This window comes from Arctopsyche grandis, chromosome 10, assembly GCF_051622035.1.
Source record: "Arctopsyche grandis isolate Sample6627 chromosome 10, ASM5162203v2, whole genome shotgun sequence".
Classification (NCBI taxonomy): Eukaryota; Metazoa; Arthropoda; class Insecta; order Trichoptera; family Hydropsychidae; genus Arctopsyche; species Arctopsyche grandis.
The window spans coordinates 31,596,174-31,668,262 of NC_135364.1; positions in this window are offsets into that span (position 1 = coordinate 31,596,174).

Below are 72,089 nucleotides of genomic sequence, written 5' to 3' on the forward strand. Positions count from 1 at the left end.
TGTTCCGTACGCTCCGCTGAACCACCACGTGCAAATTTTACATTTCAATAAACTACATCAAACCATTATCGAAGTCTTTTCCATGATGGTCACTTCGAACCGGACACCAGTAACCTAGGCCACAACACCAAACGGACAAACCAATAGGAAAAAACGTGGTCGAGAAAAAATGGATGTCAATTAAGAAATCGGTATCGTTCCTTTGTTACTATCCATACCTTTCCAATACTAATAACATGTTTGCTTCTATTTCAGCAATATATTGATTGATGTACAGAGGTACATGACCGCGTGATTGACGCAGAAAATATATAAATAAAAACATAACCTACAAAGACGCATGGGACACAGAGGTAATCCAAAATTATCGGAACGATCACATAAACATCGTAAAGGATATTCAAGTAAGTGAATGTATTCAATCTCAGGCAATCTGTTCAAAAGGCAATCATGTGGGTAGGTCAGTTTTAAAATATGTTTTAAAGTATAACAATTAATTAACGCGATTGTATAAAATAATATCGCGCTACGAAGGAATGTTTCATCGGTCGCATCGAATTTCGTATTAAAAGTGTAAAATCAGATGTAGTGTAAAATTAGCAAAGCACGTGGAGAATTATACTTGTAGCCCCAAAGTGGATTAAATCAAGTACATACCGGTATATTCATATCGGTAGATCTTTGTTTCTTAATGTGTGTAGAAACACCCTCCCCCCCCCCCCCTTCCACGATAAATGTGGAATTATACTTGTAGCCCCAAAGTGGCTTAAACCAAGTACATACCGGTATATGCATATCGGTAGATCTTTGTTTCTTAATGTGTGTAGAAACACCCTCCCCCCCCCCCCCTTCCACGATAAATGTGGAATTACACTTGTAGCCCCAAAGTGGATTAAATCAAGTGCATACCGGCATATTCATACATCGGTAGATCTCTTTGTTTCATAATGTGTGATGAAACAGTGGTGATTTAAAATAAATCACAAGACTTGTAGCCCCAAAGTGGTTTAAATCAAGCACCCACCAATTTAGGGTTGTAATTTCTTCCAAAATATGTTGGATAGATTCTGGTGATAATAGTTAAAGTAGAATATTAAGATTCACGGTTAATCATTGAATATTATTACCTTATCTCTACGAATAGTTCAATTGACAGCTATAGTAGAGAACAACTGTATTTATGAGACGAAATAGTGCAACTTTCTGAAACAAATGTCAAGTGCTGAAAACGAGGAAATAGAAGCTTCGACTTCCAAGTCGCATAAAGGTCGAAATCCAACTAGGGACGTAGAACCTATTAGAGACAGGTCAAGCTCTAGAATACATCAGACTCGAAGTCAGACTCAATCGATAGAAATATTAGCGAAGGAAAATAAAGTAGAAGTTATAATGACGTCAATAGAATTAAGGTATTCAGGCGCGGTACAAAGACTAAAAGGAAAAATAGATAAATCCTCCGAATTAGATGAAGGACAGTATCAAACCATTAAAGAAGCATACGATTATGTCCGAAAACTCCATTACGAATATTTAGATAACCTTACAGACATACCGAAAGCGGCCAAAATAGACGAAGAGTACGATGCAATTACAATAACAGTTAAAAATCTTAAAGCAGCATTAGATTGCCAATCCTTTCAAGATAGTAAACTAAAGGTAGAGCAAGCAACAATTAAATTTGCTAGAGATAAGTTACCGACGTTAACCATTCCCACATTTCAGGGAGATCCATCTGAATGGCAATCGTTTCAACAAGCTTTTAAGAATATAATAGGAAACAAAACGGAATATTCGAATGTCACGAAATTACTATATTTGCATCAATCATTACTCGGTCCCGCTTTAGCAGCTGTATCAGGGTTAGATATTAGCTCAGACAATTATGAAATAACGTGGAGTATTTTAGACAAGCAATACAATTTACCAAGACTTAATCTTAAAACTAGGATCAACTCACTTTGTGACTTAAAATTAATCACAAAGGAATCACATATCGAATTGAGAGATCTATTAAATAAGGTAACGGTGTGTATTAAAAACATTGAATCATTGGGTTACGCGAGAGAAATTTTAGATCCATGGGTAACATGTTTAGTTCTAAGGAAATTACCATTTAGTTTATTAAAGGACTGGGAAACATCTCTGGTTGACAGAGAAATGCCACCGTACGAGAAGTTAGAAACGTTTCTGCAGAATAGATGTAACGTATTACAATCTACTGCATCTGTAATTACGGTGAAAGAATTCCCTCATAACCGTCAACGAATCAGGAGAACTCATGTCGCGAATAAAAACCCATCAAGTAAGGTAAACGCATGTGCATTTTGTCGAAATAATCATTTCATAGGCAAATGTGATAAATTCAAAGCAAAATCCAGTATGGAAAGAAATGAATTCGTTAAATCTAATAACATGTGTTTTAAATGTTTAAATTCATCGCATAAGATAACAAATTGCAAGTCTAACTATAATTGCTTAAGGTGCAAACAAAACCATCACACTTTGTTGCATCAGGACGATACATTTAGTTCCAATAATACGGGAAGGAAGTCAATTAATGCTCATTCTACTCATTTCTCTCAAAGGGAGATAATTTTACCGACGGTACAAGTAGACATTATAACGTCCAATGGAACGGTCGTTAAGGGTCGCACATTATTAGATTCCGGCTCACAAGTCAACTATGTTACCACATCTTTCGCTAAGAAGAATAACTTCAAATTAGAGAAAATCTCTCAAAAAATTGTAGGTATCGCTAATCAAGAAAGTAGCATTCGTCACATCACCAAGGTGACCATAAGGTCTTCAACCACTAATTACTCAACCAAAGTGTTGTGTTTGGTATTACCAGAAATTACTGGCGAAATTCCAACTGTGAAACTGGATCAACAGTTAATTTCAATACCAGCGGGAATCAAGTTATCAGATCCCCTTTGGAATAAACCGACGCCAATCGATTTATTGCTCGGCGCCGAGATTTGCGTTCATGCTATGAAAGCAGGAACCATCCAGTTAGGAAAAGGTATGCCTATCTTAAAGGATACCGAATTCGGATGGACAATAGTTGGTCCATATCCCGAAGTAAATAATGCTCCAGGGAAGAGCCACATAGGCTTAAGTCAATTAGACAGTCACATTCAAAACTTTTGGATGATCGACCAGGTTCCTATGGTAAAACATCAATCTCTTGAGGAGAAAAGATGTGAGGAACATTTCCAAGCACACACATCACGAGATAAAAACGGTAGATTTTGTGTAGCTTTACCATATAAAAATTCCCCGGTAGTATTAGGAAGTTCATTGCACATTGCGGAGAAAAGACACAAAACTTTGGAAAGACGTTTTTTAGCCAATAATAATTTAAAAATGGAATACAATAAAGTTTTAGAAGAGTACATAAATTTAGGACATATGTCAGAGTGTGAACCTCCGGAGGCACATGAGGTTCATTGTTATTTACCTCATCACGTCGTGGTTAAGGAGTCTAGCCTTACCACTAAATATCGTGTAGTTTTTGATGCGTCCGCGAAGACAACGTCCAATATCTCACTAAATAATATTTTGATGGTGGGACCTAGTGTCCAATCAGATTGGTTAAATTTATTTTTATTAAAACTTATTGAACTCATTCCTCAGACAATCTTCAAAAAATGGAAAGATTGTCAATTATCCAATACAGTCATGAAACTTTATAAAATTCCTAGATTGATAATACTAAATAATGCCATTAATATACAGGCACACGGATTTTGTGACGCATCCGAGAAAGCTTATGGTGCTTGTATTTATGTAAAATGTACTGATCAATTGGGAAATTCCAAATGTCATCTTGTGTGTTCTCGTTCGAGAGTCGCTCCGCTCAGTTTTGTAACTATTCCGCGTTTAGAGCTGTGCTCCGCTATGTTATTATCAAAGTTAATGAAGTCAACAATAGACCAATTAACAATTCATATTAATGAAAAATATTATTGGACGGATTCAACCGTCGCATTGCATTGGATTAGAGGAGAGTCATGTAAATGGACCACCTTCGTTGCCAATCGAGTGGCCGAAATCCAATCAATATCTCAACCCATTGAGTGGTACCATGTCTCCTCTACAGACAATCCAGCAGATTTAATTTCTCGAGGGACTCAACCATCAGAATTAAATCATAATTCGTTATGGTGGGACGGCCCTAGTTGGTTGAAATTAGACGAATCACGATGGCCTCGAAGACCTCCTGAGATCACAATAGATCTTCCAGAGAGAAGGGTAGTCACTAACGCTACCCTTGTGAGGGAAAATAATTGGATAGATAAACATTCTCATCTTCCAAGACTCCTTCGAGTTTTATCATATGTTCGTCGGCCACTAAGGAATAAACAATTAAACGTTAAAGAAAATAACGAACCGTCCGCTTTAGAATTAAAAGATGCTTTAAATAATTTGATAAGGTTATCGCAAATGGAATCATTTCCATTGGAATATCGTTTGCTGAGCAAGGGACATCCAATTCCCAGTAGCAGTAAATTAGCTAAATTGTCCCCTCTATTCCACGAGAATTTAATTTGTGTTGGAAGTAGACTTCCTCTGGGAACAACTCTATCAACGTCACCCATTATCTTGTCAAATAAGCATAAACTTACACACATGATTGTCCGAGATGCGCACTTGAAATATATTCACTTGGGTACTCAAGCCTTACTGTCGTTATTGCGGCAGACCTATTGGCCATTGGCCGGACATAATACTGTCAAAGGAGTGGTGCGTTCATGTGTCATTTGTTTCAGAAATAAACCACTGTCACACAATAGATTAATGGGATTACTCCCGCTTGAACGTACCACTGCGAATTTTCCTTTCAGTCATGTGGGGATAGATTTCGCAGGACCTTTTCCTGTGAAGAGTGGTTGCAATAAGAATTCTAAGATAATTAAGGGTTACGTTTGTGTCTTTGTGTGTTTTTCCAGTAAGGCAGTTCACTTGGAACTTGTCGGAGACTTAACGAGTTCAAATTTCTTAAATTGTTTAAGAAGATTCGTAGCCAGACGTGGCAGGCCCAATACGATATATTCCGACAATGCTACTAATTTTGTCGGTGCAAGTCGTGAACTCGTTAATTTAGTAAAATTAATTTACGAACGTCCTCATGAGGAGAAGCTACTACGGTATGTAGCCTCCGAAGGGATTCGTTGGAAGTTTAACCCGCCAAGGGCGCCTCACATGGGAGGGCTGTGGGAAGCAGCGGTTAAATCCATGAAGATTCATTTAAACAAGGTGTTAAAGGCCACCACCTTAAATTTCGAATCATTTTGTACGGTATTGACTCAAATAGAAGCTTGCATGAATTCCCGTCCTCTTAGTCCCTTGTCTTCGGATCCACTAGACCTTTTACCCCTCACACCTGGACATTTCTTAATTGGCAGATCCTTACTCGCTCTTCCAATGGAGGTTAAATATAACACTAATGTCCATGCCAATCTGCTTCAGATACAATTGACCACAGCAGCATTTTGGAAACGTTGGTCGGCGGAATATTTACATTCTTTGCAGTTACGACACAAATGGAAGAAGGACTCGAGCAACAATCTGAGTGTGGGTCAAATGGTCCTGTTAAAGGAGGAACACATGCTGCCAACCCGATGGGTCTTGGGTCGAGTCACTAAATTGTATCCCGGACCAGATGGCAGAGTTCGAGTCGTCGACGTCTTTACTGCCAGCGGAGAGTTTCGTCGGTCCAGTCATCTAGTGGCGCCATTGCCGATTCTACCACAAGGACCACTTGACAGGAAGGAAGATCAGCAAGAGGGAGGAGAAACAGCAGCTTCAATTCCGTCAACTTCGGTAGCTTAGTTTAACCCGAAGACACTACCCCCAACTCATATTACTTATTAGATGTAATCATGAGTTTAAATCAGTCAATGTTAATAGTAGTACTCCGTAATTCACTTTAATTGTGTTGTGTGTATAATTTAAGCTATTTTCATTTTAACATTCGGCAGTATATATCTCCGAATTTAATCTAATCATTTTGTCTTTATAATATAAGACTTGTCTCATGTCATCACTCGGAAGGATTATATCCGAGTTTAAAATAAACTGTTCAAATTTGACAGTTAAAATTAGATTCATGATTTGTTAATGTTAGTCTCCAAGCCACACTTAATGGAGCATCTTAAATTATTTCATGTCTACTTAATTATAACCTGCCGGGAGTCATCCGCAGGTCTTATGTTTCTTGTTATGAAAACATAAGTTAACTCTTACTGTTTATAGTATTTATGTGAATCATAGAATAAGTAAATATTATAATACTGAACATTTCGATGTTTAACGTAGAGACATCTATAATCATAGTTCGCCTTCATTTCCTGCTTGTAGGAATGAATGAATGACTTTCCAATTTACTTTTAATTTAGCAATGTTTGTGCTACTTGTTGATGAAATCAAGTTAACTTAGGAGCATTACACTCACTAATCAAGTTTAGTTGATCGGTAATAGCTGATCTGTCTTGACAACTGTAACAGTGTCAACATTGTATTGTCTAAGTTAACATCAAGATGAGGAATGCTTAAGTTTTAAACCATATACAGTCCACTCTCTCTTCTTTAAAGTAAACTTATCTTGTAATGCTTATTCACAGCTTCAAAGGAGATTTCAAAAATTTTAATGTAAATAGAAACAACATTCGCCAGAGGTATACCTATAAGTTGAAATATTACTGAACCAATAAATTGATTTTATCCTCACACTGGATGAGGCAAAGGTTTCATTATTCACCCTCTATTTAATTATTTTAAGAACTATGATTCATTGTAAACGACTCGTCAGTAATGCTGTAACTCTGTAGAATAACTGTATTGTTCAACAGTTTTCCTATGTGGGACTATGTTCCGACTTTTGTAATGACGTGTGGCAAACAGTCTTATTAACTGATTGTCGATTGGCATTATTGACGAGTTGGCATTAGTGTCGGCCCAAGCGGAAATACGCGACGGTCGACAGAGTTCGAGCAGACGGCGTACGGACATCTTGTGTTCCGTACGCTCCGCTGAACCACCACGTGCAAATTTTACATTTCAATAAACTACATCAAACCATTATCGAAGTCTTTTCCAAAGTTCTTATCCTACCAAACCTCACCCATCTGAACCTAACCATCACCGAAATCAAAGACTTGGACATTGATAAAATATCCCAAATACGTGCTTCCTTAAAATACCTAACCCAACCTAACCTAACCATCACCGAAGTCAGAGAATTCGACATTGCCAAAATATCCACAAAAAGTTCTTATCCTACCAAACCACACTCATCTGAACCTAACCATCACCGAAATCAAAGAATTGGACATTGCCAAAATATCCACAAAACGTGCTTACCTCACAATACCTAACCCAACCTAACCTAACCATCACCGAAGTCAGAAAATTCGACATTGCCAAAATATCCACAAAAAGTGCTTATCCTACCAAACATCACCCATCTGAACCTAACCATCACCGAAATCAAAGAATTGGACATTGATTAAATATCCACAAAACGTGCTTACCTCACAATACCTAACCCAACCTAACCTAACCATCACGTAAGTCAGAGAATTCGACATTGCCAAAATATCCACAAAAAATTCTAATCCTACCAAACCACACTCATCTGAACCTAACCATTACCGAAATCAAAGAATTGGACATTGCAAAAATATCCACAAATCGTGCTTACTTCACAATACCTAACCCAACCTAACCTAACCATTACCGAAGTCAGAGAATTCGACATTCCCAAAATATCCACAAAAAGTTCTTATCCTACCAAACCTCACCCATCTGAACCTAACCATCACCGAAATCAAAGAATTTGACATTGCGAAAATATCCACAAAACGTGCCTTCCTCACAATACCTAACCCAACCTAACCTAACCATCACCGAAGTTAGAAAATTCGACATTGCCAAAATATCCACGAAAAAATCTTATCCTACCAAACCTCACCCATCTGAACCTAAGCATCACCGAAATCAAAGAATTGGACATTGCGAAAATATCCACAAAACGTGCTTACCTCACAATACCTAACCCAACCTCACCTAACCATCACCGAAGTCAGAGAATTCGACATTGCCAAGATATCCACAAAAAGTGCTTATCCTACAAACCTCACCCATCTGAACCTAACCATCACCGAAATCAAAAAATTGGACATTGATAAAATATCCACAATACGTGCTTACCTCTTAATACCTAACCCAACCTAACCTAACCATCACCGAAGTCAGAGAATTCGACATTGCCAAAATATCCACAAAAAGTTCTTATCCTACCAAACCACACTCATCTGAACCTAACCATCACCGAAATCAAAGAATTGGACATTGCGAAAATATCCACAAAACGTGCTTCCTTACAAAACCTAAACCAACCTAACCTAACTATCACAGAAGTCAGAGAATTCGACATTGCCAAAATATCCACAAAAAGTTCTTATCCTACCAAACCACACTCATCTGAACCTAACCATTACCGAAATCAAAGAATTGGACATTGCGAAAATATCCACAAAACGTGCTTACTTCACAATACCTAACCCAACCTAAACTTACCATTACCGAAGTCAGAGAATTCGACATTCCCAAAATATCCACGAAAAGTTCTTATCCTACCAAACCTAACCCATCTGAACCTAACCATCACCGAACACAAAGAATTGGACGTTGCAAAAATATCCACAGAACGTGCTTACCTCACAATACCTAACCTAACCTAACCTAACCATCACCGAAGTCAGAGAATTCGACATTGCCAAAATATCCACAAAAAGTGCTTATCCTACAAACCTCACCCATCTGAACCTAACCATCACCGAAATCAAAGAATTGGACATTGATAAAATATCCACAAAACGTGCTTACCTCACAATACCTAACCCAACCTAACCTAACCATCACCGAAGTCAGAGAATTCGACATTGCCAAAATATCCACAAAAAGTTCTTATCCTACCAAACCACACTCATCTGAACCTAACCATCACCGAAATCAAAGAATTGGACATTGCCAAAATATCCACAAAACGTGCTTACCTCACAATACCTAACCCAACCTAACCTAACCATCACCGAAGTCAGAAAATTCGACATTGCCAAAATATCCACAAAAAGTGCTTATCCTACCAAACCTCATCCATCTGAACCTAACCATCACCGAAATCAAAGAATTGGACATTGATAAAATATCCACAAAACGTGCTTCCCTCACAATACCTAACCCAACCTAACCTAACCATCACGTAAGTCAGAGAATTCGACATTGCCAAAATATCCACAAAAAATTCTTATCCTACCAAACCACACTCATCTGAACCTAACCATTACCGAAATCAAAGAATTGGACATTGTTAAAATATCCACAAAACGTGCTTACTTCACAATACCTAACCCAACCTAACCTAACCATTACCGAAGTCAGAGAATTCGACATTCCCAAAATATCCACAAAAAGTTCTTATCCTACCAAACCTCACCCATCTGAACCTAACCATCACCGAAATCAAAGAATTTGACATTGCAAAAATATCCACAAAACGTGCCTTCCTCACAATACCTAACCCAACCTAACCTAACCATCACCGAAGTCAGAGAATTCGACATTGCCAAAATATCCACAAAAAGTTCTTATCCTACCAAACCACACTCATCTGAACCTAACCATTACCGAAATCAAAGAATTGGACATTGCGAAAATATCCACAAAACGTGCTTACTTCACAATACCTAACCCAACCTAAACTAACCATTACCGAAGTCAGAGAATTCGACATTCCCAAAATATCCACAAAAAGTTCTTATCCTACCAAACCTCACCCATCTGAACCTAACCATCACCGAAATCAAAGAATTGGACATTGATAAAATATCCACAAATCGTGCTTCCTTACAATACCTAAACCAACCTAACCTTACCATCACCGAAGTCAAAGAATTCGACATTGCCAAAATATCCACAAAAAGTTCTTATCCTACCAAACCACACTCATCTGAACCTAACCATTACCGAAATCAAAGAATTGGACATTGCGATAATATCCACAAAACGTGCTTACCTCACAATACCTAACCCAACCTAACCTAACCATCACCGATGTCAGAGAATTCGACATTCCCAAAATATCCACAAAAAGTTCTTATCCTACCAAACCTCACCCATCTGAACCTAACCATCACCGAAATCAAAGAATTTGACATTGCGAAAATATCCACAAAACGTGCCTTCCTCACAATACCTAACCCAACCTAACCTAACCATCACCGAAGTCAGAGAATTCGACATTGCCAAAATATCCACAAAAAGTTTTTATCCTACCAAACCACACTCATCTGAACCTAACAATCACCGAAATCAAAGAATTTGATATTGCCAAAATATCCACAAAACGTGCTTACCTCACAATACCTAACCCAACCTAACCTAACCATCACCAAAGTCAGAAAATTCGACATTGCACAAAATATCCACAAAAAGTGCTTATCCTACCAAACCTCACCCATCTGAACCTAACCATCACCGAAATCAAAGAATTGGACATTAATAAAATATCCACAAAACGTGCTTACCTCACAATACCTAACCCAACCTAACCTAACCATCACCAAACTCAGAAAATTCGACATTGCCAAAATATCCACAAAAAGTGCTTATCCTACCAAACCCCACCCATCTGAACCTAACCATCACCGAAATCAAAGAATTGGACATTGATAAAATATCCCAAATACGTGCTTCCTTAAAATACCTAACCCAACCTAACCTAACCATCACGTAAGTCAGAGAATTTGACATTGCCAAAATATCCACAAAAAATTCTTATCCTACCAAACCACACTCATCTGAAACTAACCGTTACCGAAATCAAAGAATTGGACATTGCAAAAATATCCACAAAACGTGCTTACTTCACAATACCTAACCCAACCTAACCTAACCATTACCGAAGTCAGAGAATTCGACATTCCCAAAATATCCACAAAAAGTTCTTATCCTACCAAACCTCACCCATCTGAACCTAACCATCACCGAAATCAAAGAATTTGACATTGCGAAAATATCCACAAAACGTGCTTTCCTCACAATACCTAACCCAACCTAACCTCACCATCACCGAAGTTAGAAAATTCGACATTGCCAAAATATCCACGAAAAGTTCTTATCCTACCAAACCTCACCCATCTGAACCTAACCATCACCGAAATCAAAGAAATGGACATTGCGAAAATATCCACAAAACGTGTTTACCTCACAATACCTAACCCAACCTAACCTAACCATCACGTAAGTCAGAGAATTCGACATTGCCAAAATATCCACAAAAAATTCTTATCCTACCAAATCACACTCATCTGAACCTAACCATCACCGAAATCAAAGAATTGGACATTGCAAAAATATCCACAAAACGTGCTTACCTCACAATACCTAACCTATCCTAACCTAACCATCACCGAAGTCAGAGAATTCGACATTGCCAAAATATCCACAAAAAGTGCTTGCCCTACCAAACCTCACCCATCTGAACCTAACCATCACCGAAATCAAAGAATTTGACATTGCAAAAATATCCACAAAACGTGCCTTCCTCACAATACCTAACCCAACCTAACCTAACCATCACCGAAGTCAGAGAATTCGACATTGCCAAAATATCCACAAAAAGTTCTTATCCTACCAAACCACACTCATCTGAACCTAACCATCACCGAAATCAAAGAATTGGACATTGCGAAAATATCCACAAAACGTGCTTCCTTACAATACCTAAACCAACCTAACCTAACCATCACCGAAGTCAGAGAATTCGACATTGCCAAAATATCCACAAAAAGTTCTTATCCTACCAAACCACACTCATCTGAACCTAACCATTACCGAAATCAAAGAATTGGACATTGCGAAAATATTCACAAAACGTGCTTACTTCACAATACCTAACCCAACCTAAACTAACCATTACCGAAGTCAGAGAATTCGACATTCCCAAAATATCCACAAAAAGTTCTTATCCTACCAAACCTCACCCATCTGAACCTAACCATCACCGAAATCAAAGAATTGGACATTGATAAAATATCCACAAAACGTGCTTCCTTACAATACCTAAACCAACCTAACCTAACCATCACCGAAGTCAAAGAATTCGACATTGCCAAAATAACCACAAAAAGTTCTTATCCTACCAAACCTCACCCATCTGAACCTAACCATCACCGAACACAAAGAATTGGACGTTGCGAAAATATCCACAGAACGTGCTTACCTCACAATACCTAACCCAACCTAACCTAACCATCACCGAAGTCAGAGAATTCGACATTGCCAAAATATCCACAAAAAGTGCTTATCCTACAAACCTCACCCATCTGAACCTAACCATCACCGAAATCAAAGAATTGGACATTGCCAAAATATTCACAAAACGTGCTTACCTCACAATACCTAACCCAACCTAACCTAACCATCACCGAAGTCAGAAAATTCGACATTGCCAAAATATCCACAAAAAGTGCTTATCCTACCAAACCTCACCCATCTGAACCTAACCATCACCGAAATCAAAGAATTGGACATTGATAAAATATCCACAAAACGTGCTTCCCTCACAATACCTAACCCAACCTAACCTAACCATCACCGAAGTCAAAGAATTCGACATTGCCAAAATAACCACAAAAAGTTCTTATCCTACCAAACCTCACCCATCTGAACCTAACCATCACCGAACACAAAGAATTGGACGTTGCGAAAATATCCACAGAACGTGCTTACCTCACAATACCTAACCCAACCTAACCTAACCATCACCGAAGTTAGAGAATTCGACATTGCCAAAATATCCACAAAAAGTGCTTATCCTACAAACCTCACCCATCTGAACCTAACCATCACCGAAATCAAAGAATTGGACATTGATAAAATATCCACAAAACGTGCTTACCTCACAATACCTAACCCAACCTAACCTAACCATCACCGAAGTCAGAGAATTCGACATTGCCAAAATATCCACAAAAAGTTCTTATCCTACCAAACCACACTCATCTGAACCTAACCATCACCGAAATCAAAGAATTGGACATTGCCAAAATATCCACAAAACGTGCTTACCTCACAATACCTAACCCAACCTAACCTAACCATCACCGAAGTCAGAAAATTCGACATTGCCAAAATATCCACAAAAAGTGCTTATCCTACCAAACCTCACCCATCTGAACCTAACCATCACCGAAATCAAAGAATTGGACATTGCGAAAATATCCACAAAACGTGCTTACTTCACAATACCTAACCCAACCTAAACTAACCATAACCGAAGTCAGAGAATTCGACATTCCCAAAATATCCACAAAAAGTTCTTATCCTACCAAACCTCACCCATCTGAACCTAACCATCACCGAAATCAAAGAATTGGACATTGATAAAATATCCACAAAACGTGTTTACCTCACAATACCTAACCCAACCTAACCTAACCATTACCGAAGTCAGAGAATTCGACATTGCCAAAATATCCACAAAAAGTTCTTATCCTACCAAACCACACTCATCTGAACCTAACCATCACCGAAATCAAAGAATTGGACATTGCGAAAATATCCACAAAACGTGCTTCCTTACAATACCTAAACCAACCTAACCTAACCATCACCGAAGTCAAAGAATTCGACATTGCCAAAATATCCACAAAAAGTTCTTATCCTACCAAACCACACTCATCTGAACCTAACCATCACCGAAATCAAAGAATTGGACATTGCGAAAATATCCACAAAACGTGCTTCCTTACAATACCTAAACCAACCTAACCTAACCATCACCGAAGTCAAAGAATTCGACATTGCCAAAATATCCACAAAAAGTTCTTATCCTACCAAACCTCACCCATCTGAACCTAACCATCACCGAAATCAAAGAATTGGACAATAATAAAATATCCACAAAACGTGCTTACCTCACAATACCTAACCCAACCTAACCTAACCATCACCGAACTCAGAAAATTCGACATTGCCAAAATATCCACAAAAAGTGCTTATCCTACCAAACCCCACCCATCTGAACCTAACCATCACCGAAATCAAAGAATTGGACATTGATAAAATATCCCAAATACGTGCTTCCTTAAAATACCTAACCCAACCTAACCTAACCATCACGTAAGTCAGAAAATTTGACATTGCCAAAATATCCACAAAAAATTCTTATCCTACCAAACCACACTCATCTGAAACTAACCATTACCGAAATCAAAGAATTGGACATTGCAAAAATATCCACAAAACGTGCTTACTTCACAATACCTAACCCAACCTAACCTAACCATTACCGAAGTCAGAGAATTCGACATTCCCAAAATATCCACAAAAAGTTCTTATCCTACCAAACCTCACCCATCTGAACCTAACCATCACCGAAATCAAAGAATTTGACATTGCGAAAATATCCACAAAACGTGCTTTCCTCACAATACCTAACCCAACCTAACCTCACCATCACCGAAGTTAGAAAATTCGACATTGCCAAAATATCCACGAAAAGTTCTTATCCTAACAAACCTCACCCATCTGAACCTAACCATCACCGAAATCAAAGAAATGGACATTGCGAAAATATCCACAAAACGTGTTTACCTCACAATACCTAACCCAACCTAACCTAACCATCACGTAAGTCAGAGAATTCGACATTGCCAAAATATCCACAAAAAATTCTTATCCTACCAAATCACACTCATCTGAACCTAACCATCACCGAAATCAAAGAATTGGACATTGCAAAAATATCGACAAAACGTGCTTACCTCACAATACCTAACCTTTCCTAACCTAACCATCACCGAAGTCAGAGAATTCGACATTGCCAAAATATCCACAAAAAGTGCTTGCCCTACCAAACCTCACCCATCTGAACCTAACCATCACCGAAATCAAAGAATTGGACATTAATAAAGCATCCACAAAACGTGCTTACCTAACAATACCTAACCCAACCTAACCTAACCATCACCGAAGTCAGAGAATTCGACATTGCCAAAATATCAACAAAAAGTTCTTATCCTACCAAACCTCACCCATCTGAACCTCACCATCACCGAAATCAAAGAATTGGACATTGCGAAAATATCCACAAAACGTGCTTACCTCTCAATACCTAACCCAACCTAACCTAACCATCACCGAAGTCAGAGAATTCGACATTGCCAAAATATCCACGAAAATTTCTTATCCTACCAAACCTCACCCATCTGAACCTAACCATCACCGAAATCAAAGAAATGGACATTGCGAAAATATCCACAAAACGTGTTTACCTCACAATACCTAACCCAACCTAACCTAACCATCACGTAAGTCAGAGAATTCGACATTGCCAAAATATCCACAAAAAGTTCTTATCCTACCAAACCACACTCATCTGAACCTAACCATTACCGAAATCAAAGAATTGGACATTGCGATAATATCCACAAAACGTGCTTACCTCACAATACCTAACCCAACCTAACCTAACCATCACCGAAGTCAGAGAATTCGACATTCCCAAAATATCCACAAAAAGTTCTTATCCTACCAAACCTCACCCATCTGAACCTAACCATCACCGAAATCAAAGAATTTGACATTGCGAAAATATCCACAAAACGTGCCTTCCTCACAATACCTAACCCAACCTAACCTAACCATCACCGAAGTCAGAGAATTCGACATTGCCAAAATATCCACAAAAAGTTTTTATCCTACCAAACCTCACCCATCTGAACCTAACCATCACCGAAATCAAAGAATTGGACATTGATAAAATATCCACAAAACGTGCTTACCTCTCAATACCTAACCCAACCTAACCTAACCATCACCGAAGTCAGAGAAATCGACATTGCCAAAATATCCACAAAAAGTTCTTATCCTACCAAACCACACTCATCTGAACCTAACCATCACCGAAATCAAAGAATTGGACATTGCGAAAATATCCACAAAACGTGCTTCCTTACAATACCTAAACCAACCTAACCTAACCATCACCGAAGTCAGAGAATTCGACATTGCCAAAATATCCACAAAAAGTTCTTATCCTACCAAACCACACTCATCTGAACCTAACCATTACCGAAATCAAAGAATTGGACATTGCGAAAATATCCACAAAACGTGCTTACTTCACAATACCTAACCCAACCTAAACTAACCATTACCGAAGTCAGAGAATTCGACATTCCCAAAATATCCACAAAAAGTTCTTATCCTACCAAACCTCACCCATCTGAACCTAACCATCACCGAAATCAAAGAATTGGACATTGATAAAATATCCACAAAACGTGCTTACCTCACAATACCTAACCCAACCTAACCTAACCATTAACGAAGTCAGAGAATTCGACATTGCCAAAATATCCACAAAAAGTTCTTATCCTACCAAACCACACTCATCTGAACCTAACCATCACCGAAATCAAAGAATTGGACATTGCGAAAATATCCACAAAACGTGCTTACTTCACAATACCTAACCCAACCTAAACTAACCATTACCGAAGTCAGAGAATTCGACATTCCCAAAATATCCACAAAAAGTTCTTATCCTACCAAACCTCACCCATCTGAACCTAACCATCACCGAAATCAAAGAATTGGACATTGATAAAATATCCACAAAACGTGCTTACCTCACAATACCTAACCCAACCTAACCTAACCATTACCGAAGTCAGAGAATTCGACATTGCCAAAATATCCACAAAAAGTTCTTTTCCTACCAAACCACACTCATCTGAACCTAACCATCACCGAAATCAAAGAATTGGACATTGCGAAAATATTCACAAAACGTGCTTCCTTACAATACCTAAACCAACCTAACCTAACCATCACCGAAGTCAAAGAATTCGACATTGCCAAAATATCCACAAAAAGTTCTTATCCTACCAAACCACACTCATCTGAACCTAACCATTACCGAAATCAAAGAATTGGACATTGCGATAATATCCACAAAACGTGCTTACCTCACAATACCTAACCCAACCTAACCTAACCATCACCGAAGTCAGAGAATTCGACATTCCCAAAATATCCACAAAAAGTTCTTATCCTACCAAACCTCACCCATCTGAACCTAACCATCACCGAAATCAAAGAATTTGACATTGCGAAAATATCCACAAAACGTGCCTTCCTCACAATACCTAACCCAACCTAACCTAACCATCACCGAAGTCAGAGAATTCGACATTGCCAAAATATCCACAAAAAGTTTTTATCCTACCAAACCTCACCCATCTGAACCTAACCATCACCGAAATCAAAGAATTGGACATTGATAAAATATCCACAAAACGTGCTTACCTCTCAATACCTAACCCAACCTAACCTAACCATTACCGAAGTCAGAGAATTCGACATTGCCAAAATATCCACAAAAAGTTCTTATCCAACCAAACCACACTCATCTGAACCTAACCATCACCGAAATCAAAGAATTGGACATTGCGAAAATATATACAAAACGTGCTTCCTTACAATACCTAAACCAACCTAACCTAACCATCACCGAAGTCAAAGAATTCGACATTGCCAAAATAACCACAAAAAGTTCTTATCCTACCAAACCTCACCCATCTGAACCTAACCATCACCGAACACAAAGAATTGGACGTTGTGAAAATATCCACAGAACGTGCTTACCTCACAATACCTAACCCAACCTAACCTAACCATCACCGAAGTCAGAGAATTCGACATTGCCAAAATATCCACAAAAAGTGCTTATCCTACAAACCTCACCCATCTGAACCTAACCATCACCGAAATCAAAGAATTGGACATTGATAAAATATCCACAAAACGTGCTTACCTCACAATACCTAACCCAACCTAACCTAACCATCACCGAAGTCAGAGAATTCGACATTGCCAAAATATCCACAAAAAGTTCTTATCCTACCAAACCACACTCATCTGAACCTAACCATCACCGAAATCAAAGAATTGGACATTGCCAAAATATCCACAAAACGTGCTTACCTCACAATACCTAACCCAACCTAACCTAACCATCACCGAAGTCAGAGAATTCGACATTGCCAAAATATCCACAAAAAGTTCTTATCCTACCAAACCACACTCATCTGAACCTAACCATCACCGAAATCAAAGAATTGGACATTGCCAAAATATCCACAAAACGTGCTTACCTCACAATACCTAACCCAACCTAACCTAACCATCACCGAAGTCAGAAAATTCGACATTGCCAAAATATCCACAAAAAGTGCTTATCCTACCAAACCTCACCCATCTGAACCTAACCATCACCGAAATCAAAGAATTGGACATTGATTAAATATCCACAAAACGTGCTTCCCTCACAATACCTAACCCAACCTAACCTAACCATCACGTAAGTCAGAGAATTCGACATTGCCAAAATATCCACAAAAAGTTTTTATCCTACCAAACCACACTCATCTGAACCTAACCATTACCGAAATCAAAGAATTGGACATTGCGAAAATATCCACAAAACGTGCTTACTTTACAATACCTAACCCAACCTAAGCTAACCATTACCGAAGTCAGAGAATTCGACATTCCCAAAATATCCACAAAAAGTTCTTATCCTACCAAACCTCACCCATCTGAACCTAACCATCACCGAAATCAAAGAATTGGACATTGATAAAATATCCACAAAACGTGCTTACCTCACAATACCTAACCCAACCTAACCTAACCATTAACGAAGTCAGAGAATTCGACATAGCCAAAATATCCACAAAAAGTTCTTATCCTACCAAACCACACTCATCTGAACCTAACCATCACCGAAATCAAAGAATTGGACATTGCGAAAATATCCACAAAACGTGCTTACTTCACAATACCTAACCCAACCTAAACTAACCATAACCGAAGTCAGAGAATTCGACATTCCCAAAATATCCACAAAAAGTTCTTATCCTACCAAACCTCACCCATCTGAACCTAACCATCACCGAAATCAAAGAATTGGACATTGATAAAATATCCACAAAACGTGTTTACCTCACAATACCTAACCCAACCTAACCTAACCATTACCGAAGTCAGAGAATTCGACATTGCCAAAATATCCACAAAAAGTTCTTATCCTACCAAACCACACTCATCTGAACCTAACCATCACCGAAATCAAAGAATTGGACATTGCGAAAATATCCACAAAACGTGCTTCCTTACAATACCTAAACCAACCTAACCTAACCATCACCGAAGTCGAAGAATTCGACATTGCCAAAATATCCACAAAAAGTTCTTATCCTACCAAACAACACTCATCTGAACCTAACCATCACCGAAATCAAAGAATTGGACATTGCGAAAATATCCACAAAACGTGCTTCCTTAGAATACCTAAACCAACCTAACCTAACCATCACCGAAGTCAAAGAATTCGACATTGCCAAAATATCCACAAAAAGTTCTTATCCTACCAAACCACACTCATCTGAACCTAACAATCACCGAAATCAAAGAATTGGATATTGCCAAAATATCCACAAAACGTGCTTACCTCACAATACCTAACCCAACCTAACCTAACCATCACCAAAGTCAGAAAATTCGACATTGCACAAAATATCCACAAAAAGTGCTTATCCTACCAAACCTCACCCATCTGAACCTAACCATCACCGAAATCAAAGAATTGGACAATAATAAAATATCCACAAAACGTGCTTACCTCACAATACCTAACCCAACCTAACCTAACCATCACCGAACTCAGAAAATTCGACATTGCCAAAATATCCACAAAAAGTGCTTATCCTACCAAACCCCACCCATCTGAACCTAACCATCACCGAAATCAAAGAATTGGACATTGATAAAATATCCCAAATACGTGCTTCCTTAAAATACCTAACCCAACCTAACCTCACCATCACCGAAGTTAGAAAATTCGACATTGCCAAAATATCCACGAAAAGTTCTTATCCTAACAAACCTCACCCATCTGAACCTAACCATCACCGAAATCAAAGAAATGGACATTGCGAAAATATCCACAAAACGTGTTTACCTCACAATACCTAACCCAACCTAACCTAACCATCACGTAAGTCAGAGAATTCGACATTGCCAAAATATCCACAAAAAATTCTTATCCTACCAAATCACACTCATCTGAACCTAACCATCACCGAAATCAAAGAATTGGACATTGCAAAAATATCCACAAAACGTGCTTACCTCACAATACCTAACCTTTCCTAACCTAACCATCACCGAAGTCAGAGAATTCGACATTGCCAAAATATCAACAAAAAGTTCTTATCCTACCAAACCTCACCCATCTGAACCTCACCATCACCGAAATCAAAGAATTGGACATTGCGAAAATATCCACAAAACGTGCTTACCTCTCAATACCTAACCCAACCTAACCTAACCATCACCGAAGTCAGAGAATTCGACATTGCCAAAATATCCACGAAAATTTCTTATCCTACCAAACCTCACCCATCTGAACCTAACCATCACCGAAATCAAAGAAATGGACATTGCGAAAATATCCACAAAACGTGTTTACCTCACAATACCTAACCCAACCTAACCTAACCATCACGTAAGTCAGAGAATTCGACATTGCCAAAATATCCACAAAAAGTGCTTGCCCTACCAAACCTCACCCATCTGAACCTAACCATCACCGAAATCAAAGAATTGGACATTGATAAAATGTCCACAAAACGTGCTTACCTCACAATACCTAACCCAACCTAACCTAACCATCACCGAAGTCAGAGAATTTGACATTGCCAAAATATCCACAAAAAGTTCTTATCCTACCAAACCTCACCCATCTGAACCTCACCATCACCGAAATCAAAGAATTGGACATTGCGAAAATATCCACAAAACGTGCTTACCTCACAATACCTAACCCAACCTAACCTAACCATCACCGAAGTCAGAGAATTCGACATTGCCAAAATATCCACAAAAAGTTCTTATCCTACCAAACCTCACCCTTCTGAACCTAACCATCACCGAAATCAAAGAATTGGACATTGCGAAAATATCCACAAAACGTGCTTACCTCACAATACCTAACCCAACCTCACCTAACCATCACCGAAGTCAGAGAATTCGACATTGCCAAAATATCCACGAAAATTTCTTATCCTACCAAACCTCACCCATCTGAACCTAACCATCACCGAAATCAAAGATTTGGACGTTGCGAAAATATCCACAAAACGTGCTTATCCACAATACCTAACCCAACCTAACCTAACCGTCACCGAAGTCAGAGAATTCGACATTGCCAAAATATCCACAAAAAGTTCTTATCCTACAAAACCTCACCCATCTGAACCTAACCATCACCGAAATCAAAGAATTGGACATTGCGAAAATATCCACAAAACGTGTTTACCTCACAATACCTAACCCAACCTAACCTAACCATCACCAAAGTCAGAGAATTCGACATTGCCAAAATATACACAAAAAGTGCTTATCCTACAAACCTCACCCATCTGAACCTAACCATCACCGAAATCAAAGAATTGGACATTGATAAAATATCCACAAAACGTGCTTGGCTCACAATATCTAACCCAACCTAACCTAACCATCACCGAAGTCAGAGAATTCGACATAGCCAAAATTTCCACAAAAAGTTCTAATCCTACCAAACCTCACCCATCTGAACCTAACCATCACCGAAATCAAAGAATTGGACATTGCGAAAATATCCACAAAACGTGTTTACCTCACAATACCTAACCCAACCTAACCTAACCATCACGTAAGTCAGAGAATTCGACATTGCCAAAATATCCACAAAAAATTCTTATCCTACCAAACCACACTCATCTGAACCTAACCATTACCGAAATCAAAGAATTGGACATTGCAGAAATATCCCCAAAACGTGCTTACTTCACGATACCTAACCCAACCTAACCTAACCATCACCTAACCATCAACCTAACCTAACCTAACCTAACCTAACCTAACCAAACCTAACCAAACCTAACCTAACCTAACCTAACCATCACCGAAGTCAGAGAATTCGACATTGCCAAAATATCCACAAAAAGTTCTTATCCTACCAAACCTCACCCATCTGAACCTAACCATCACCGAAATCAAAGAATTGGACATTGCGAAAATATCCACAAAACGTGCTTACCTCACAATACCTAACCCAACCTCACCTAACCATCACCGAAGTCAGAGAATTCGACATTGCCAAAATATCCACGAAAAGTTCTTATCCTACCTAACCTCACCCATCTGAACCTAACCATCACCGAAATCAAAGAATTGGACGTTGCGAAAATATCCACAGAACGTGCTTACCTCACAATACCTAACCCAACCTAACCTAACCATCACCGAAGTCAGAGAATTCGACATTGCCAAAATATCCACAAAAAGTGCTTATCCTACAAACCTCACCCATCTGAACCTAACCATCACCGAAATCAAAGAATTGGACATTGATAAAATATCCCAAATACGTGCTTCCTTAAAATACCTAACCCAACCTAACCTAACCATCACGTAAGTCAGAGAATTCGACATTGCCAAAATATCCACGAAAAGTTCTTATCCTAACAAACCTCACCCATCTGAACCTAACCATCACCGAAATCAAAGAAATGGACATTGCGAAAATATCCACAAAACGTGTTTACCTCACAATACCTAACCCAAACTAACCTAACCATCACGTAAGTCAGAGAATTCGACATTGCCAAAATATCCACAAAAAATTCTTATCCTACCAAATCACACTCATCTGAACCTAACCATCACCGAAATCAAAGAATTGGACATTGCAAAAATATCCACAAAACGTGCTTACCTCACAATACCTAACCTTTCCTAACCTAACCATCACCGAAGTCAGAGAATTCGACATTGCCAAAATATCCACAAAAAGTGCTTGCCCTACCAAACCTCACCCATCTGAACCTAACCATCACCGAAATCAAAGAATTGGACATTAATAAAGCATCCACAAAACGTGCTTACCTAACAATACCTAACCCAACCTAACCTAACCATCACCGAAGTCAGAGAATTCGACATTGCCAAAATATCCACAAAAAGTTCTTATCCTACCAAACCTCACCCATCTGAACCTCACCATCACCGAAATCAAAGAATTGGACATTGCGAAAATATCCACAAAACGTGTTTACCTCACAATACCTAACCCAACCTAACCTAACCATCACCGAAGTCAGAGAATTTGACATTGCCAAAATATCCACAAAAAGTTCTTATCCTACCAAACCTCACCCATCTGAACCTAACCATCACCGAAATCAAAGAATTGGACGTTGCGAAAATATCCACAGAACGTGCTTATCCACAATACCTAACCCAACCTAACCTAACCGTCACCGAAGTCAGAGAATTCGACATTGCCAAAATATCCACAAAAAGTTCTTATCCTACAAAACCTCACCCATCTGAACCTAACCATCACCGAAATCAAAGAATTGGACATTGCGAAAATATCCACAAAACGTGTTTACCTCACAATACCTAACCCAACCTAACCTAACCATCACCAAAGTCAGAGAATTCGACATTGCCAAAATATACACAAAAAGTGCTTATCCTACAAACCTCACCCATCTGAACCTAACCATCACCGAAATCAAAGAATTGGACATTGATAAAATATCCACAAAACGTGCTTGGCTCACAATATCTAACCCAACCTAACCTAACCATCACCGAAGTCAGAGAATTCGACATAGCCAAAATTTCCACAAAAAGTTCTAATCCTACCAAACCTCACCCATCTGAACCTAACCATCACCGAAATCAAAGAATTGGACATTGCGAAAATATCCACAAAACGTGTTTACCTCACAATACCTAACCCAACCTAACCTAACCATCACGTAAGTCAGAGAATTCGACATTGCCAAAATATCCACAAAAAATTCTTATCCTACCAAACCACACTCATCTGAACCTAACCATCACCGAAATCAAAGAATTGGACGTTGCGAAAATATCCACAGAACGTGCTTACCTCACAATACCTAACCCAACCTAACCTAACCATCACCGAAGTCAGAGAATTCGACATTGCCAAAATATCCACAAAAAGTGCTTATCCTACAAACCTCACCCATCTGAACCTAACCATCACCGAAATCAAAGAATTGGACATTGATAAAATATCCCAAATACGTGCTTCCTTAAAATACCTAACCCAACCTAACCTAACCATCACCGAAGTCAGAGAATTCGACATTGCCAAAATATCCACAAAAAGTTCTTATCCTACCAAACCACACTTATCTGAACCTAACCATCACCGAAATCAAAGAATTGGACATTTCCAAAATATCCACAAAACGTGCTTACCTCACAATACCTAACCCAACATAACCTAACCATCACCGAAGTCAGAAAATTCGACATTGCCAAAATATCCACAAAAAGTGCTTATCCTACCAAACCTCTCCCAACTGAACCTAACCATCACCGAAATCAAAGAATTGGACAATAATAAAATATCCACAAAACGTGCTTACCTCACAATACCTAACCCAACCTAACCTTACCATCACCGAACTCAGAAAAGTCGACATTGCCAAAATATCCACAAAAAGTGCTTATCCTACCAAGCCTCACCCATCTGAACCTAACCATCACCGAAATCAAAGAATTGGACATTGCGAAAATATCCACAAAACGTGGTTACTTCACAATACCTAACCCAACCTAACCTAACCATCACCGAAGTCAGAAAATTCGACATTGCCAAAATATCCACAAAGTGTGCTTATCCTACCAAACCTCACCCATCTGAACCTAACCATCACCGAAATCAAAGAATTGGACATTGATAAAATATCCACAAAACGTGCTTCCCTCACAATACCTAACTCAACCTAACCTAACCATCACGTAAGTCAGAGAATTCGACATTGCCAAAATATCCACAAAAAATTCTTATCCTACCAAACCACACTCATCTGAACCTAACCATTACCGAAATCAAAGAATTGGACATTGCAAAAATATCCACAAAACGTGCTTACTTCACAATACCTAACCCAACCTAACCTTACCATTACCGAAGTCAGAGAATTCGACATTCCCAAAATATCCACAAAAAGATCTTATCCTACCAAACCTCACCCATCTGAACCTAACCATCAACGAAATCAAAGAATTGGACATTGCGAAAATATCCACAAAACGTGTTTACCTCACAATACCTAACCCAACCTAACCTAACCATCACGTAAGTCAGAGAATTCGACATTGCCAAAATATCCACAAAAAATTCTTATCCTACCAAACCACACTCATCTGAACCTAACCATTACCGAAATCAAAGAATTGGACATTGCAGAAATATCCCCAAAACGTGCTTACTTCACGATACCTAACCCAACCTAACCTAACCATCACCTAACCATCAACCTAACCTCACCTAACCTAACCTAACCTAACCTAACCTAACCAAACCTAACCTAACCTAACCTAACCATCACCGAAGTCAGAGAATTCGACATTGCCAAAATATCCACGAAAAGTTCTTATCCTACCTAACCTCACCTATCTGAACCTAACCATCACCGAAATCAAAGAATTGGACGTTGCGAAAATATCCACAGAACGTGCTTACCTCACAATACCTAACCCAACCTAACCTAACCATCACCGAAGTCAGAGAATTCGACATTGCCAAAATATCCACAAAAAGTGCTTATCCTACAAACCTCACCCATCTGAACCTAACCATCACCGAAATCAAAGAATTGGACATTGATAAAATATCCACAAAACGTGCTTTCCTCACAATACCTAACCCAACCTAACCTAACCATCACGTAAGTCAGAGAATTCGACATTGTCAAAATATCCACAAAAAATTCTTATCCTACCAAACCACACTCATCTGAACCTAGCCATTACCGAAATCAAAGAATTGTACATTGCAAAAATATCCACAAAACGTGCTTACTTCACAATACCTAACCCAACCTAACCTAACCATTACCGAAGTCAGAGAATTCGACATTCCCAAAATATCCACAAAAAGTTCTTATCCTACCAAACCTCACCCATCTGAACCTAACCATCACCGAAATCAAAGAATTTGACATTGCGAAAATATCCACAAAACGCGCCTTCCTCACAATACCTAACCCAACCTAACCTTACCATCACCGAAGTTAGAGAATTCGACATTGCCAAAATATCCACGAAAAGATCTTATCCTACCAAACCTCACCCATCTGAACCTAACCATCAACGAAATCAAAGAATTGGACATTGCGAAAATATCCACAAAACGTGTTTACCTCACAATACCTAACCCAACCTAACCTAACCATCACGTAAGTCAGAGAATTCGACATTGCCAAAATATCCACAAAAAATTCTTATCCTACCAAACCACACTCATCTGAACCTAACCATTACCGAAATCAAAGAATTGGACATTGCAGAAATATCCCCAAAACGTGCTTACTTCACGATACCTAACCCAACCTAACCTAACCATCACCTAACCATCAACCTAACCTCACCTAACCTAACCTAACCTAACCTAACCTAACCAAACCTAACCTAACCTAACCTAACCATCACCGAAGTCAGAGAATTCGACATTGCCAAAATATCCACGAAAAGTTCTTATCCTACCTAACCTCACCTATCTGAACCTAACCATCACCGAAATCAAAGAATTGGACGTTGCGAAAATATCCACAGAACGTGCTTACCTCACAATACCTAACCCAACCTAACCTAACCATCACCGAAGTCAGAGAATTCGACATTGCCAAAATATCCACAAAAAGTGCTTATCCTACAAACCTCACCCATCTGAACCTAACCATCACCGAAATCAAAGAATTGGACATTGATAAAATATCCACAAAACGTGCTTTCCTCACAATACCTAACCCAACCTAACCTAACCATCACGTAAGTCAGAGAATTCGACATTGTCAAAATATCCACAAAAAATTCTTATTCTACCAAACCACACTCATCTGAACCTAGCCATTACCGAAATCAAAGAATTGTACATTGCAAAAATATCCACAAAACGTGCTTACTTCACAATACCTAACCCAACCTACCCTAACCATCACCGAAATCAGAGAATTCGACATTCCGAAAATATCCACAAAAAGTTCTTATCCTACAAACCTCACCCATCTGAACCTTTTTTTTTTTTTTTTTTTTTTTTTTTTTTTTTTTTTTTTCCTATGCGTGGGAGGAGAAAATCTTCAATAAGACTCCCTCTAGTCCGCACTAGAGGGAAGTGTCAGATTTTTACTGACTAAAAAACTCCCCCGACTCACCTCACCCCTTTGGGGACCCCACTCGTTGGTGGATTGCTTCCGCAGGGGCTGATTTCGTCCTTGTTGGCTTCTCCTTTTTGTGCGGATCCCTCCTTTCCAGTTCATCTAGTTGACCCGCTTGGTTTTTGTTTCCTGAAAACATTCATTTGCAGTATTAATCATAGGCTGGTAATAGTATATCTATATCTATGGGTTGACATCTATTCATTTCCTTCTATAAGTCTTTCCGCTTTCCTTAGCCGTTCGGCCTCCTCCTTCTGCTTCATGACGCTCCTTGCGAACTCTGCGAATGCTTCCCAAGAGGCTACGTCTTTAGTGATGTTCTGTGCTATGTCTTCAGTGTTGACCGGGGTGCTTTCTTCGAGTGTCGCTCTTTCAGATTCCCATGCAGGGCATACGAGGAGTGTATGTTCTGCGTCATCTCTGATTGATGCACAGTGGTGACATCCTGCTGTCGTTTCCTTTCCGATGCGGTTGAGGAATGCTCCGAAACACCCATGGCTGGTTAGTAGCTGGGTTGTGTGGTAGTCCGGTTTTGCGCTTTTCCTCCTTGTCCAGGCTGCGATTGATGGGATCAGTCGATGTGTCCATCTACCTTTGTCTGCGCCGTCCCAGCGGACCTGCCATTCCGTCATGAGCTCCGCCCGTGCCGTCGCTCTTACTTTTTTCGTTCCCTCCTTTCTTCCCTCGTATACCTTCTTTCTTTCATGTGCCAGTAGGTCGATGGGTGGTACTCCAGCAATAACCAGTACTGCGCACTCGGATACTGTTGAATATGCCGATACGATTCTCAGTACGCCCCTGCGTTGTACTCTTGCGAGGTATTTCCTGGTTCTCTCCACTGCCATGCTGGGCGCCCATATTGGTGCACCGTATAGGATCACCGAGTGCACTACGCTGTTGAGTAGTTTTCTTCGGCATGGTTTGGGCCCTCCGATGTTGGGCATTAGTCGTCCGATGTTGTTGACAGCTCTTGCCGCTTTCTCCGCGGCATGCTCAGCTTGTTTCTTAAAGGTTAATTTGTCATCTAGAATTATTCCAAGATAAGTCAAATACCTTTTAAGTCTCACGTCGTATCCCGAAATGGTGATTTTCGGGGGTTCGATTTTTCTTTTTCTGGTGAACAAAACCGCCTCGGTTTTTTGTGGTGCAAGCTGTAGTCCGGCTTCCGTCATCCAGTCGTTCACCAGGTCGAGAGTGTCGTTTGTGGCGGTCTCGAGGTCCGTTATTTTCCTAGCCACAACAATGATAGCTACGTCGTCTGCAAAACCCACCAGCCTCGCTCCTCCTGGAAGTCTTAATTTAAGAAGTGAGTCGTACATTATGTTCCATAATGTTGGTCCCATGACAGAGCCCTGTGGAACACCAGAGGAGATCTTGCGTTCTGCCAGTCTTGTGATCAGAACCCTCTCCGACAGGTAACTTCCTATTATTCTTACAAGGTAGTCTGGTATTCCACCGAGCTCCGATAGAGCCGACATTATTTTATCCCATCTGGCAGAATTGAAAGCATTTTTAACGTCCAGTGTCACCATTATGCAGTGACTGCTCGTTTTTAATGTTCCACTATGAGCGTCTTTTATTGTCTTTATGACCTCGGCTATTGCGTCTACCGTGGACCGACCGGGTCTGAACCCGTATTGCTGCGAACATAACCCGCCTTCCGTCTCCGTCGTCTTCGCTACTCTCTGTAATATGAGGCGCTCGAGGAGTTTGCCCAATCCGTCCAACATGCACAGTGGCCGGTATGACGACGGCTCCTCCGGTGGTTTGTTGCCCTTGGGTATGAGCACGAGTTTCTGCCTTTTCCATATTTTTGGGAATTCTCCGCTCTTGAGGCAGCTGTTGAATGTCCGCAGCAATGTTTTCGGGCAGACTTTAGCCGATATGCGGAGAATTTCATTCGGTATCCATCTGAACCTAACGATCACCGAAATCAAAGAATTTAACATTGCGAAAATATCCACAAAACGTGCCTCCCTCACAATACCTAACCCAACCTAACCTAACCATCACCGAAGTCAGAGAATTCGACATTGCCAAAATATCCACAAAAAGTTCTTATCCTACCAAACCACACTCATCTGAACCTAACCATCACCGAAATCAAAGAATTGGACATTGCAAAAATATCCACAAAACGTGCTTCCTTACAATACCTAAACCAACCTAACCTAACCATCACCGAAGTCAGAGAATTCGACATTGCCAAAATATCCACAAAAAGATCTTATCCTACCAAACCACACTCATCTGAACCTAACCATCACCGAAATCAAAGAATTGGACATTGATTAAATATCCACAAAACGTGCTTACCTCACAATACCTAACCCAACCTAACCTAACCATCACGTAAGTCAGAGAATTCGACATTGCCAAAATATCCACAAAAAATTCTTATCCTACCAAACCACACTCATCTGAACCTAACCATTACCGAAATCAAAGAATTGGACATTGCAAAAATATCCACAAATCGTGCTTACTTCACAATACCTAACCCAACCTAACCTAACCATTACCGAAGTCAGAGAATTCGACATTCCCAAAATATCCACAAAAAGTGCTTATCCTACCAAACCTCACCCATCTGAACCTAACCATCACCGAAATCAATGAATTGGACATTGATAAAATATCCACAAAACGTGCTTCCCTCACAATACCTAACCCAACCTAACCTAACCATCACGTAAGTCAGAGAATTCGACATTGCCAAAATATCCACAAAAAGTTCTTATCCTACCAAACCACACTCATCTGAACCTAACCATTACCGAAATCAAAGAATTGGACATTGCAAAAATATCCACAAATCGTGCTTACTTCACAATACCTAACCCAACCTAACCTAACCATTACCGAAGTCAGAGAATTCGACATTCCCAAAATATCCACAAAAAGTGCTTATCCTACCAAACCTCACCCATCTGAACCTAACCATCACCGAAATCAATGAATTGGACATTGATAAAATATCCACAAAACGTGCTTCCCTCACAATACCTAACCCAACCTAACCTAACCATCACGTTAGTCAGAGAATTCGACATTGCCAAAATATCCACAAAAAGTTCTTATCCTACCAAACCACACTCATCTGAACCTAACCATCACCGAAATCAAAGAATTGGACATTGCGAAAATATCCACAAAACGTGCTTACCTCACAATACCTAACTCAACCTAACCTAACCATCACCGAACTCAGAAAATTCGACATTGCCAAAATATCCACAAAAAGTGTTTATCCTACCAAACCCCACCCATCTGAACCTAACCATCACCGAAATCAAAGAATTGGACATTGATAAAATATCCCAAATACGTGCTTCCTTAAAATACCTAACCCAACCTAACCTAACCATCACGTAAGTCAGAGAATTTGACATTGCCAAAATATCCACAAAAAATTCTTATCCTACCAAACCACACTCATCTGAAACTAACCATTACCGAAATCAAAGAATTGGACATTGCGAAAATATCCACAATACGTGCTTACTTCACAATACCTAACCCAACCTAACCTAACCATTACCGAAGTCAGAGAATTCGACATTCCCAAAATATCCACAAAAAGTTCTTATCCTACCAAACCTCACCCATCTGAACCTAACCATCACCGAAATCAAAGAATTTGACATTGCGAAAATATCCACAAAACGTGCTTTCCTCACAATACCTAACCCAACCTAACCTCACCATCACCGAAATTAGAAAATTCGACATTGCCAAAATATCCACGAAAAGTTCTTATCCTAACAAACCTCACCCATCTAAACCTAACCATCACCGAAATCAAAGAAATGGACATTGCGAAAATATCCACAAAACGTGTTTACCTCACAATACCTAACCCAACCTAACCTAACCATCACGTAAGTCAGAGAATTCGACATTGCCAAAATATCCACAAAAAATTCTTATCCTACCAAATCACACTCATCTGAACCTAACCATCACCGAAATCAAAGAATTGGACATTGCAAAAATATCCACAAAACGTGCTTACCTCACAATACCTAACTTTTCCTAACCTAACCATCACCGAAGTCAGAGAATTCGACATTGCCAAAATATCCACAAAAAGTGCTTGCCCTACCAAACCTCACCCATCTGAACCTAACCATCACCGAAATCAAAGAATTGGACATTAATAAAGCATCCACAAAACGTGCTTACCTAACAATACCTAACCCAACCTAACCTAACCATCACCGAAGTCAGAGAATTCGACATTGCCAAAATATCCACAAAAAGTTCTTATCCTACCAAACCTCACCCATCTGAACCTCACCATCACCGAAATCAAAGAATTGGACATTGCGAAAATATCCACAAAACGTGCTTACCTCACAATACCTAACCCAACCTAACCTAACCATCACCGAAGTCAGAGAATTCGACATTGCCAAAATATCCACGAAATTTTTTTATCCTACCAAACCTCACCCATCTGAACCTAACCATCACCGAAATCAAAGAAATGGACATTGCGAAAATATCCACAAAACGTGTTTACCTCACAATACCTAACCCAACCTAACCTAACCATCACGTAAGTCAGAGAATTCGACATTGCCAAAATATCCACAAAAAGTGCTTGCCCTACCAAACCTCACCCATCTGAACCTAACCATCACCGAAATCAAAGAATTGGACATTGATAAAATGTCCACAAAACGTGCTTACCTCACAATACCTAACCCAACCTAACCTAACCATCACCGAAGTCAGAGAATTTGACATTGCCAAAATATCCACAAAAAGTTCTTATCCTACCAAACCTCACCCATCTGAACCTCACTATCACCGAAATCAAAGAATTGGACATTGCGAAAATATCCACAAAACGTGCTTACCTCACAATACCTAACCCAACCTAACCTAACCATCACCGAAGTTAGAGAATTCGACATTGCCAAAATATCCACAAAAAGTTCTTATCCTACCAAACCTCACCCTTCTGAACCTAACCATCACCGAAATCAAAGAATTGGACATTGCGAAAATATCCACAAAACGTGCTTACCTCACAATACCTAACCCAACCTCACCTAACCATCACCGAAGTCAGAGAATTCGACATTGCCAAAATATCCACGAAAATTTCTTATCCTACCAAACCTCACCCATCTGAACCTAACCATCACCGAAATCAAAGAATTGGACGTTGCGAAAATATCCACAGAACGTGCTTATCCACAATACCTAACCCAACCTAACCTAACCGTCACCGAAGTCAGAGAATTCGACATTGCCAAAATATCCACAAAAAGTTCTTATCCTACAAAACCTCACCCATCTGAACCTAACCATCACCGAAATCAAAGAATTGGACATTGCGAAAATATCCACAAAACGTGTTTACCTCACAATACCTAACCCAACCTAACCTAACCATCACGTAAGTCAGAGAATTCGACATTGCCAAAATATCCACAAAAAATTCTTATCCTACCAAACCACACTCATCTGAACCTAACCATTACCGAAATCAAAGAATTGGACATTGCCAAAATATCCACAAAACGTGCTTACCTCACAATACCTAACCCAACCTAACCTAACCATCACCGAAGTCAGAAAATTCGACATTGCCAAAATATCCACAAAAAGTGCTTATCCTACCAAACCTCACCCATCTGAACCTAACCATCACCGAAATCAATGAATTGGACATTGATAAAATATCCACAAAACGTGCTTCCCTCACAATACCTAACCCAACCTAACCTAACCATCACGTAAGTCAGAGAATTCGACATTGCCAAAATATCCACAAAAAGTTCTTATCCTACCAAACCACACTCATCTGAACCTAACCATTACCGAAATCAAAGAATTGGACATTGCGAAAATATCCACAAAACGTGCTTACTTCACAATACCTAACCCAACCTAAACTAACCATTACCGAAGTCAGAGAATTCGACATTCCCAAAATATCCACAAAAAGTTCTTATCCTACCAAACCTCACCCATCTGAACCTAACCATCACCGAAATCAAAGAATTGGACATTGATAAAATATCCACAAAACGTGCTTACCTCACAATACCTAACCCAACCTAACCTAACCATTAACGAAGTCAGAGAATTCGACATAGCCAAAATATCCACAAAAAGTTCTTATCCTACCAAACCTCACCCATCTGAACCTCACCATCACCGAAATCAAAGAATTGGACATTGCGAAAATATCCACAAAACGTGTTTACCTCACAATACCTAACCCAACCTAACCTAACCATCACCGAAGTCAGAGAATTCGACATTGCCAAAATATCCACGAAAATTTCTTATCCTACCAAACCTCACCCATCTGAACCTAACCATCACCGAAATCAAAGATTTGGACGTTGCGAAAATATCCACAAAACGTGCTTATCCACAATACCTAACCCAACCTAACCTAACCGTCACCGAAGTCAGAGAATTCGACATTGCCAAAATATCCACAAAAAGTTCTTATCCTACAAAACCTCACCCATCTGAACCTAACCATCACCGAAATCAAAGAATTGGACATTGCGAAAATATCCACAAAACGTGTTTACCTCACAATACCTAACCCAACCTAACCTAACCATCACCAAAGTCAGAGAATTCGACATTGCCAAAATATACACAAAAAGTGCTTATCCTACAAACCTCACCCATCTGAACCTAACCATCACCGAAATCAAAGAATTGGACATTGATAAAATATCCACAAAACGTGCTTGGCTCACAATATCTAACCCAACCTAACCTAACCATCACCGAAGTCAGAGAATTCGACATAGCCAAAATTTCCACAAAAAGTTCTAATCCTACCAAACCTCACCCATCTGAACCTAACCATCACCGAAATCAAAGAATTGGACATTGCGAAAATATCCACAAAACGTGTTTACCTCACAATACCTAACCCAACCTAACCTAACCATCACGTAAGTCAGAGAATTCGACATTGCCAAAATATCCACAAAAAATTCTTATCCTACCAAACCACACTCATCTGAACCTAACCATTACCGAAATCAAAGAATTGGACATTGCAGAAATATCCCCAAAACGTGCTTACTTCACGATACCTAACCCAACCTAACCTAACCATCACCTAACCATCAACCTAACCTAACCTAACCTAACCTAACCTAACCAAACCTAACCAAACCTAACCTAACCTAACCTAACCATCACCGAAGTCAGAGAATTCGACATTGCCAAAATATCCACAAAAAGTTCTTATCCTACCAAACCTCACCCATCTGAACCTAACCATCACCGAAATCAAAGAATTGGACATTGCGAAAATATCCACAAAACGTGCTTACCTCACAATACCTAACCCAACCTCACCTAACCATCACCGAAGTCAGAGAATTCGACATTGCCAAAATATCCACGAAAAGTTCTTATCCTACCTAACCTCACCCATCTGAACCTAACCATCACCGAAATCAAAGAATTGGACGTTGCGAAAATATCCACAGAACGTGCTTACCTCACAATACCTAACCCAACCTAACCTAACCATCACCGAAGTCAGAGAATTCGACATTGCCAAAATATCCACAAAAAGTGCTTATCCTACAAACCTCACCCATCTGAACCTAACCATCACCGAAATCAAAGAATTGGACATTGATAAAATATCCCAAATACGTGCTTCCTTAAAATACCTAACCCAACCTAACCTAACCATCACGTAAGTCAGAGAATTCGACATTGCCAAAATATCCACGAAAAGTTCTTATCCTAACAAACCTCACCCATCTGAACCTAACCATCACCGAAATCAAAGAAATGGACATTGCGAAAATATCCACAAAACGTGTTTACCTCACAATACCTAACCCAAACTAACCTAACCATCACGTAAGTCAGAGAATTCGACATTGCCAAAATATCCACAAAAAATTCTTATCCTACCAAATCACACTCATCTGAACCTAACCATCACCGAAATCAAAGAATTGGACATTGCAAAAATATCCACAAAACGTGCTTACCTCACAATACCTAACCTTTCCTAACCTAACCATCACCGAAGTCAGAGAATTCGACATTGCCAAAATATCCACAAAAAGTGCTTGCCCTACCAAACCTCACCCATCTGAACCTAACCATCACCGAAATCAAAGAATTGGACATTAATAAAGCATCCACAAAACGTGCTTACCTAACAATACCTAACCCAACCTAACCTAACCATCACCGAAGTCAGAGAATTCGACATTGCCAAAATATCCACAAAAAGTTCTTATCCTACCAAACCTCACCCATCTGAACCTCACCATCACCGAAATCAAAGAATTATACATTGCGAAAATATCCACAAAACGTGTTTACCTCACAATACCTAACCCAACCTAACCTAACCATCACCGAAGTCAGAGAATTTGACATTGCCAAAATATCCACAAAAAGTTCTTATCCTACCAAACCTCACCCATCTGAACCTAACCATCACCGAAATCAAAGAATTGGACGTTGCGAAAATATCCACAGAACGTGCTTATCCACAATACCTAACCCAACCTAACCTAACCGTCACCGAAGTCAGAGAATTCGACATTGCCAAAATATCCACAAAAAGTTCTTATCCTACAAAACCTCACCCATCTGAACCTAACCATCACCGAAATCAAAGAATTGGACATTGCGAAAATATCCACAAAACGTGTTTACCTCACAATACCTAACCCAACCTAACCTAACCATCACCAAAGTCAGAGAATTCGACATTGCCAAAATATACACAAAAAGTGCTTATCCTACAAACCTCACCCATCTGAACCTAACCATCACCGAAATCAAAGAATTGGACATTGATAAAATATCCACAAAACGTGCTTGGCTCACAATATCTAACCCAACCTAACCTAACCATCACCGAAGTCAGAGAATTCGACATAGCCAAAATTTCCACAAAAAGTTCTAATCCTACCAAACCTCACCCATCTGAACCTAACCATCACCGAAATCAAAGAATTGGACATTGCGAAAATATCCACAAAACGTGTTTACCTCACAATACCTAACCCAACCTAACCTAACCATCACGTAAGTCAGAGAATTCGACATTGCCAAAATATCCACAAAAAATTCTTATCCTACCAAACCACACTCATCTGAACCTAACCATCACCGAAATCAAAGAATTGGACGTTGCGAAAATATCCACAGAACGTGCTTACCTCACAATACCTAACCCAACCTAACCTAACCATCACCGAAGTCAGAGAATTCGACATTGCCAAAATATCCACAAAAAGTGCTTATCCTACAAACCTCACCCATCTGAACCTAACCATCACCGAAATCAAAGAATTGGACATTGATAAAATATCCCAAATACGTGCTTCCTTAAAATACCTAACCCAACCTAACCTAACCATCACCGAAGTCAGAGAATTCGACATTGCCAAAATATCCACAAAAAGTTCTTATCCTACCAAACCACACTTATCTGAACCTAACCATCACCGAAATCAAAGAATTGGACATTTCCAAAATATCCACAAAACGTGCTTACCTCACAATACCTAACCCAACATAACCTAACCATCACCGAAGTCAGAAAATTCGACATTGCCAAAATATCCACAAAAAGTGCTTATCCTACCAAACCTCTCCCAACTGAACCTAACCATCACCGAAATCAAAGAATTGGACAATAATAAAATATCCACAAAACGTGCTTACCTCACAATACCTAACCCAACCTAACCTTACCATCACCGAACTCAGAAAAGTCGACATTGCCAAAATATCCACAAAAAGTGCTTATCCTACCAAGCCTCACCCATCTGAACCTAACCATCACCGAAATCAAAGAATTGGACATTGCGAAAATATCCACAAAACGTGGTTACTTCACAATACCTAACCCAACCTAACCTAACCATCACCGAAGTCAGAAAATTCGACATTGCCAAAATATCCACAAAGTGTGCTTATCCTACCAAACCTCACCCATCTGAACCTAACCATCACCGAAATCAAAGAATTGGACATTGATAAAATATCCACAAAACGTGCTTCCCTCACAATACCTAACTCAACCTAACCTAACCATCACGTAAGTCAGAGAATTCGACATTGCCAAAATATCCACAAAAAATTCTTATCCTACCAAACCACACTCATCTGAACCTAACCATTACCGAAATCAAAGAATTGGACATTGCAAAAATATCCACAAAACGTGCTTACTTCACAATACCTAACCCAACCTAACCTTACCATTACCGAAGTCAGAGAATTCGACATTCCCAAAATATCCACAAAAAGATCTTATCCTACCAAACCTCACCCATCTGAACCTAACCATCAACGAAATCAAAGAATTGGACATTGCGAAAATATCCACAAAACGTGTTTACCTCACAATACCTAACCCAACCTAACCTAACCATCACGTAAGTCAGAGAATTCGACATTGCCAAAATATCCACAAAAAATTCTTATCCTACCAAACCACACTCATCTGAACCTAACCATTACCGAAATCAAAGAATTGGACATTGCAGAAATATCCCCAAAACGTGCTTACTTCACGATACCTAACCCAACCTAACCTAACCATCACCTAACCATCAACCTAACCTCACCTAACCTAACCTAACCTAACCTAACCTAACCAAACCTAACCTAACCTAACCTAACCATCACCGAAGTCAGAGAATTCGACATTGCCAAAATATCCACGAAAAGTTCTTATCCTACCTAACCTCACCTATCTGAACCTAACCATCACCGAAATCAAAGAATTGGACGTTGCGAAAATATCCACAGAACGTGCTTACCTCACAATACCTAACCCAACCTAACCTAACCATCACCGAAGTCAGAGAATTCGACATTGCCAAAATATCCACAAAAAGTGCTTATCCTACAAACCTCACCCATCTGAACCTAACCATCACCGAAATCAAAGAATTGGACATTGATAAAATATCCACAAAACGTGCTTTCCTCACAATACCTAACCCAACCTAACCTAACCATCACGTAAGTCAGAGAATTCGACATTGTCAAAATATCCACAAAAAATTCTTATCCTACCAAACCACACTCATCTGAACCTAGCCATTACCGAAATCAAAGAATTGTACATTGCAAAAATATCCACAAAACGTGCTTACTTCACAATACCTAACCCAACCTAACCTAACCATTACCGAAGTCAGAGAATTCGACATTCCCAAAATATCCACAAAAAGTTCTTATCCTACCAAACCTCACCCATCTGAACCTAACCATCACCGAAATCAAAGAATTTGACATTGCGAAAATATCCACAAAACGCGCCTTCCTCACAATACCTAACCCAACCTAACCTTACCATCACCGAAGTTAGAGAATTCGACATTGCCAAAATATCCACGAAAAGATCTTATCCTACCAAACCTCACCCATCTGAACCTAACCATCAACGAAATCAAAGAATTGGACATTGCGAAAATATCCACAAAACGTGTTTACCTCACAATACCTAACCCAACCTAACCTAACCATCACGTAAGTCAGAGAATTCGACATTGCCAAAATATCCACAAAAAATTCTTATCCTACCAAACCACACTCATCTGAACCTAACCATTACCGAAATCAAAGAATTGGACATTGCAGAAATATCCCCAAAACGTGCTTACTTCACGATACCTAACCCAACCTAACCTAACCATCACCTAACCATCAACCTAACCTCACCTAACCTAACCTAACCTAACCTAACCTAACCAAACCTAACCTAACCTAACCTAACCATCACCGAAGTCAGAGAATTCGACATTGCCAAAATATCCACGAAAAGTTCTTATCCTACCTAACCTCACCTATCTGAACCTAACCATCACCGAAATCAAAGAATTGGACGTTGCGAAAATATCCACAGAACGTGCTTACCTCACAATACCTAACCCAACCTAACCTAACCATCACCGAAGTCAGAGAATTCGACATTGCCAAAATATCCACAAAAAGTGCTTATCCTACAAACCTCACCCATCTGAACCTAACCATCACCGAAATCAAAGAATTGGACATTGATAAAATATCCACAAAACGTGCTTTCCTCACAATACCTAACCCAACCTAACCTAACCATCACGTAAGTCAGAGAATTCGACATTGTCAAAATATCCACAAAAAATTCTTATTCTACCAAACCACACTCATCTGAACCTAGCCATTACCGAAATCAAAGAATTGTACATTGCAAAAATATCCACAAAACGTGCTTACTTCACAATACCTAACCCAACCTACCCTAACCATCACCGAAATCAGAGAATTCGACATTCCGAAAATATCCACAAAAAGTTCTTATCCTACAAACCTCACCCATCTGAACCTTTTTTTTTTTTTTTTTTTTTTTTTTTTTTTTTTTTTTTTTTTTCCTATGCGTGGGAGGAGAAAATCTTCAATAAGACTCCCTCTAGTCCGCACTAGAGGGAAGTGTCAGATTTTTACTGACTAAAAAACTCCCCCGACTCACCTCACCCCTTTGGGGACCCCACTCGTTGGTGGATTGCTTCCGCAGGGGCTGATTTCGTCCTTGTTGGCTTCTCCTTTTTGTGCGGATCCCTCCTTTCCAGTTCATCTAGTTGACCCGCTTGGTTTCTGTTTCCTGAAAACATTCATTTGCAGTATTAATCATAGGCTGGTAATAGTATATCTATATCTATGGGTTGACATCTATTCATTTCCTTCTATAAGTCTTTCCGCTTTCCTTAGCCGTTCGGCCTCCTCCTTCTGCTTCATGACGCTCCTTGCGAACTCTGCGAATGCTTCCCAAGAGGCTACGTCTTTAGTGATGTTCTGTGCTATGTCTTCAGTGTTGACCGGGGTGCTTTCTTCGAGTGTCGCTCTTTCAGATTCCCATGCAGGGCATACGAGGAGTGTATGTTCTGCGTCATCTCTGATTGATGCACAGTGGTGACATCCTGCTGTCGTTTCCTTTCCGATGCGGTTGAGGAATGCTCCGAAACACCCATGGCTGGTTAGTAGCTGGGTTGTGTGGTAGTCCGGTTTTGCGCTTTTCCTCCTTGTCCAGGCTGCGATTGATGGGATCAGTCGATGTGTCCATCTACCTTTGTCTGCGCCGTCCCAGCGGACCTGCCATTCCGTCATGAGCTCCGCCCGTGCCGTCGCTCTTACTTTTTTCGTTCCCTCCTTTCTTCCCTCGTATACCTTCTTTCTTTCATGTGCCAGTAGGTCGATGGGTGGTACTCCAGCAATAACCAGTACTGCGCACTCGGATACTGTTGAATATGCCGATACGATTCTCAGTACGCCCCTGCGTTGTACTCTTGCGAGGTATTTCCTGGTTCTCTCCACTGCCATGCTGGGCGCCCATATTGGTGCACCGTATAGGATCACCGAGTGCACTACGCTGTTGAGTAGTTTTCTTCGGCATGGTTTGGGCCCTCCGATGTTGGGCATTAGTCGTCCGATGTTGTTGACAGCTCTTGCCGCTTTCTCCGCGGCATGCTCAGCTTGTTTCTTAAAGGTTAATTTGTCATCTAGAATTATTCCAAGATAAGTCAAATACCTTTTAAGTCTCACGTCGTATCCCGAAATGGTGATTTTCGGGGGTTCGATTTTTCTTTTTCTGGTGAACAAAACCGCCTCGGTTTTTTGTGGTGCAAGCTGTAGTCCGGCTTCCGTCATCCAGTCGTTCACCAGGTCGAGAGTGTCGTTTGTGGCGGTCTCGAGGTCCGTTATTTTCCTAGCCACAACAATGATAGCTACGTCGTCTGCAAAACCCACCAGCCTCGCTCCTCCTGGAAGTCTTAATTTAAGAAGTGAGTCGTACATTATGTTCCATAATGTTGGTCCCATGACAGAGCCCTGTGGAACACCAGAGGAGATCTTGCGTTCTGCCAGTCTTGTGATCAGAACCCTCTCCGACAGGTAACTTCCTATTATTCTTACAAGGTAGTCTGGTATTCCACCGAGCTCCGATAGAGCCGACATTATTTTATCCCATCTGGCAGAATTGAAAGCATTTTTAACGTCCAGTGTCACCATTATGCAGTGACTGCTCGTTTTTAATGTTCCACTATGAGCGTCTTTTATTGTCTTTATGACCTCGGCTATTGCGTCTACCGTGGACCGACCGGGTCTGAACCCGTATTGCTGCGAACATAACCCGCCTTCCGTCTCCGTCGTCTTCGCTACTCTCTGTAATATGAGGCGCTCGAGGAGTTTGCCCAATCCGTCCAACATGCACAGTGGCCGGTATGACGACGGCTCCTCCGGTGGTTTGTTGCCCTTGGGTATGAGCACGAGTTTCTGCCTTTTCCATATTTTTGGGAATTCTCCGCTCTTGAGGCAGCTGTTGAATGTCCGCAGCAATGTTTTCGGGCAGACTTTAGCCGATATGCGGAGAATTTCATTCGGTATCCATCTGAACCTAACGATCACCGAAATCAAAGAATTTAACATTGCGAAAATATCCACAAAACGTGCCTCCCTCACAATACCTAACCCAACCTAACCTAACCATCACCGAAGTCAGAGAATTCGACATTGCCAAAATATCCACAAAAAGTTCTTATCCTACCAAACCACACTCATCTGAACCTAACCATCACCGAAATCAAAGAATTGGACATTGCAAAAATATCCACAAAACGTGCTTCCTTACAATACCTAAACCAACCTAACCTAACCATCACCGAAGTCAGAGAATTCGACATTGCCAAAATATCCACAAAAAGATCTTATCCTACCAAACCACACTCATCTGAACCTAACCATCACCGAAATCAAAGAATTGGACATTGATTAAATATCCACAAAACGTGCTTACCTCACAATACCTAACCCAACCTAACCTAACCATCACGTAAGTCAGAGAATTCGACATTGCCAAAATATCCACAAAAAATTCTTATCCTACCAAACCACACTCATCTGAACCTAACCATTACCGAAATCAAAGAATTGGACATTGCAAAAATATCCACAAATCGTGCTTACTTCACAATACCTAACCCAACCTAACCTAACCATTACCGAAGTCAGAGAATTCGACATTCCCAAAATATCCACAAAAAGTGCTTATCCTACCAAACCTCACCCATCTGAACCTAACCATCACCGAAATCAATGAATTGGACATTGATAAAATATCCACAAAACGTGCTTCCCTCACAATACCTAACCCAACCTAACCTAACCATCACGTAAGTCAGAGAATTCGACATTGCCAAAATATCCACAAAAAGTTCTTATCCTACCAAACCACACTCATCTGAACCTAACCATCACCGAAATCAAAGAATTGGACATTGCGAAAATATCCACAAAACGTGCTTACCTCACAATACCTAACTCAACCTAACCTAACCATCACCGAACTCAGAAAATTCGACATTGCCAAAATATCCACAAAAAGTGCTTATCCTACCAAACCCCACCCATCTGAACCTAACCATCACCGAAATCAAAGAATTGGACATTGATAAAATATCCCAAATACGTGCTTCCTTAAAATACCTAACCCAACCTAACCTAACCATCACGTAAGTCAGAGAATTTGACATTGCCAAAATATCCACAAAAAATTCTTATCCTACCAAACCACACTCATCTGAAACTAACCATTACCGAAATCAAAGAATTGGACATTGCGAAAATATCCACAATACGTGCTTACTTCACAATACCTAACCCAACCTAACCTAACCATTACCGAAGTCAGAGAATTCGACATTCCCAAAATATCCACAAAAAGTTCTTATCCTACCAAACCTCACCCATCTGAACCTAACCATCACCGAAATCAAAGAATTTGACATTGCGAAAATATCCACAAAACGTGCTTTCCTCACAATACCTAACCCAACCTAACCTCACCATCACCGAAATTAGAAAATTCGACATTGCCAAAATATCCACGAAAAGTTCTTATCCTAACAAACCTCACCCATCTAAACCTAACCATCACCGAAATCAAAGAAATGGACATTGCGAAAATATCCACAAAACGTGTTTACCTCACAATACCTAACCCAACCTAACCTAACCATCACGTAAGTCAGAGAATTCGACATTGCCAAAATATCCACAAAAAATTCTTATCCTACCAAATCACACTCATCTGAACCTAACCATCACCGAAATCAAAGAATTGGACATTGCAAAAATATCCACAAAACGTGCTTACCTCACAATACCTAACTTTTCCTAACCTAACCATCACCGAAGTCAGAGAATTCGACATTGCCAAAATATCCACAAAAAGTGCTTGCCCTACCAAACCTCACCCATCTGAACCTAACCATCACCGAAATCAAAGAATTGGACATTAATAAAGCATCCACAAAACGTGCTTACCTAACAATACCTAACCCAACCTAACCTAACCATCACCGAAGTCAGAGAATTCGACATTGCCAAAATATCCACAAAAAGTTCTTATCCTACCAAACCTCACCCATCTGAACCTCACCATCACCGAAATCAAAGAATTGGACATTGCGAAAATATCCACAAAACGTGCTTACCTCACAATACCTAACCCAACCTAACCTAACCATCACCGAAGTCAGAGAATTCGACATTGCCAAAATATCCACGAAATTTTTTTATCCTACCAAACCTCACCCATCTGAACCTAACCATCACCGAAATCAAAGAAATGGACATTGCGAAAATATCCACAAAACGTGTTTACCTCACAATACCTAACCCAACCTAACCTAACCATCACGTAAGTCAGAGAATTCGACATTGCCAAAATATCCACAAAAAGTGCTTGCCCTACCAAACCTCACCCATCTGAACCTAACCATCACCGAAATCAAAGAATTGGACATTGATAAAATGTCCACAAAACGTGCTTACCTCACAATACCTAACCCAACCTAACCTAACCATCACCGAAGTCAGAGAATTTGACATTGCCAAAATATCCACAAAAAGTTCTTATCCTACCAAACCTCACCCATCTGAACCTCACCATCACCGAAATCAAAGAATTGGACATTGCGAAAATATCCACAAAACGTGCTTACCTCACAATACCTAACCCAACCTAACCTAACCATCACCGAAGTTAGAGAATTCGACATTGCCAAAATATCCACAAAAAGTTCTTATCCTACCAAACCTCACCCTTCTGAACCTAACCATCATCGAAATCAAAGAATTGGACATTGCGAAAATATCCACAAAACGTGCTTACCTCACAATACCTAACCCAACCTCACCTAACCATCACCGAAGTCAGAGAATTCGACATTGCCAAAATATCCACGAAAATTTCTTATCCTACCAAACCTCACCCATCTGAACCTAACCATCACCGAAATCAAAGAATTGGACGTTGCGAAAATATCCACAGAACGTGCTTATCCACAATACCTAACCCAACCTAACCTAACCGTCACCGAAGTCAGAGAATTCGACATTGCCAAAATATCCACAAAAAGTTCTTATCCTACAAAACCTCACCCATCTGAACCTAACCATCACCGAAATCAAAGAATTGGACATTGCGAAAATATCCACAAAACGTGTTTACCTCACAATACCTAACCCAACCTAACCTAACCATCACGTAAGTCAGAGAATTCGACATTGCCAAAATATCCACAAAAAATTCTTATCCTACCAAACCACACTCATCTGAACCTAACCATTACCGAAATCAAAGAATTGGACATTGCCAAAATATCCACAAAACGTGCTTACCTCACAATACCTAACCCAACCTAACCTAACCATCACCGAAGTCAGAAAATTCGACATTGCCAAAATATCCACAAAAAGTGCTTATCCTACCAAACCTCACCCATCTGAACCTAACCATCACCGAAATCAATGAATTGGACATTGATAAAATATCCACAAAACGTGCTTCCCTCACAATACCTAACCCAACCTAACCTAACCATCACGTAAGTCAGAGAATTCGACATTGCCAAAATATCCACAAAAAGTTCTTATCCTACCAAACCACACTCATCTGAACCTAACCATTACCGAAATCAAAGAATTGGACATTGCGAAAATATCCACAAAACGTGCTTACTTCACAATACCTAACCCAACCTAAACTAACCATTACCGAAGTCAGAGAATTCGACATTCCCAAAATATCCACAAAAAGTTCTTATCCTACCAAACCTCACCCATCTGAACCTAACCATCACCGAAATCAAAGAATTGGACATTGATAAAATATCCACAAAACGTGCTTACCTCACAATACCTAACCCAACCTAACCTAACCATTAACGAAGTCAGAGAATTCGACATAGCCAAAATATCCACAAAAAGTTCTTATCCTACCAAACCACACTCATCTGAACCTAACCATCACCGAAATCAAAGAATTGGACATTGCGAAAATATCCACAAAACGTGCTTACCTCACAATACCTAACCCAACCTAACCTAACCATCACCGAACTCAGAAAATTCGACATTGCCAAAATATCCACAAAAAGTGCTTATCCTACCAAACCCCACCCATCTGAACCTAACCATCACCGAAATCAAAGAATTGGACATTGATAAAATATCCCAAATACGTGCTTCCTTAAAATACCTAACCCATACTAACCTAACCATCACGTAAGTCAGAGAATTTGACATTGCCAAAATATCCACAAAAAATTCTTATCCTACCAAACCACACCCATCTGAAACTAACCATTACCGAAATCAAAGAATTGGACATTGCAAAAATATCCACAAAACGTGCTTACTTCACAATACCTAACCCAACCTAACCTAACCATTACCGAAGTCAGAGAATTCGACATTCCCAAAATATCCACAAAAAGTTCTTATCCTACCAAACCTCACCCATCTGAACCTAACCATCACCGAAATCAAAGAATTTGACATTGCAAAAATATCCACAAAACGTGCTTTCCTCTCAATACCTAACCCAACCTAACCTCACCATCACCGAAGTTAGAAAATTCGACATTGCCAAAATATCCACGAAAAGTTCTTATCCTAACAAACCTCACCCATCTAAACCTAACCATCACCGAAATCAAAGAAATGGACATTGCGAAAATATCCACAAAACGTGTTTACCTCACAATACCTAACCCAACCTAACCTAACCATCACGTAAGTCAGAGAATTCGACATTGCCAAAATATCCACAAAAAATTCTTATCCTACCAAATCACACTCATCTGAACCTAACCATCACCGAAATCAAAGAATTGGACATTGCAAAAATATCCACAAAACGTGCTTACCTCACAATACCTAACCTTTCCTTACCTAACCATCACCGAAGTCAGAGAATTCGACATTGCCAAAATATCCACAAAAAGTGCTTGCCCTACCAAACCTCACCCATCTGAACCTAACCATCACCGAAATCAAAGAATTGGACATTAATAAAGCATCCACAAAACGTGCTTACCTAACAATACCTAACCCAACCTAACCTAACCATCACCGAAGTCAGAGAATTCGACATTGCCAAAATATCCACAAAAAGTTCTTATCCTACCAAACCTCACCCATCTGAACCTCACCATCACCGAAATCAAAGAATTGGACATTGCGAAAATATCCACAAAACGTGCTTACCTCACAATACCTAACCCAACCTAACCTAACCATCACCGAAGTCAGAGAATTCGACATTGCCAAAATATCCACGAAAATTTCTTATCCTACCAAACCTCACCCATCTGAACCTCACCATCACCGAAATCAAAGAAATGGACATTGCGAAAATATCCACAAAACGTGTTTACCTCACAATACCTAACCCAACCTAACCTAACCATCACGTAAGTCAGAGAATTCGACATTGCCAAAATATCCACAAAAAGTGCTTGCCCTACCAAACCTCACCCATCTGAACCTAACCATCACCGAAATCAAAGAATTGGACATTGATAAAATGTCCACAAAACGTGCTTACCTCACAATACCTAACCCAACCTAACCTAACCATCACCGAAGTCAGAGAATTTGACATTGCCAAAATATCCACAAAAAGTTCTTATCCTACCAAACCTCACCCATCTGAACCTCACCATCACCGAAATCAAAGAATTGGACATTGCGAAAATATCCACAAAACGTGCTTACCTCACAATACCTAACCCAACCTAACCTAACCATCACCGAAGTTAGAGAATTCGACATTGCCAAAATATCCACAAAAAGTTCTTATCCTACCAAACCTCACCCTTCTGAACCTAACCATCATCGAAATCAAAGAATTGGACATTGCGAAAATATCCACAAAACGTGCTTACCTCACAATACCTAACCCAACCTCACCTAACCATCACCGAAGTCAGAGAATTCGACATTGCCAAAATATCCACGAAAATTTCTTATCCTACCAAACCTCACCCATCTGAACCTAACCATCACCGAAATCAAAGAATTGGACGTTGCGAAAATATCCACAGAACGTGCTTATCCACAATACCTAACCCAACCTAACCTAACCATCACCGAAATCAAAGAATTGGACATTGCGAAAATATCCACAAAACGTGTTTACCTCACAATACCTAACCCAACCTAACCTAACCATCACGTAAGTCAGAGAATTCGACATTGCCAAAATATCCACAAAAAATTCTTATCCTACCAAACCACACTCATCTGAACCTAACCATTACCGAAATCAAAGAATTGGACATTGCGAAAATATCCACAAAACGTGCTTACCTCACAATACCTAACCCAACCTCACCTAACCATCACCTAACCATCAACCTAACCTAACCTAACCTAACCTAACCTAACCAAACCTAACCTAACCTAACCTAACCATCACCGAAGTCAGAGAATTCGACATTGCCAAAATATCCACAAAAAGTTCTTATCCTACCAAACCTCACCCATCTGAACCTAACCATCACCGAAATCAAAGAATTGGACATTGCGAAAATATCCACAAAACGTGCTTACCTCACAATACCTAACCCAACCTCACCTAACCATCACCGAAGTCAGAGAATTCGACATTGCCAAAATATCCACGAAAAGTTCTTATCCTACCTAACCTCACCCATCTGAACCTAACCATCACCGAAATCAAAGAATTGGACGTTGCGAAAATATCCACAGAACGTGCTTACCTCACAATACCTAACCCAACCTAACCTAACCATCACCGAAGTCAGAGAATTCGACATTGCCAAAATATCCACAAAAAGTGCTTATCCTACAAACCTCACCCATCTGAACCTAACCATCACCGAAATCAAAGAATTGGACATTGCCAAAATATCCACAAAACGTGCTTACCTCACAATACCTAACCCAACATAACCTAACCATCACCGAAGTCAGAAAATTCGACATTGCCAAAATATCCACAAAAAGTGCTTATCCTACCAAACCTCTCCCAACTGAACCTAACCATCACCGAAATCAAAGAATTGGACATTGATAAAATATCCACAAAACGTGCTTCCCTCACAATACCTAACTCAACCTAACCTAACCATCACGTAAGTCAGAGAATTCGACATTGCCAAAATATCCACAAAAAATTCTTATCCTACCAAACCACACTCATCTGAACCTAACCATTACCGAAATCAAAGAATTGGACATTGCAAAAATATCCACAAAACGTGCTTACTTCACAATACCTAACCCAACCTAACCTAACCATTACCGAAGTCAGAGAATTCGACATTCCCAAAATATCCACAAAAAGTTCTTATCCTACCAAACCTCACCCATCTGAACCTAACCATCACCGAAATCAAAGAATTTGACATTGCGAAAATATCCACAAAACGCGCCTTCCTCACAATACCTAACCCAACCTAACCTTACCATCACCGAAGTTAGAGAATTCGACATTGCCAAAATATCCACGAAAAGATCTTATCCTACCAAACCTCACCCATCTGAACCTAACCATCAACGAAATCAAAGAATTGGACATTGCGAAAATATCCACAAAACGTGTTTACCTCACAATACCTAACCCAACCTAACCTAACCATCACGTAAGTCAGAGAATTCGACATTGCCAAAATATCCACAAAAAGTGCTTATCCTACAAACCTCACCCATCTGAACCTAACCATCACCGAAATCAAAGAATTGGACATTGATAAAATATCCACAAAACGTGCTTTCCTCACAATACCTAACCCAACCTAACCTAACCATCACGTAAGTCAGAGAATTCGACATTGTCAAAATATCCACAAAAAATTCTTATCCTACCAAACCACACTCATCTGAACCTAGCCATTACCGAAATCAAAGAATTGTACATTGCAAAAATATCCACAAAACGTGCTTACTTCACAATACCTAACCCAACCTACCCTAACCATCACCGAAATCAGAGAATTCGACATTCCGAAAATATCCACAAAAAGTTCTTATCCTACAAACCTCACCCATCTGAACCTAACGATCACCGAAATCAAAAAATTTAACATTGCGAAAATATCCACAAAACGTGCCTCCCTCACAATACCTAACCCAACCTAACCTAACCATCACCGAAGTCAGAGAATTCGACATTGCCAAAATATCCACAAAAAGTTCTTATCCTACCAAACCACACTCATCTGAACCTAACCATTACCGATATCAAAGAATTGGACATTGCGAAAACATCCACAAAACGTGCTTACCTCACAATACCTAACCCAACCTCACCTAACCATCACCGAAGTCAGAGAATTCGACATTGCCAAAATATCCACAAAAAATTCTTATCCTACCAAACCACACTCATCTGAACCTAACCATTACCGAAATCAAAGAATTGGACATTGCCAAAATATCCACAAAACGTGCTTACCTCACAATACCTAACCCAACCTAACCTAACCATCACCGAAGTCAGAAAATTCGACATTGCCAAAATATCCACAAAAAGTGCTTATCCTACCAAACCTCACCCATCTGAACCTAACCATCACCGAAATCAATGAATTGGACATTGATAAAATATCCACAAAACGTGCTTCCCTCACAATACCTAACCCAACCTAACCTAACCATCACGTAAGTCAGAGAATTCGACATTGCCAAAATATCCACAAAAAGTTCTTATCCTACCAAACCACACTCATCTGAACCTAACCATTACCGAAATCAAAGAATTGGACATTGCGAAAATATCCACAAAACGTGCTTACTTCACAATACCTAACCCAACCTAAACTAACCATTACCGAAGTCAGAGAATTCGACATTCCCAAAATATCCACAAAAAGTTCTTATCCTACCAAACCTCACCCATCTGAACCTAACCATCACCGAAATCAAAGAATTGGACATTGATAAAATATCCACAAAACGTGCTTACCTCACAATACCTAACCCAACCTAACCTAACCATTAACGAAGTCAGAGAATTCGACATAGCCAAAATATCCACAAAAAGTTCTTATCCTACCAAACCACACTCATCTGAACCTAACCATCACCGAAATCAAAGAATTGGACATTGCGAAAATATCCACAAAACGTGCTTACCTCACAATACCTAACCCAACCTAACCTAACCATCACCGAACTCAGAAAATTCGACATTGCCAAAATATCCACAAAAAGTGCTTATCCTACCAAACCCCACCCATCTGAACCTAACCATCACCGAAATCAAAGAATTGGACATTGATAAAATATCCCAAATACGTGCTTCCTTAAAATACCTAACCCATACTAACCTAACCATCACGTAAGTCAGAGAATTTGACATTGCCAAAATATCCACAAAAAATTCTTATCCTACCAAACCACACCCATCTGAAACTAACCATTACCGAAATCAAAGAATTGGACATTGCAAAAATATCCACAAAACGTGCTTACTTCACAATACCTAACCCAACCTAACCTAACCATTACCGAAGTCAGAGAATTCGACATTCCCAAAATATCCACAAAAAGTTCTTATCCTACCAAACCTCACCCATCTGAACCTAACCATCACCGAAATCAAAGAATTTGACATTGCAAAAATATCCACAAAACGTGCTTTCCTCTCAATACCTAACCCAACCTAACCTCACCATCACCGAAGTTAGAAAATTCGACATTGCCAAAATATCCACGAAAAGTTCTTATCCTAACAAACCTCACCCATCTAAACCTAACCATCACCGAAATCAAAGAAATGGACATTGCGAAAATATCCACAAAACGTGTTTACCTCACAATACCTAACCCAACCTAACCTAACCATCACGTAAGTCAGAGAATTCGACATTGCCAAAATATCCACAAAAAATTCTTATCCTACCAAATCACACTCATCTGAACCTAACCATCACCGAAATCAAAGAATTGGACATTGCAAAAATATCCACAAAACGTGCTTACCTCACAATACCTAACCTTTCCTTACCTAACCATCACCGAAGTCAGAGAATTCGACATTGCCAAAATATCCACAAAAAGTGCTTGCCCTACCAAACCTCACCCATCTGAACCTAACCATCACCGAAATCAAAGAATTGGACATTAATAAAGCATCCACAAAACGTGCTTACCTAACAATACCTAACCCAACCTAACCTAACCATCACCGAAGTCAGAGAATTCGACATTGCCAAAATATCCACAAAAAGTTCTTATCCTACCAAACCTCACCCATCTGAACCTCACCATCACCGAAATCAAAGAATTGGACATTGCGAAAATATCCACAAAACGTGCTTACCTCACAATACCTAACCCAACCTAACCTAACCATCACCGAAGTCAGAGAATTCGACATTGCCAAAATATCCACGAAAATTTCTTATCCTACCAAACCTCACCCATCTGAACCTCACCATCACCGAAATCAAAGAAATGGACATTGCGAAAATATCCACAAAACGTGTTTACCTCACAATACCTAACCCAACCTAACCTAACCATCACGTAAGTCAGAGAATTCGACATTGCCAAAATATCCACAAAAAGTGCTTGCCCTACCAAACCTCACCCATCTGAACCTAACCATCACCGAAATCAAAGAATTGGACATTGATAAAATGTCCACAAAACGTGCTTACCTCACAATACCTAACCCAACCTAACCTAACCATCACCGAAGTCAGAGAATTTGACATTGCCAAAATATCCACAAAAAGTTCTTATCCTACCAAACCTCACCCATCTGAACCTCACCATCACCGAAATCAAAGAATTGGACATTGCGAAAATATCCACAAAACGTGCTTACCTCACAATACCTAACCCAACCTAACCTAACCATCACCGAAGTTAGAGAATTCGACATTGCCAAAATATCCACAAAAAGTTCTTATCCTACCAAACCTCACCCTTCTGAACCTAACCATCATCGAAATCAAAGAATTGGACATTGCGAAAATATCCACAAAACGTGCTTACCTCACAATACCTAACCCAACCTCACCTAACCATCACCGAAGTCAGAGAATTCGACATTGCCAAAATATCCACGAAAATTTCTTATCCTACCAAACCTCACCCATCTGAACCTAACCATCACCGAAATCAAAGAATTGGACGTTGCGAAAATATCCACAGAACGTGCTTATCCACAATACCTAACCCAACCTAACCTAACCATCACCGAAATCAAAGAATTGGACATTGCGAAAATATCCACAAAACGTGTTTACCTCACAATACCTAACCCAACCTAACCTAACCATCACGTAAGTCAGAGAATTCGACATTGCCAAAATATCCACAAAAAATTCTTATCCTACCAAACCACACTCATCTGAACCTAACCATTACCGAAATCAAAGAATTGGACATTGCGAAAATATCCACAAAACGTGCTTACCTCACAATACCTAACCCAACCTCACCTAACCATCACCTAACCATCAACCTAACCTAACCTAACCTAACCTAACCTAACCAAACCTAACCTAACCTAACCTAACCATCACCGAAGTCAGAGAATTCGACATTGCCAAAATATCCACAAAAAGTTCTTATCCTACCAAACCTCACCCATCTGAACCTAACCATCACCGAAATCAAAGAATTGGACATTGCGAAAATATCCACAAAACGTGCTTACCTCACAATACCTAACCCAACCTCACCTAACCATCACCGAAGTCAGAGAATTCGACATTGCCAAAATATCCACGAAAAGTTCTTATCCTACCTAACCTCACCCATCTGAACCTAACCATCACCGAAATCAAAGAATTGGACGTTGCGAAAATATCCACAGAACGTGCTTACCTCACAATACCTAACCCAACCTAACCTAACCATCACCGAAGTCAGAGAATTCGACATTGCCAAAATATCCACAAAAAGTGCTTATCCTACAAACCTCACCCATCTGAACCTAACCATCACCGAAATCAAAGAATTGGACATTGCCAAAATATCCACAAAACGTGCTTACCTCACAATACCTAACCCAACATAACCTAACCATCACCGAAGTCAGAAAATTCGACATTGCCAAAATATCCACAAAAAGTGCTTATCCTACCAAACCTCTCCCAACTGAACCTAACCATCACCGAAATCAAAGAATTGGACATTGATAAAATATCCACAAAACGTGCTTCCCTCACAATACCTAACTCAACCTAACCTAACCATCACGTAAGTCAGAGAATTCGACATTGCCAAAATATCCACAAAAAATTCTTATCCTACCAAACCACACTCATCTGAACCTAACCATTACCGAAATCAAAGAATTGGACATTGCAAAAATATCCACAAAACGTGCTTACTTCACAATACCTAACCCAACCTAACCTAACCATTACCGAAGTCAGAGAATTCGACATTCCCAAAATATCCACAAAAAGTTCTTATCCTACCAAACCTCACCCATCTGAACCTAACCATCACCGAAATCAAAGAATTTGACATTGCGAAAATATCCACAAAACGCGCCTTCCTCACAATACCTAACCCAACCTAACCTTACCATCACCGAAGTTAGAGAATTCGACATTGCCAAAATATCCACGAAAAGATCTTATCCTACCAAACCTCACCCATCTGAACCTAACCATCAACGAAATCAAAGAATTGGACATTGCGAAAATATCCACAAAACGTGTTTACCTCACAATACCTAACCCAACCTAACCTAACCATCACGTAAGTCAGAGAATTCGACATTGCCAAAATATCCACAAAAAGTGCTTATCCTACAAACCTCACCCATCTGAACCTAACCATCACCGAAATCAAAGAATTGGACATTGATAAAATATCCACAAAACGTGCTTTCCTCACAATACCTAACCCAACCTAACCTAACCATCACGTAAGTCAGAGAATTCGACATTGTCAAAATATCCACAAAAAATTCTTATCCTACCAAACCACACTCATCTGAACCTAGCCATTACCGAAATCAAAGAATTGTACATTGCAAAAATATCCACAAAACGTGCTTACTTCACAATACCTAACCCAACCTACCCTAACCATCACCGAAATCAGAGAATTCGACATTCCGAAAATATCCACAAAAAGTTCTTATCCTACAAACCTCACCCATCTGAACCTAACGATCACCGAAATCAAAAAATTTAACATTGCGAAAATATCCACAAAACGTGCCTCCCTCACAATACCTAACCCAACCTAACCTAACCATCACCGAAGTCAGAGAATTCGACATTGCCAAAATATCCACAAAAAGTTCTTATCCTACCAAACCACACTCATCTGAACCTAACCATTACCGATATCAAAGAATTGGACATTGCGAAAACATCCACAAAACGTGCTTACCTCACAATACCTAACCCAACCTCACCTAACCATCACCGAAGTCAGAGAATTCGACATTGCCAAAATATCCACAAAAAATTCTTATCCTACCAAACCACACTCATCTGAACCTAACCATTACCGAAATCAAAGAATTGGACATTGCCAAAATATCCACAAAACGTGCTTACCTCACAATACCTAACCCAACCTAACCTAACCATCACCGAAGTCAGAAAATTCGACATTGCCAAAATATCCACAAAAAGTGCTTATCCTACCAAACCTCACCCATCTGAACCTAACCATCACCGAAATCAATGAATTGGACATTGATAAAATATCCACAAAACGTGCTTCCCTCACAATACCTAACCCAACCTAACCTAACCATCACGTAAGTCAGAGAATTCGACATTGCCAAAATATCCACAAAAAGTTCTTATCCTACCAAACCACACTCATCTGAACCTAACCATTACCGAAATCAAAGAATTGGACATTGCGAAAATATCCACAAAACGTGCTTACTTCACAATACCTAACCCAACCTAAACTAACCATTACCGAAGTCAGAGAATTCGACATTCCCAAAATATCCACAAAAAGTTCTTATCCTACCAAACCTCACCCATCTGAACCTAACCATCACCGAAATCAAAGAATTGGACATTGATAAAATATCCACAAAACGTGCTTACCTCACAATACCTAACCCAACCTAACCTAACCATTAACGAAGTCAGAGAATTCGACATAGCCAAAATATCCACAAAAAGTTCTTATCCTACCAAACCACACTCATCTGAACCTAACCATCACCGAAATCAAAGAATTGGACATTGCGAAAATATCCACAAAACGTGCTTACCTCACAATACCTAACCCAACCTAACCTAACCATCACCGAACTCAGAAAATTCGACATTGCCAAAATATCCACAAAAAGTGCTTATCCTACCAAACCCCACCCATCTGAACCTAACCATCACCGAAATCAAAGAATTGGACATTGATAAAATATCCCAAATACGTGCTTCCTTAAAATACCTAACCCATACTAACCTAACCATCACGTAAGTCAGAGAATTTGACATTGCCAAAATATCCACAAAAAATTCTTATCCTACCAAACCACACTCATCTGAAACTAACCATTACCGAAATCAAAGAATTGGACATTGCAAAAATATCCACAAAACGTGCTTACTTCACAATACCTAACCCAACCTAACCTAACCATTACCGAAGTCAGAGAATTCGACATTCCCAAAATATCCACAAAAAGTTCTTATCCTACCAAACCTCACCCATCTGAACCTAACCATCACCGAAATCAAAGAATTTGACATTGCAAAAATATCCACAAAACGTGCTTTCCTCTCAATACCTAACCCAACCTAACCTCACCATCACCGAAGTTAGAAAATTCGACATTGCCAAAATATCCACGAAAAGTTCTTATCCTAACAAACCTCACCCATCTAAACCTAACCATCACCGAAATCAAAGAAATGGACATTGCGAAAATATCCACAAAACGTGTTTACCTCACAATACCTAACCCAACCTAACCTAACCATCACGTAAGTCAGAGAATTCGACATTGCCAAAATATCCACAAAAAATTCTTATCCTACCAAATCACACTCATCTGAACCTAACCATCACCGAAATCAAAGAATTGGACATTGCAAAAATATCCACAAAACGTGCTTACCTCACAATACCTAACCTTTCCTTACCTAACCATCACCGAAGTCAGAGAATTCGACATTGCCAAAATATCCACAAAAAGTGCTTGCCCTACCAAACCTCACCCATCTGAACCTAACCATCACCGAAATCAAAGAATTGGACATTAATAAAGCATCCACAAAACGTGCTTACCTAACAATACCTAACCCAACCTAACCTAACCATCACCGAAGTCAGAGAATTCGACATTGCCAAAATATCCACAAAAAGTTCTTATCCTACCAAACCTCACCCATCTGAACCTCACCATCACCGAAATCAAAGAATTGGACATTGCGAAAATATCCACAAAACGTGCTTACCTCACAATACCTAACCCAACCTAACCTAACCATCACCGAAGTCAGAGAATTCGACATTGCCAAAATATCCACGAAAATTTCTTATCCTACCAAACCTCACCCATCTGAACCTCACCATCACCGAAATCAAAGAAATGGACATTGCGAAAATATCCACAAAACGTGTTTACCTCACAATACCTAACCCAACCTAACCTAACCATCACGTAAGTCAGAGAATTCGACATTGCCAAAATATCCACAAAAAGTGCTTGCCCTACCAAACCTCACCCATCTGAACCTAACCATCACCGAAATCAAAGAATTGGACATTGATAAAATGTCCACAAAACGTGCTTACCTCACAATACCTAACCCAACCTAACCTAACCATCACCGAAGTCAGAGAATTTGACATTGCCAAAATATCCACAAAAAGTTCTTATCCTACCAAACCTCACCCATCTGAACCTCACCATCACCGAAATCAAAGAATTGGACATTGCGAAAATATCCACAAAACGTGCTTACCTCACAATACCTAACCCAACCTAACCTAACCATCACCGAAGTTAGAGAATTCGACATTGCCAAAATATCCACAAAAAGTTCTTATCCTACCAAACCTCACCCTTCTGAACCTAACCATCATCGAAATCAAAGAATTGGACATTGCGAAAATATCCACAAAACGTGCTTACCTCACAATACCTAACCCAACCTCACCTAACCATCACCGAAGTCAGAGAATTCGACATTGCCAAAATATCCACGAAAATTTCTTATCCTACCAAACCTCACCCATCTGAACCTAACCATCACCGAAATCAAAGAATTGGACGTTGCGAAAATATCCACAGAACGTGCTTATCCACAATACCTAACCCAACCTAACCTAACCATCACCGAAATCAAAGAATTGGACATTGCGAAAATATCCACAAAACGTGTTTACCTCACAATACCTAACCCAACCTAACCTAACCATCACGTAAGTCAGAGAATTCGACATTGCCAAAATATCCACAAAAAATTCTTATCCTACCAAACCACACTCATCTGAACCTAACCATTACCGAAATCAAAGAATTGGACATTGCGAAAATATCCACAAAACGTGCTTACCTCACAATACCTAACCCAACCTCACCTAACCATCACCTAACCATCAACCTAACCTAACCTAACCTAACCTAACCTAACCAAACCTAACCTAACCTAACCTAACCATCACCGAAGTCAGAGAATTCGACATTGCCAAAATATCCACAAAAAGTTCTTATCCTACCAAACCTCACCCATCTGAACCTAACCATCACCGAAATCAAAGAATTGGACATTGCGAAAATATCCACAAAACGTGCTTACCTCACAATACCTAACCCAACCTCACCTAACCATCACCGAAGTCAGAGAATTCGACATTGCCAAAATATCCACGAAAAGTTCTTATCCTACCTAACCTCACCCATCTGAACCTAACCATCACCGAAATCAAAGAATTGGACGTTGCGAAAATATCCACAGAACGTGCTTACCTCACAATACCTAACCCAACCTAACCTAACCATCACCGAAGTCAGAGAATTCGACATTGCCAAAATATCCACAAAAAGTGCTTATCCTACAAACCTCACCCATCTGAACCTAACCATCACCGAAATCAAAGAATTGGACATTGCCAAAATATCCACAAAACGTGCTTACCTCACAATACCTAACCCAACATAACCTAACCATCACCGAAGTCAGAAAATTCGACATTGCCAAAATATCCACAAAAAGTGCTTATCCTACCAAACCTCTCCCAACTGAACCTAACCATCACCGAAATCAAAGAATTGGACATTGATAAAATATCCACAAAACGTGCTTCCCTCACAATACCTAACTCAACCTAACCTAACCATCACGTAAGTCAGAGAATTCGACATTGCCAAAATATCCACAAAAAATTCTTATCCTACCAAACCACACTCATCTGAACCTAACCATTACCGAAATCAAAGAATTGGACATTGCAAAAATATCCACAAAACGTGCTTACTTCACAATACCTAACCCAACCTAACCTAACCATTACCGAAGTCAGAGAATTCGACATTCCCAAAATATCCACAAAAAGTTCTTATCCTACCAAACCTCACCCATCTGAACCTAACCATCACCGAAATCAAAGAATTTGACATTGCAAAAATATCCACAAAACGTGCTTTCCTCTCAATACCTAACCCAACCTAACCTCACCATCACCGAAGTTAGAAAATTCGACATTGCCAAAATATCCACGAAAAGTTCTTATCCTAACAAACCTCACCCATCTAAACCTAACCATCACCGAAATCAAAGAAATGGACATTGCGAAAATATCCACAAAACGTGTTTACCTCACAATACCTAACCCAACCTAACCTAACCATCACGTAAGTCAGAGAATTCGACATTGCCAAAATATCCACAAAAAATTCTTATCCTACCAAATCACACTCATCTGAACCTAACCATCACCGAAATCAAAGAATTGGACATTGCAAAAATATCCACAAAACGTGCTTACCTCACAATACCTAACCTTTCCTTACCTAACCATCACCGAAGTCAGAGAATTCGACATTGCCAAAATATCCACAAAAAGTGCTTGCCCTACCAAACCTCACCCATCTGAACCTAACCATCACCGAAATCAAAGAATTGGACATTAATAAAGCATCCACAAAACGTGCTTACCTAACAATACCTAACCCAACCTAACCTAACCATCACCGAAGTCAGAGAATTCGACATTGCCAAAATATCCACAAAAAGTTCTTATCCTACCAAACCTCACCCATCTGAACCTCACCATCACCGAAATCAAAGAATTGGACATTGCGAAAATATCCACAAAACGTGCTTACCTCACAATACCTAACCCAACCTAACCTAACCATCACCGAAGTCAGAGAATTCGACATTGCCAAAATATCCACGAAAATTTCTTATCCTACCAAACCTCACCCATCTGAACCTCACCATCACCGAAATCAAAGAAATGGACATTGCGAAAATATCCACAAAACGTGTTTACCTCACAATACCTAACCCAACCTAACCTAACCATCACGTAAGTCAGAGAATTCGACATTGCCAAAATATCCACAAAAAGTGCTTGCCCTACCAAACCTCACCCATCTGAACCTAACCATCACCGAAATCAAAGAATTGGACATTGATAAAATGTCCACAAAACGTGCTTACCTCACAATACCTAACCCAACCTAACCTAACCATCACCGAAGTCAGAGAATTTGACATTGCCAAAATATCCACAAAAAGTTCTTATCCTACCAAACCTCACCCATCTGAACCTCACCATCACCGAAATCAAAGAATTGGACATTGCGAAAATATCCACAAAACGTGCTTACCTCACAATACCTAACCCAACCTAACCTAACCATCACCGAAGTTAGAGAATTCGACATTGCCAAAATATCCACAAAAAGTTCTTATCCTACCAAACCTCACCCTTCTGAACCTAACCATCATCGAAATCAAAGAATTGGACATTGCGAAAATATCCACAAAACGTGCTTACCTCACAATACCTAACCCAACCTCACCTAACCATCACCGAAGTCAGAGAATTCGACATTGCCAAAATATCCACGAAAATTTCTTATCCTACCAAACCTCACCCATCTGAACCTAACCATCACCGAAATCAAAGAATTGGACGTTGCGAAAATATCCACAGAACGTGCTTATCCACAATACCTAACCCAACCTAACCTAACCATCACCGAAATCAAAGAATTGGACATTGCGAAAATATCCACAAAACGTGTTTACCTCACAATACCTAACCCAACCTAACCTAACCATCACGTAAGTCAGAGAATTCGACATTGCCAAAATATCCACAAAAAATTCTTATCCTACCAAACCACACTCATCTGAACCTAACCATTACCGAAATCAAAGAATTGGACATTGCGAAAATATCCACAAAACGTGCTTACCTCACAATACCTAACCCAACCTCACCTAACCATCACCTAACCATCAACCTAACCTAACCTAACCTAACCTAACCTAACCAAACCTAACCTAACCTAACCTAACCATCACCGAAGTCAGAGAATTCGACATTGCCAAAATATCCACAAAAAGTTCTTATCCTACCAAACCTCACCCATCTGAACCTAACCATCACCGAAATCAAAGAATTGGACATTGCGAAAATATCCACAAAACGTGCTTACCTCACAATACCTAACCCAACCTCACCTAACCATCACCGAAGTCAGAGAATTCGACATTGCCAAAATATCCACGAAAAGTTCTTATCCTACCTAACCTCACCCATCTGAACCTAACCATCACCGAAATCAAAGAATTGGACGTTGCGAAAATATCCACAGAACGTGCTTACCTCACAATACCTAACCCAACCTAACCTAACCATCACCGAAGTCAGAGAATTCGACATTGCCAAAATATCCACAAAAAGTGCTTATCCTACAAACCTCACCCATCTGAACCTAACCATCACCGAAATCAAAGAATTGGACATTGCCAAAATATCCACAAAACGTGCTTACCTCACAATACCTAACCCAACATAACCTAACCATCACCGAAGTCAGAAAATTCGACATTGCCAAAATATCCACAAAAAGTGCTTATCCTACCAAACCTCTCCCAACTGAACCTAACCATCACCGAAATCAAAGAATTGGACATTGATAAAATATCCACAAAACGTGCTTCCCTCACAATACCTAACTCAACCTAACCTAACCATCACGTAAGTCAGAGAATTCGACATTGCCAAAATATCCACAAAAAATTCTTATCCTACCAAACCACACTCATCTGAACCTAACCATTACCGAAATCAAAGAATTGGACATTGCAAAAATATCCACAAAACGTGCTTACTTCACAATACCTAACCCAACCTAACCTAACCATTACCGAAGTCAGAGAATTCGACATTCCCAAAATATCCACAAAAAGTTCTTATCCTACCAAACCTCACCCATCTGAACCTAACCATCACCGAAATCAAAGAATTTGACATTGCGAAAATATCCACAAAACGCGCCTTCCTCACAATACCTAACCCAACCTAACCTTACCATCACCGAAGTTAGAGAATTCGACATTGCCAAAATATCCACGAAAAAATCTTATCCTACCAAACCTCACCCATCTGAACCTAACCATCAACGAAATCAAAGAATTGGACATTGCGAAAATATCCACAAAACGTGTTTACCTCACAATACCTAACCCAACCTAACCTAACCATCACGTAAGTCAGAGAATTCGACATTGCCAAAATATCCACAAAAAGTGCTTATCCTACAAACCTCACCCATCTGAACCTAACCATCACCGAAATCAAAGAATTGGACATTGATAAAATATCCACAAAACGTGCTTTCCTCACAATACCTAACCCAACCTAACCTAACCATCACGTAAGTCAGAGAATTCGACATTGTCAAAATATCCACAAAAAATTCTTATCCTACCAAACCACACTCATCTGAACCTAGCCATTACCGAAATCAAAGAATTGTACATTGCAAAAATATCCACAAAACGTGCTTACTTCACAATACCTAACCCAACCTACCCTAACCATCACCGAAATCAGAGAATTCGACATTCCGAAAATATCCACAAAAAGTTCTTATCCTACAAACCTCACCCATCTGAACCTAACGATCACCGAAATCAAAAAATTTAACATTGCGAAAATATCCACAAAACGTGCCTCCCTCACAATACCTAACCCAACCTAACCTAACCATCACCGAAGTCAGAGAATTCGACATTGCCAAAATATCCACAAAAAGTTCTTATCCTACCAAACCACACTCATCTGAACCTAACCATTACCGATATCAAAGAATTGGACATTGCGAAAACATCCACAAAACGTGCTTACCTCACAATACCTAACCCAACCTCACCTAACCATCACCGAAGTCAGAGAATTCGACATTGCCAAAATATCCACGAAAAGTTCTTATCCTACCAAACCTCACCCATCTGAACCTAACCATCACCGAAATCAAAGAATTGGACATTGCGAAAATATCCACAAAACGTGCTTACCTCACAATACCTAACCCAACCTAACCTAACCATCACCGAAGTCAGAGAATTCGACATTTGCAAAATATCCACAAAAAGTTCTTATCCTACCAAACCTCACCCATCTGAACCTAACCATCACCGAAATCAAAGAATTGGACATTGCGAAAATATCCACAAAACGTGCTTACCTAACAATACCTAACCCAACCTCACCTAACCATCACCGAAGTCAGAGAATTCGACATTGCCAAAATATCCACGAAAAGTTCTTATCCTACCTAACCTCACCCATCTGAACCTAACCATCACCGAAATCAAAGAATTGGACATTGATAAAATATCCACAAAACGTGCTTTCCTCACAATACCTAACCCAACCTAACCTAACCATCACGTAAGTCAGAGAATTCGACATTGTCAAAATATCCACAAAAAATTCTTATCCTACCAAACCACACTCATCTGAACCTAGCCATTACCGAAATCAAAGAATTGTACATTGCAAAAATATGCACAAAACGTGCTTACTTCACAATACCTAACCCAACCTACCCTAACCATCACCGAAATCAGAGAATTCGACATTCAGAAAATATCCACAAAAAGTTCTTATCCTACAAATCTCACCCATCTGAACCTAACGATCACCGAAATCAAAGAATTTAACATTGCGAAAATATCCACAAAACGTGCCTCCCTCACAATACCTAACCCAACCTAACCTAACCATCACCGATGTCAGAGAATTCGACATTGCCAAAATATCCACAAAAAGTTCTTATCCTACCAAACCACACTCATCTGAACCTAACCATTACCGATATCAAAGAATTGGACATTGCGAAAACATCCACAAAACGTGCTTACCTCACAATACCTAACCCAACCTCACCTTACCATCACCGAAGTCAGAGAATTCGACATTGCCAAAATATCCACGAAAAGTTCTTATCCTACCAAACCTCACCCATTTGAACCTAACCATCACCGAAATCAAAGAATTGGACATTGCGAAAATATCCACAAAACGTGCTTACCTCACAATACCTAACCCAACCTCACCTAACCATCACCGAAGTCAGAGAATTCGACATTGCCAAAATATCCACGAAAAGTTCTTATCCTACCTAACCTCAACCATCTGAACCTAACCATCACCGAAATCAAAGAATTGGACGTTGCGAAAATATCCACAGAACGTGCTTACCTCACAATACCTAACCCAACCTAACCTAACCATTACCGAAGTCAGAGAATTCGACATTCCCAAAATATCCACAAAAAGTTCTTATCCTACCAAACCTCACCCATCTGAACCTAACCATCACCGAAATCAAAGAATTTGACATTGCGAAAATATCCACAAAACGTGCTTTCCTCACAATACCTAACCCAACCTAACCTCACCATCACCGAAATTAGAAAATTCGACATTGCCAAAATATCCACGAAAAGTTCTTATCCTAACAAACCTCACCCATCTAAACCTAACCATCACCGAAATCAAAGAAATGGACATTGCGAAAATATCCACAAAACGTGTTTACCTCACAATACCTAACCCAACCTAACCTAACCATCACGTAAGTCAGAGAATTCGACATTGCCAAAATATCCACAAAAAATTCTTATCCTACCAAATCACACTCATCTGAACCTAACCATCACCGAAATCAAAGAATTGGACATTGCAAAAATATCCACAAAACGTGCTTACCTCACAATACCTAACTTTTCCTAACCTAACCATCACCGAAGTCAAAGAATTCGACATTGCCAAAATATCCACAAAAAGTGCTTGCCCTACCAAACCTCACCCATCTGAACCTAACCATCACCGAAATCAAAGAATTGGACATTAATAAAGCATCCACAAAACGTGCTTACCTAACAATACCTAACCCAACCTAACCTAACCATCACCGAAGTCAGAGAATTCGACATTGCCAAAATATCCACAAAAAGTTCTTATCCTACCAAACCTCACCCATCTGAACCTCACCATCACCGAAATCAAAGAATTGGACATTGCGAAAATATCCACAAAACGTGCTTACCTCACAATACCTAACCCAACCTAACCTAACCATCACCGAAGTCAGAGAATTCGACATTGCCAAAATATCCACGAAATTTTTTTATCCTACCAAACCTCACCCATCTGAACCTAACCATCACCGAAATCAAAGAAATGGACATTGCGAAAATATCCACAAAACGTGTTTACCTCACAATACCTAACCCAACCTAACCTAACCATCACGTAAGTCAGAGAATTCGACATTGCCAAAATATCCACAAAAAGTGCTTGCCCTACCAAACCTCACCCATCTGAACCTAACCATCACCGAAATCAAAGAATTGGACATTGATAAAATGTCCACAAAACGTGCTTACCTCACAATACCTAACCCAACCTAACCTAACCATCACCGAAGTCAGAGAATTTGACATTGCCAAAATATCCACAAAAAGTTCTTATCCTACCAAACCTCACCCATCTGAACCTCACCATCACCGAAATCAAAGAATTGGACATTGCGAAAATATCCACAAAACGTGCTTACCTCACAATACCTAACCCAACCTAACCTAACCATCACCGAAGTTAGAGAATTCGACATTGCCAAAATATCCACAAAAAGTTCTTATCCTACCAAACCTCACCCTTCTGAACCTAACCATCACCGAAATCAAAGAATTGGACATTGCGAAAATATCCACAAAACGTGCTTACCTCACAATACCTAACCCAACCTCACCTAACCATCACCGAAGTCAGAGAATTCGACATTGCCAAAATATCCACGAAAATTTCTTATCCTACCAAACCTCACCCATCTGAACCTAACCATCACCGAAATCAAAGAATTGGACGTTGCGAAAATATCCACAGAACGTGCTTATCCACAATACCTAACCCAACCTAACCTAACCGTCACCGAAGTCAGAGAATTCGACATTGCCAAAATATCCACAAAAAGTTCTTATCCTACAAAACCTCACCCATCTGAACCTAACCATCACCGAAATCAAAGAATTGGACATTGCGAAAATATCCACAAAACGTGTTTACCTCACAATACCTAACCCAACCTAACCTAACCATCACGTAAGTCAGAGAATTCGACATTGCCAAAATATCCACAAAAAATTCTTATCCTACCAAACCACACTCATCTGAACCTAACCATTACCGAAATCAAAGAATTGGACATTGCCAAAATATCCACAAAACGTGCTTACCTCACAATACCTAACCCAACCTAACCTAACCATCACCGAAGTCAGAAAATTCGACATTGCCAAAATATCCACAAAAAGTGCTTATCCTACCAAACCTCACCCATCTGAACCTAACCATCACCGAAATCAATGAATTGGACATTGATAAAATATCCACAAAACGTGCTTCCCTCACAATACCTAACCCAACCTAACCTAACCATCACGTAAGTCAGAGAATTCGACATTGCCAAAATATCCACAAAAAGTTCTTATCCTACCAAACCACACTCATCTGAACCTAACCATTACCGAAATCAAAGAATTGGACATTGCGAAAATATCCACAAAACGTGCTTACTTCACAATACCTAACCCAACCTAAACTAACCATTACCGAAGTCAGAGAATTCGACATTCCCAAAATATCCACAAAAAGTTCTTATCCTACCAAACCTCACCCATCTGAACCTAACCATCACCGAAATCAAAGAATTGGACATTGATAAAATATCCACAAAACGTGCTTACCTCACAATACCTAACCCAACCTAACCTAACCATTAACGAAGTCAGAGAATTCGACATAGCCAAAATATCCACAAAAAGTTCTTATCCTACCAAACCACACTCATCTGAACCTAACCATCACCGAAATCAAAGAATTGGACATTGCGAAAATATCCACAAAACGTGCTTACCTCACAATACCTAACCCAACCTAACCTAACCATCACCGAACTCAGAAAATTCGACATTGCCAAAATATCCACAAAAAGTGCTTATCCTACCAAACCCCACCCATCTGAACCTAACCATCACCGAAATCAAAGAATTGGACATTGATAAAATATCCCAAATACGTGCTTCCTTAAAATACCTAACCCATACTAACCTAACCATCACGTAAGTCAGAGAATTTGACATTGCCAAAATATCCACAAAAAATTCTTATCCTACCAAACCACACTCATCTGAAACTAACCATTACCGAAATCAAAGAATTGGACATTGCAAAAATATCCACAAAACGTGCTTACTTCACAATACCTAACCCAACCTAACCTAACCATTACCGAAGTCAGAGAATTCGACATTCCCAAAATATCCACAAAAAGTTCTTATCCTACCAAACCTCACCCATCTGAACCTAACCATCACCGAAATCAAAGAATTTGACATTGCAAAAATATCCACAAAACGTGCTTTCCTCTCAATACCTAACCCAACCTAACCTCACCATCACCGAAGTTAGAAAATTCGACATTGCCAAAATATCCACGAAAAGTTCTTATCCTAACAAACCTCACCCATCTAAACCTAACCATCACCGAAATCAAAGAAATGGACATTGCGAAAATATCCACAAAACGTGTTTACCTCACAATACCTAACCCAACCTAACCTAACCATCACGTAAGTCAGAGAATTCGACATTGCCAAAATATCCACAAAAAATTCTTATCCTACCAAATCACACTCATCTGAACCTAACCATCACCGAAATCAAAGAATTGGACATTGCAAAAATATCCACAAAACGTGCTTACCTCACAATACCTAACCTTTCCTTACCTAACCATCACCGAAGTCAGAGAATTCGACATTGCCAAAATATCCACAAAAAGTGCTTGCCCTACCAAACCTCACCCATCTGAACCTAACCATCACCGAAATCAAAGAATTGGACATTAATAAAGCATCCACAAAACGTGCTTACCTAACAATACCTAACCCAACCTAACCTAACCATCACCGAAGTCAGAGAATTCGACATTGCCAAAATATCCACAAAAAGTTCTTATCCTACCAAACCTCACCCATCTGAACCTCACCATCACCGAAATCAAAGAATTGGACATTGCGAAAATATCCACAAAACGTGCTTACCTCACAATACCTAACCCAACCTAACCTAACCATCACCGAAGTCAGAGAATTCGACATTGCCAAAATATCCACGAAAATTTCTTATCCTACCAAACCTCACCCATCTGAACCTCACCATCACCGAAATCAAAGAAATGGACATTGCGAAAATATCCACAAAACGTGTTTACCTCACAATACCTAACCCAACCTAACCTAACCATCACGTAAGTCAGAGAATTCGACATTGCCAAAATATCCACAAAAAGTGCTTGCCCTACCAAACCTCACCCATCTGAACCTAACCATCACCGAAATCAAAGAATTGGACATTGATAAAATGTCCACAAAACGTGCTTACCTCACAATACCTAACCCAACCTAACCTAACCATCACCGAAGTCAGAGAATTTGACATTGCCAAAATATCCACAAAAAGTTCTTATCCTACCAAACCTCACCCATCTGAACCTCACCATCACCGAAATCAAAGAATTGGACATTGCGAAAATATCCACAAAACGTGCTTACCTCACAATACCTAACCCAACCTAACCTTACCATCACCGAAGTTAGAGAATTCGACATTGCCAAAATATCCACAAAAAGTTCTTATCCTACCAAACCTCACCCTTCTGAACCTAACCATCATCGAAATCAAAGAATTGGACATTGCGAAAATATCCACAAAACGTGCTTACCTCACAATACCTAACCCAACCTCACCTAACCATCACCGAAGTCAGAGAATTCGACATTGCCAAAATATCCACGAAAATTTCTTATCCTACCAAACCTCACCCATCTGAACCTAACCATCACCGAAATCAAAGAATTGGACGTTGCGAAAATATCCACAGAACGTGCTTATCCACAATACCTAACCCAACCTAACCTAACCATCACCGAAATCAAAGAATTGGACATTGCGAAAATATCCACAAAACGTGTTTACCTCACAATACCTAACCCAACCTAACCTAACCATCACGTAAGTCAGAGAATTCGACATTGCCAAAATATCCACAAAAAATTCTTATCCTACCAAACCACACTCATCTGAACCTAACCATTACCGAAATCAAAGAATTGGACATTGCGAAAATATCCACAAAACGTGCTTACCTCACAATACCTAACCCAACCTCACCTAACCATCACCTAACCATCAACCTAACCTAACCTAACCTAACCTAACCTAACCAAACCTAACCTAACCTAACCTAACCATCACCGAAGTCAGAGAATTCGACATTGCCAAAATATCCACAAAAAGTTCTTATCCTACCAAACCTCACCCATCTGAACCTAACCATCACCGAAATCAAAGAATTGGACATTGCGAAAATATCCACAAAACGTGCTTACCTCACAATACCTAACCCAACCTCACCTAACCATCACCGAAGTCAGAGAATTCGACATTGCCAAAATATCCACGAAAAGTTCTTATCCTACCTAACCTCACCCATCTGAACCTAACCATCACCGAAATCAAAGAATTGGACGTTGCGAAAATATCCACAGAACGTGCTTACCTCACAATACCTAACCCAACCTAACCTAACCATCACCGAAGTCAGAGAATTCGACATTGCCAAAATATCCACAAAAAGTGCTTATCCTACAAACCTCACCCATCTGAACCTAACCATCACCGAAATCAAAGAATTTGACATTGCCAAAATATCCACAAAACGTGCTTACCTCACAATACCTAACCCAACATAACCTAACCATCACCGAAGTCAGAAAATTCGACATTGCCAAAATATCCACAAAAAGTGCTTATCCTACCAAACCTCTCCCAACTGAACCTAACCATCACCGAAATCAAAGAATTGGACATTGATAAAATATCCACAAAACGTGCTTCCCTCACAATACCTAACTCAACCTAACCTAACCATCACGTAAGTCAGAGAATTCGACATTGCCAAAATATCCACAAAAAATTCTTATCCTACCAAACCACACTCATCTGAACCTAACCATTACCGAAATCAAAGAATTGGACATTGCAAAAATATCCACAAAACGTGCTTACTTCACAATACCTAACCCAACCTAACCTAACCATTACCGAAGTCAGAGAATTCGACATTCCCAAAATATCCACAAAAAGTTCTTATCCTACCAAACCTCACCCATCTGAACCTAACCATCACCGAAATCAAAGAATTTGACATTGCGAAAATATCCACAAAACGCGCCTTCCTCACAATACCTAACCCAACCTAACCTTACCATCACCGAAGTTAGAGAATTCGACATTGCCAAAATATCCACGAAAAGATCTTATCCTACCAAACCTCACCCATCTGAACCTAACCATCAACGAAATCAAAGAATTGGACATTGCGAAAATATCCACAAAACGTGTTTACCTCACAATACCTAACCCAACCTAACCTAACCATCACGTAAGTCAGAGAATTCGACATTGCCAAAATATCCACAAAAAGTGCTTATCCTACAAACCTCACCCATCTGAACCTAACCATCACCGAAATCAAAGAATTGGACATTGATAAAATATCCACAAAACGTGCTTTCCTCACAATACCTAACCCAACCTAACCTAACCATCACGTAAGTCAGAGAATTCGACATTGTCAAAATATCCACAAAAAATTCTTATCCTACCAAACCACACTCATCTGAACCTAGCCATTACCGAAATCAAAGAATTGTACATTGCAAAAATATCCACAAAACGTGCTTACTTCACAATACCTAACCCAACCTACCCTAACCATCACCGAAATCAGAGAATTCGACATTCCGAAAATATCCACAAAAAGTTCTTATCCTACAAACCTCACCCATCTGAACCTAACGATCACCGAAATCAAAAAATTTAACATTGCGAAAATATCCACAAAACGTGCCTCCCTCACAATACCTAACCCAACCTAACCTAACCATCACCGAAGTCAGAGAATTCGACATTGCCAAAATATCCACAAAAAGTTCTTATCCTACCAAACCACACTCATCTGAACCTAACCATTACCGATATCAAAGAATTGGACATTGCGAAAACATCCACAAAACGTGCTTACCTCACAATACCTAACCCAACCTCACCTAACCATCACCGAAGTCAGAGAATTCGACATTGCCAAAATATCCACGAAAAGTTCTTATCCTACCAAACCTCACCCATCTGAACCTAACCATCACCGAAATCAAAGAATTGGACATTGCGAAAATATCCACAAAACGTGCTTACCTCACAATACCTAACCCAACCTAACCTAACCATCACCGAAGTCAGAGAATTCGACATTTGCAAAATATCCACAAAAAGTTCTTATCCTACCAAACCTCACCCATCTGAACCTAACCATCACCGAAATCAAAGAATTGGACATTGCGAAAATATCCACAAAACGTGCTTACCTAACAATACCTAACCCAACCTCACCTAACCATCACCGAAGTCAGAGAATTCCCCATTGCCAAAATATCCACGAAAAGTTCTTATCCTACCTAACCTCACCCATCTGAACCTAACCATCACCGAAATCAAAGAATTGGACATTGATAAAATATCCACAAAACGTGCTTTCCTCACAATACCTAACCCAACCTAACCTAACCATCACGTAAGTCAGAGAATTCGACATTGTCAAAATATCCACAAAAAATTCTTATCCTACCAAACCACACTCATCTGAACCTAGCCATTACCGAAATCAAAGAATTGTACATTGCAAAAATATGCACAAAACGTGCTTACTTCACAATACCTAACCCAACCTACCCTAACCATCACCGAAATCAGAGAATT